This window comes from Ammospiza nelsoni, chromosome 10 (assembly GCF_027579445.1).
Source record: "Ammospiza nelsoni isolate bAmmNel1 chromosome 10, bAmmNel1.pri, whole genome shotgun sequence".
NCBI classification, from domain to species: domain Eukaryota; kingdom Metazoa; phylum Chordata; class Aves; order Passeriformes; family Passerellidae; genus Ammospiza; species Ammospiza nelsoni.
The window spans coordinates 20,538,399-20,609,451 of NC_080642.1; the positions used below are offsets into that span (position 1 = coordinate 20,538,399).

At 50.2% G+C, this 71,053-nt stretch overlaps 1 protein-coding gene across 1 annotated transcript; it reads right to left on the reverse strand.

The window, feature by feature from the left end:
* Positions 1–34,922: 34,922 nt before the first annotated feature.
* Positions 34,923–35,645, reverse strand: SOX14 (SRY-box transcription factor 14). The gene has a single exon (XM_059479613.1). The coding sequence runs from the start codon at positions 35,643–35,645 to the stop codon at positions 34,923–34,925; it is 723 nt and encodes a 240-aa protein (XP_059335596.1).
* Between the last annotated feature and the right edge of the window lie 35,408 nt (positions 35,646–71,053).

A 71,053-nucleotide genomic window follows, 5' to 3' on the forward strand; every position in this document is an offset into this window, starting at 1 on the left:
CTCAGAACATTCTCAGCCTTCCAGACACCCTTTTAAAGCCCATCAGGCTCTTGGTGAGCACCTCCATTTGTGCCAGGTAGGACCAGCTGTACCCTGCATCCTCCATCACACTCTTTGCTCAGTCCACGTCACATTCCCTTAAAGGGAGTCTACAAAAAAGCTGGTGAGGAACTGAGGAGAAGCGTTTCCCTCTGCCAGGGCAGGTTAGATGGGATATTGGGAAGAAGTTCTCCCCTGTGAGGATGCTGAGGCCCTGGCACAGGGTGCCCAGAGGAGCTGTGACTGCCCCTGTAACCCTGGAAACGTCCAAGGCCAGGTTGGACAGGGCTTGGAGGAACCTGGGATAGTGGAAGTGTCCCATGGCAGGGGAGGGACTGGGTGGGCTTTAAGGTCCCTTCAAACCCAAAAAATTGATGATTCAATGATTCACTGCAAGGCAAAGCTTTGCTTCCTCCTAAGACATAAAATAGGTGTTCTCCAGGGTCTGCAGGATTGGTGAGTGAGGGGCTCAGGCATCCCTTCCACGCCTGTTCCTATTGCTGCTGATGGATGGAGAGTGTTGCATTGAATCTCTTGCTGAATTGGGTCTGGGATCTGACTTCTTTAGACCATCCATGGAATTTGGTTCCTTTAAACCATCCATGGGATTTGGTTCCTTTAAACCATCCACAGGATTTGGTTTCTTTAGGCTGCTTTGACATCCTCCTGATGAGTCCTGATGGCTGCATGGATCCCACACTGCCCCAGGTGCCAGGGAGTCCCTGTGCCCACAGCCATCACAGCCACTCCACACCCACCTCCACAGGGCCCTGGGAACCCTTTCCAGGTGCAGCCCTGACTCTTTTTGTTTTCTCCCCACCTGGATTCACCGGAGCAGGGTGCAGGTGCTCAGGGTTGGTTTTTCTGGAGGTGACTCCCATTGTTCCTTCCCCCCCTTGCACAGCTGGGCCGAATGCATGGAAGGTCAGTGAGAAATGAAGCTGCTTTTATCTGCCATCTCCCACCAGCCCTAAGCTGGGTCCCCTTTTTCACACTGAGGCCTAGCCAAGCATGAAGGAAAATAATTTTACCCAATCTCTCTGCTCTAATGCGCACCAACCCCCCGCCCTCCTCTTTTCCACAACTCCCCACCAATCTAAAAGGGAAAGAATTAGAAAAAAAAAAAAAAAAAAAAAAAGAAGAAAGCCCTTTCCACAATGAAAGCACAGCCAGATAGAAATCTTGGTGAGGCACCACTCTAAATGTGACTGCAGCTTTCAGCTTGTCCTCACTCAAATCTCACCAGCCCCACTGTTTACTCTCCTGCTATAAAAATAATAATAATAATAAAAAATAGTAACCTGGTGATTACTCATGTTCCACATAATTGCAACAGGCAGAGGAGAGAGGAGTGATTAATTTGCCTTGTGAATTATGCATTATTTCCCCAGCTCCTTCCTCCCCCTCAGCCCAGCTCCCAGCACACTTCTCCAGAGCTTTATTATGTATATTTGTGGGATATTGTCACCTGTCCTGGCTCTGCTGGAGAGCTGCTGAGGGTGGGTATCAGTGGAGGCTTGGTGTTTAATCCGCTATGAGCACTCTGGGTTTGTTTTTCACAGTCACCAGAGGAGCAGGAGGAGCAAACCCACCAAGCCAAGGCTGAGAGCTGGCCCATGTAATTCCCAGCTGCAGGATTTAGGAAGCCACAAAAAACTTGCACAAACGAGACAAAGACACTCCAGCAAGGAGGCTGCTCCTTGTGCTGGAAAATCCTGAGTGGAAGAGTTCCTTCAGCTCAGCCAAACATGGAATGTGCGCTCGTGTTTCCCTGTGGGAGCATCTTTGTGCTCCAGTTAACAATCCAGAGCTCTGATGCTCTGAGCAGTGGTGTCTTCCTCAAATCAAGGCAGAAACAACTCCACAGTGTTCAAAAAACAAGTGGATGTGGCATCATCATTAGGTGGGCATGGTGGTACTTGGTCCAAGGTGATGATCCGGAGGTGTTTTCCAGGCTTAATGGTTCTGAGATGGTGTTTGGGTGTTCTTTGTGTCCCAGCAGATACAGCTCAGACTGGTGAAACTCATATCCCTGCCCAGGTGTGCATTTTTTGGTTGGTTATGGAGGACATGGAACTCTTGGAGCAAGTCCAGGGGAGAAGCAAGTCCATAAAATTGCTGAGGGGACTGGAGCACCTCCCCTATGGACTCAGGCTGGGATAGCTGGGGCTGCTCAGCCTGGGGTAGAGAAGGTTGTGTGGGGACCTCACAGCAGCTTCCAGCATCTGAAGAGGTTACTGGGAAGCCAGAGAGGGACTTTTCATCAAGAACTGGAGTGACAGGACAAGGGGGAATGGGGTCCAGCTGAAAGATTAAGGTGAGATACATGGAAGGAATTCCTGGCTGTGAAGGTGCTGAGGCCCTGGCACAGGGTGCCCAGAGCAGCTGTGGCTGCCCCTGGATCCCTGAAAGTGCCCAAGGCCAGGTTGGATGAGACTTAGAGCAACCTGGGATAGTGGAAGGTGTCCCTGCCCATGGCAGGAGGTGGCACTGGATGGGGTTTAAGTTCCTCAACCCAAACCATTCTGTGAGTCCATGATTCTGTGCTCCAGACCAAGCTGCAGAAAGGGTCTGGAAAATGAACACCTTGCCCTTGGAGATGCACAAGGACACCAGACACCAACCCTCTGTCATGTTCCATCAATGATCTTCCATCCAGGAACGCCTTCACCCACTCTGTGTCCATCACTCTGAGTCAGCAAAGGACTAAAACATGTTCTTCCTCCCCAGCTTCTGCACAGCTGCTCCCAGGGTCCAGAGTGAAGGTGGGTTTTCATGATTCCATGACCCAGGCAGTCACAACAAGTGTTCAGATCCCTTCCTGGGGTCCCTCAACCAGCAGAAACACAGCCCACATGGCAGCACCAGCTCTCCAACCCACTGTGACACCATCTCCTGCCACCTGACTGCTGGGGCTCCCAGCAAAAGGGGATTCAGCCTCCAGGGAGGCATTCAACAGGAAAACCTGATGTCCCCCCAGTTTTGATCCCTGGTGTTCCCTAGAGATTTATATGACAGAGATCTGCTGGAGCAAAATCCATCCCCCTGCAATAATCCTGTGGGTACAGGTCCCAGCAGCCTCTCCCAGTGGTGCTCAGGGGACTGTGGTGCTTCCCAGACATCTCCTTGTTCCTCCCTGGGAGAGGCTGGAGGGACAAGGCGTGGAAAGCACAAGCAAGAACCCTCCTCCAGATCTTCCTAAGGAGATTTTAGGAGAGATCACCTACTAAGGAGAGGCTGGATACAAATTTTCAGGATCTAAAAGCTGATTAAAAGCTCAGATATGGTCAGCTTTTCCCAAAAGCTGCTTTTGAAAAGCCCTCTGCTTCCCTCTTTTTCCTTCCTCACCATCCAAAATCCCCCTCTGCCTTCCTGAAGGTGAAAGGAGCTGAGACACAGAGGGCTGCCAGCGAGGGAGCTCCCCGTGCTGGGCTGCTGGGTGGATTTGTTGCCTCTGTTTTGTGCCTGGGTGGATTTGTTCCCTCTGTTTTGTGCCTGGACGTGCAGCCCAGACAAGGGGCATTGAGTGCTCCGGGCCCTGGGGACAGCACTGTCCTTGCTCTGCCATCAGGTGCACACAAAGGCAGGAGCCTCTGCAGGAGGAGAGCTCTGCAGAGCTGAAAGGCGATTAGCATATTCCAGGGGGAACTTTTTTGCTCAAAATGAGAATAAACAGAACTGAAGGATTACAAAACCAAACATGGAACATTACATGGAGCAATAATTGCCTCCTATTATTTCCCTGCACTCACCAAAACAGCTATTTAGACAAACAAAAGAGCAAAGAAAGGCAGAGACCAGTGCTGAAAGTTGTTTTATCTCTACTAATCCCCACTGCTTTGATAAGTCTGTAATAGGATCATTTAGCATCTCCAAAGTGCAGTATCTCAGGAAATTTCTCAGTGCAGGCAGGTTGTGCTCAGGTGTCTGTTCCCTGTCTGTCAGGCTCTGGGCACACAGTGGAGGGGAAAAAATCTCCCTCCATTTTTATGCACGGATACAGGGAACTTTGTATACCTTCTTTAGTTGGGACTGCTTCCAAAGATTATTTTATTATTGTTTTATTGGACTTGTTTTGGTATTTCACAACCAGGCTGCTTGGGGCACTGGTGAAATTGCCATCCCTGGAAGGGTTCAAAATCCATGTGGATGTGGCACCTGGGGACATGGGTTTATGGTCAGTACCAGTCCTGGGGAATTCTTGGCCTCAGTGGGTCTATTCCAACCTTAACATTTCCGTCATTCTGTTGTTATCAGTTTAGTTAATATGGATGGTCCCTGGTCCAATTTGGGTGCATTTGCCCATATTTAAAGTAGCCCATTCCACAAATGCTGTCAGTGACTGGATTGCCTCAGAAGTTGGGATCAAGGAGTGTGCCAGACACCAGGGCTGTGCTACTCCATCCCAGCGGCTGGAAACAGCAAATACCAACATTTGTCCTTCATAAGAAGCTTTTCTCAATTGTTTGATATTTTTAGTCCTCACAATGTCCTTTCCCTCTCCACATTATGTTGTTTTGTACCTAAGACACTCCCACACTCCATTTTTTATGAGTTCCAGGAGCTGTGAATTCCATGCTGGTTCCCAGCCATGCTCTTTCCCATCTCCTCCCAGCAAGGACCGTGTTGTCATCACTGGTGGCAATATCCCCATGTCCCGCCTCCTCCCAACCCAAACTTTAATTTTCCTCCAAAACAAGCCTCCCACTAAAAACTGTGGTCTAAACTGGTGAGGACATCAAGTGCATGGTCTTGGTTTTGTTTACATGACTGAGCCAAGAAGAGAAATTCCTCAAGGCCAATCCATGTCATTTGTGTCCAGCTTCATCCCCAAATTAGTTTTGTTATTATGTGGTGCTAGAAATTTGCCTTTGCCTGGAATTTATCCCCATTCTCCCATTTCTTTCTTTGTTGCTTAGTATTTCAGTGTGGAAGAAACACATGCCCTGCTTCCACCCAGAGGGCAGAGATGGATACCTGGAGTTGATCTGGTGGAACGTGGGGGGTTCGGGAACTTTTTTAATGTTGGATTTAAGATCAATTTTAGCCATTATTTGCCATATCAAAGTTTATGAGCTGTGCACAGAAACTTAATTGCATCAGATTTTTCTGTCAGGAGCTATGCTTTTCTGTCAGATTTTATCTCACAACAAAGAATGGTTCATGCACTGCTGCTGGCACATAAGAATTCATGAGCAGCTGCTGGGGGATAACATTTTCTACATCAGCTGCTGAACTTTTTACCTGTACAGAGCAGCGTTGCCATTGTGCTAGCACAAGAGTAGGGAGGAAAACACATGGAAACAACCCCAAAAGGATTCTGTTGCACAGAATTAAGGTCATTCCATAATCATGCTCCATCTTAGCCAATTCCCACAAAAAAAAAAAAAAAAAAAAAAAAAAAAAAAAAAAAAAAAAAAAAAGTGAAAATAAACTCCTTGATTTTATACATCACTGATGCTGTGTGCAGAGGTGGTGCCATCACATAGTTGTTATCCCTTACACAGAGAAAAAACCTCCTCATTATGTCCCTTGGACACAAGCAGATGCTGTACTAAACCCTCAATATATGCAGCAGAGGGGGAATAAAGCAAATATCCCACGTGGGAAGTTGTCAGTGATGGGAAAATGTTGGTGTAAAAGTCCTGAATTGGGATGAGTTTGACAGCAAAACAGAGATGAGCACGTGCCACGCACACCGGCAGGAAAGTTGTACTTATTGGGAAAGAATTCTCACTGATCATTGTGGGGTTTCCCTGTCAGTGGGAAGGGAGAAATTCCCTTCCCTGAGAGGGAAAGAGGAATTGCCTCTGGGAGCAATATTGTCAAGAACTGGAACAGGCTGCCCAGGTGAAGTCCCCATCTCTGGAGGGATTTAGAGCAGGTGGATGTGGCACTTGAGGACATGGGTTAGTGCTGGCTTGGAATTGCTAGGACTCAGGGATATTAAAGGTCTTTTCCAACCTAAACAATTCCAGGATTCCTCAAGAATTCTGTAGGTGTATCTCCCACCCCAGAGCAAAATGAGCTCTGCCCTCACACCAGCCTTGCACAGTGCACAATGCAAATGCCAGCTCCTGCCCCAAAGACCTCCCAGGGCTGCAGAGGGGCAATTCCAGGCCTGGTTTGTATTTCCAGGGAGCACCAGGGCTGTTCCCAAGAGCATATTCCCCATGGGAGTCTCAGGAGATGTGTGCTGGTGACTGTTCCTATTCACAGCAATAATAAGAACTGAAATGAAATATCAGCGCCCCATCTCATTCAGCATATCTCCATTTCAAATCTGGGTTTTGTAAAGAATATTGAGAGTATAATACAGCCCCCTCAGTAACCTGCTCTGCTTTATTACACAATCCACACAAGTTTTCCATTTTTTATTGAATTGGTCACTCAGTCATACTAAACATGGCAGAAAAAGAACAGGAAATAAAAATGAACCCATAAATAAAAGCAGGGCTTCCAAAGCTTTTCTTACTGAAAGGAAAGCTGGGGAGTTCTTCAGAGTTTATCCAGGAGAAAACCACCTTGCTTAGAATAAAATTGTGCAGTGGAACAGAAAATAAGATGTTACTGCAAATGAAATGTATTCTTCAGTGGCAAAAATTAAAGATGTCATAGGAGATAGGCTTGGGCTGCGTCCACCTCCCCAGCTCTTCCCTGGGAATGATGACAAGATAGAAATGCATGGCCAGCCCAAGCCACCCATCGAGGGGCCAGGCAGGGCCACCTGGTCCCCTTGCCACTCGCCCATCCCTGCCCACCCCAGAGCTTTTTAGTATGTTGGGAAAGTGAAGATGCTTAGTTTGCCGTGACATCTTATTTTCTGTTCTGCTGCACAGTGTTATTTTAACCAGAGCAGCCTGCTCCCAGATAAACCCAGAGGAGCTGAATGCCTCTGGAAAACCCTGCACTCAGATGTGTGGGAGTGTGGGAGTGCTGGGGAGAGACAGGGCTGGGACCTGCTGTGGATCCCGGTGGTGTTGTCCTGATTGGGTCTCCATGGAGAAGGATCCATCTGTGCTTAACGTGCAGCTTGGAGGGGCATGAAAATGAGGATCCCTCCCTGCTGCACGTGCTTTGGAGGAAGGCTCATCTCTTTATAATACCCAGACTGGAAGACTCTATACTCTCTGGAAGGAGTTTGGTGTGGGCTCCATGGGGTCTTTGTCTCACTGGGACATGCAGTGAATATTCCTCTATCTGAAAGCCATGTGGATTGGAAAGGTGCTGTTCAATCACCAATCACCATGCAGCACCAAAAGGTGCCCAAAGACCAGCTTTGGCGGGCAATGCAACCCTGCCCTCCTCTCCAGACCCTGATCCTTGATGGGATATTTAAGGTATCCAATAATTAGAGCCCAGGACATGACCATGAATTTGTGCTCACCTCTGGGTTCTTGGTGTTCATGTGAGTGTGGAGTCATCTCCCAGATCCGTTCTTGGCCTCAGGAGCGCCCAGTGCAAAGGATTTCCTGTCGCAGACATCTTTTATGAAAAATCCTTTTTTTAGGATTTTTCCTCCTGAGATGCTGAGAGGTCTCAGGAACAAAACGCAAACATTGATTATCTGCTGCTATGGAATGCTACAGGTGGATCTGGGATTGGTCCATGTTGGATGTTTCTAATTAATGGCCAATCACAGCCCACCTGGCTCGGACAGAGAGTCTGAGTCACAAGCCTTTGTTATCATTCTTTCTTATTCTATTCTTAGCTAGCCTTCTGATGAAATCCTTTCTTCTATTCTTTCAGTATAGTTTTAATGTAATATATATAATAAAATAATAAATCAAGCCTTCTGAAACATGGAGTCAGATCCTCATCTCTTCCCTCAACCTGAGACCCCTGTGAACACCATCACAATTTCCTTCCTTCAACACCCACTGTGTGAAAACTTTTGTCTTTACTACTTGAAATGCATATATTTCATTGGTTCTCCAGCAGTTCTTACGTTAGTTCTTCCATAACATTTTTCCTGACTGACTGTTCATCATGGACAGCTTTTTGTTTTCCCATGGGATGGTGGGACAATTGTCCACTGCATTAGGAGTAAAGAAAAAACAACTCAGCATGTCATTTCACCAATATATCAAGGCCTCCTTCTTACAGGAATTAAATAGTTGTGAATAAACACCTACTGTAATTAGCATCTCCAGTTTCACAATTAGCAAATGCCTTTAGGCCACCACTGGGTGAGTCTCAGAGCAGAAACCAGTGTCCCTCCCTCAGCTTCACCTCCCTGAGTGTTCAGGTTGGGCCAAATGGACACAAGAAGCTGCCTGGAGTCCTCTTCCCTGGCCAGCTCTGGTTCTTGGCGTGGGGAACACCAGAGATCTGGAGAAGTCCATGGTCCCCCTTCTCCAGTGCCCGGCAAAGGTTCAGGTGTTCCTGAAGGTGGTTTTCCAGTTTTCACGTAGCATCTAAGGATTCCCACAGGCCATATTTCAATTCAATTACAGCCTGGGTCAGGAACATTTCAGTGCTTTCACTGTCAAACCCAGGTAGATTCAAATTTTGGTTCTCTGCCCAGGAAAACACAGTCCTAATATCCTGATAATATTGCAGAGTTTAGAACAGGGTCCCCCAGCTTCCTTTGAACAAATGGTGACAGAGATAGACAGATCTTGAAACACAAAGAAATAACTTGGGATTGGGATGATGGGATTTGTTACCAGTTTAAATCAGGGTCTGTAGCCCCTGGACCTTGCACATCTTTCCAGCAGCTGCTTTGGCTGCATCGATTCCATTGCCTGTAGATTAAAAGCTTTGTTAAAACAAACAATGTTCACCAGACTCTTGTCTGGGACAATGACAGAACAAATAGTCCCCTCCAGGCACACTTTGAAGTCCCAAAGTCCTCAAAGTCCCTAAAACAGATGGAAAAATCTTCCTTGAACAGTCTTTCTTAGCTAACACAGCCTAAGCTGGCTGGAATATGATGACTCCCAGGATCTCCACCTCTTTCATGTTCTTTGGCCAGTTCAAACTGGAAACACTCTGTATTCCTAGAGAAAGGACTCCTGCTTGCCCCACAGCTTGGGTCAAACTTTCCCATTAGCACAGACAGGTTTGCTTCCCTGATGTTGGTAATTTAAGTTTCACTTGTTCCTCTCTCAGTGTTTGTAATGTAAATGGGAAAGTTTTCATTCAGAAGGACCAAAAGGAAACATTTACTCTTCCTGGGTGTCTCCTCCCAGACATTTTTAGAAATACCAGTGAAAGTTTACAAGTATTTCTGGTCAACCAAATGACTCAGAAGTGCTGTCTCCTTTTTTCACCACCTGTAGCCACACAACCATATCATCTGCCCCTCTTCCCTGAGCAGCAGGACTCCACCAAAGGATGGTTTGTCCTCTCCAAAAAACAGGGTTTGGGAGTGTGGAACTGAAGCTTGTTGCAGCTTTTCAGTGGAGTGTGGAAAAGCCTGAACAGCCATTTCCAGCCAATCTTACTTTGTACCAAAAGCAGGTAAAGAAATGTGTCCTTCCATGGCGCAATTCACCTGGAAACCCCAGACTCTCCTTCTCTTCTCACCAGCCAGGTTATAAATCCACCCACAGTTTTGTGATCAGCCCCACCTCATCACTGAAGAGGAGGTGGATGTGGCCCCTGGCTTTGAAGTCACTTCTTGCTGGGCAGGAAAAGTGCACTGTGGCCCACACAAAGGTGACTGGGATCTTTGGGAACAGAGGAAAATGTCGTAGACATATTTTACGGAAAATCTTTTCTTTAGGATTTTTCTTCTTGAGAAGCTGAGAGGCTTCAAGAACAAAATGCAAACACTGATTATCTGCTGCTGTAGAATGTAACAAGCAGGTAGATCTGTGATTGGCTCATGATGGTTTTTTGTAATTAATGGCCAATCACAGTCAGCTGGCTCAGACTCTCTGTCCGAGCCACAAATGACTTTGTTGTCATTCCTTCTTATTCTATTCTTAGCTAGCCTTCTGATGAAATCCTTTCTTCTATTATTTCAGTATAGTTTTAATGTAATATATATCATAATAAATCAAGCCTTCTAAAACATAGAGTCGGATCCTCATCTCTTCCCTCATCCTAAGACCCCTGTGAACACCATCACAGGAAAACTCGCAGCAAGGTGATTTCTGTGTGGCCTGGTCAGCTGTGACAGGAGAAGACCCAGTGCTGTGGCTTCATGTGGGATATCCTGAGTGACCAGGGTGTCTTTCTGCATGAACAACAGCAGCAGGAAATCCAGCTGCTGCCTGATAATCCTGATGGGTTTCAGGAGATTCCTGCTTTCCCCTCTCATCCCAGGAGCTGTGGGATGCCTGGGGGATTGAGGGCAGCACATCCCACAGGCTCCATTTCACTTGGGCCTTCTTTGTTCACCTCTGTGCCCCATTGCAGGAGGAAGTTCAGCCCTTTCAGAACAACTTCTGTGCAGTATTTATGTTTTCCCAAAGGCAAACACTGCTGGAGACAGTTACTGTGTGGCAAATCTTTGTGAGTGTCCCTCAAAAGCCACAATTAATATTAATGGCAAATCAAACAGTGTCCATGAGAGTCACTCTGGTGTGACAGGCTCAATTTCCAGCCCATGGCACCTTCCCATTCAGCACCTTAATACGGAACTGACCTTTCCAACAGCTCCAGGAACGAGGTCAGCCCAACAGGATGAATAATGGAGGAACTGGGGGTCGCCCAGCAGTCTGCTGTGGTCACCAGGGAAGGTGTGGCTGTGGGTGGCTGGGGTCACATCTGCCTGGCTGTGTCCCTTCAGTTCCCCATGAGCCCCAGGGTGAGGCACAAGCCCTTCCTGGCCCTGATTCCCCTCCAAATCTCAATCCAACTGCAGGTCCTGGCAGCTCAGAGCAGCACAGGGAGCTTTTCCTGAGCCCCAGGCACAAAAACAGAGCAGAGCAAGGCCTTGAGGAGCTGGCTGGGGCTTCTACAGAGCTCCCATCAGAGTTCTCCAACAGAAGCAGGGCAGAGCCTCTGGATGCTGAGGAAAAACACACGTGGAGCTCTGCAAGCCTCCCTCACACGCTGTTCTGATGGAAAGGTGCGCTTTCCATGGCAATGTTTGCTGAGGACACAGCTCTGGAGCCTTCCCTCCCAGGCTGGTGCAGGCCATGCCACACTGCCTCCTGCCTTGTTTTGTTGCCTGGTCTCACTGCAAAAGCAGAAGTTTCTTCCTCCATATCCTTGGGTAGCAGTATTTCATGGAATGCTAAGGGATAAGGCCATGGGGGCATTTGTGGGAGTGTGACAAGAGGGAGGCAGAAGTCCCAGAATTTATCCCCTGGTAAGGAAAGCTTGGTAAAGGTGAGAACTAGAGATGTGGAGGATTCAAACTCCAAAACTGTAATGACTCATCATCCATCCTGCCCTCACCAAGCACATCAAGTTTCTCCTCAAGCTGTCTGCCAGGGGAGAGGGAGCTCTTCATTATCCTCCATGCTCCCTTCCCCACACCCCCCGCACGAGGAGAAAGAGAGGAGAGATAATGCTTGAAAAACCACCAGGAAGAAAAATAATAATAATATGGAGCTGTCTCCAAAGAGCTGCTTTCCTTGTGTGGCAGGCACCTCCTGGATTAACCTTTTGTATATGCAGAAATGGGGAATGAATAATTGAGCAGCGCAGACATCACCGCGCGCCCATCCCACACACAGCTCCATGGCTGCTCACAAAAACCTCTCCAATGGTGCCTTTTAATTGAGATGGATACAGGGGGAGGCAGAGACACTGAGCACTGCTCATCTCCTGTGTGTAAATGGAAATCTGTCACCAGAATTATCCATGGTGACAAAGCCATGCTGTGTCCGGCGGCTCTCACAAATACCCATGGATGGTGCTGCAGGAGGGGAGGGATCCTCCCCAGCTCAGTCCCCCTGCACAGGCCAGGAAAAACTTGGGTAGTTCCCTCCAAACAGATCCTGGCAATCAGATTCCTTCACACAGATCTCTGAGCAACCTGGGCTGGTGGAAGGTGTCCCTGCCCACCCATGGCAGGGATGAGCTGGATGAACTGTAAGGTACTTCCAACCTATTTTATCATTCTGTGTAGGGGGATAGAACAGAAGTAAATAAAGGTCGTATAGAAAGTAATCTTACCCCCTAAAGAGTTGCAGCTGAGCCAATTATTAAAGATTAGGAGCAGGCCTGATGTTAACAGGCCACAGCTGTAGCCAATAAGAAGAGTGTTATAAAAGAGTGGATTGGTTGGTTGAGGGGACTGGAGTCAGTTGGCTGCTGTGAGAACAAGGAAGAGTCAGCACCCAGAGGAGCTGCCTACAAGAAACATCAAGGAGGTATGAAACTCTACAAATATGGAACCCTTGCAATGTAACAGTAGAACTCTTGCACTATAATGACAACAATTCTATGATTTCATGTTGACCTCAGTCCTTTCTTTTCCCTGGCTAGACACACCATCAAGGATGATTTCCTTAGCCCCTGGCAAGAACTCCTTCCCCTGCCCACACTGAAGTATTTACAATGGAAGACATGGGAGAGCAAAAGTCAACTCTGGGAGAGGACAACCCAGAAGAGACAAAGTGAGTGAAGGCTGGAGACACTGGAAAAGGAGGAATCTTTCTTTTGAGCTCCTGTTCCACTGGAATTACCTCATATATTGTGACATAGATCACCTCATGCCACCAGGATCAGCCTTTGGGCTGACAAATTGGATGGAAATGGTTTTCACCTTCCTTGCTTTCCTGAAAAGGGGGAAGGAGTCATGGGTAGAGTTCCCCTCCGGTGGCCCCACACTGCCCCACTCCTCCCTACTGGGCACTGGCACAGCAGTGCCAGGTCTGTCCATGCTAATCCATCACAGTTTTAGAGTCCCAAGGCTCTGTCACAGGAGTGTGGGGTTTGGCTGCCTTCCTTATCCCAGTAACTGCAGAGGCCATGCCTGAGCAAACCCAGCACAATGTTCAGGAGGAGTTAAGGTTGTCTTTAGGAACCATCACAAGTTCCAGTTCAGTGTCACCACTTTGCAGATGATGTGGATGAAGGGCAGAGACCCTGTGCTATCCCTTCCTCCACAGTTTTCCCTCAGGCAGCCTCAGGTGTGTGCCTGCAGGGTTGGAAGCTGCACACCTGAGCATGGATTCCCTCACCACAGCAGCTTTGCCCTGTAGCCCTGCAGGCCCTGGTGGCCTGGGCTTTCCTGAGGGTGCACAGGAGAGGCGGCTCTAAGCAGAGGCTCCTACAGGACGAGCAGGGCCTTTCCCACAGTTTCAGGAAGATCCTTTCCCAGTGCAATGATGTGTGATCTGCTGTTGATTGAGCTGCACACACACATGAGGGCTGACATGTGCTGCCTCCTGTCCCATGAGATTTGGAAGCTCCTGGCATGTTCCTAATTACTGTGGGGGCACCTCTGTGACAGCACCTTTGACCCTGTGACACTTTTAACCCTCTGGCACTCTGTTTTTTTACACCTTACCAGAGCTCCTTTGGAGATGGCAGTCAGGAATGATCCCACAGCTTCCTGGCCTCTCCTCTCTGCTCCCTTCCTCACCTGTCCCTTGGGAAGCATACATTAAGTCCATCTATGTGTGCAAGCCTGGTGCTTGTGTGCACAACCCTCCCAAACCCTCTGGGAGGTGTTTAGGGGGCTGTGGAAACCCAGGGCACTGGGAATATTTCTCTGTCAAAGGTTTTTGGCTGGCCCACCAAATTCAGTCTTGCTGTCCACCTCTGCAAATAAGAGCCAAAATCCTGGTATGAGTCACAGCTGAGCCAGGCCAGGCAGCCCTTGTTTGACCTTCCAGTGTCTGCTGAGGACTTCCAGGGTCAATTTAGGATGCTGCAAACAAGCAGTTCAATTCAGCCTGAAGGACTATCTGCCCTCCATGTGGAGGGTTGATGCCAGCCAGGGAGCAAGGCACAGAGTTTGATTCCACCTCTGCCTTCCCAAGGATGGCATCACTTGGGAGACAGCACGAGCTGATTTCTCAAGTGTTCACAGCCCACAAAAAAGAGGCTGCAGCCTTAAGTTGGGCCAGCTGCAGCAAAGGTGGTGTAACTGCACATCTGGGGACTGTGGCTATGGTCTCTGCTCCCTTTCTGCTGCCCCAGAACAGGGACTGGTCCCTCCTCTGTCCCCTCTCCTCCGAGCATGGCTTTAGCTCAGGCTGTCAGAGCACCAGGGCCACTCAGACCTCCCCATCCTAAAGAGGCCCTGTGCAATTTCATCACCCCCTGCAATGTCAAACTGCAGTTTGCTCTCATCCATCCTTTTCCTCCTAGGACTGCCCAGCCCCTCCCTCCCCAGCACCACTGGAGCAAGCTTCCTAAGGTGAATTAACCACATTAAATTTGTCTGTGTTATCTGCACTACCCTGGTGTCGGTTCAGGCGAGGATGATGGATATGGTCCTAACCCGACAGAAATTAGGGAAGTTCACACTGTGTTTTAATAGCAAATGCAGTGATTTGACAGTGAATAATGGAGCTGGTCAGGTTCTATTAGTGGCAGATTAGACCATAATTCAATCTCAAACCTTGCTGTTTTAAGCCTTTCTCACAGACTGTATTAAAGCTGACCCAGGGCTGAAGAGGCAGAGTGGAAGTGCTCCATGCATGGGGACGAGTTTCACCCCACAGGGAGCAGGGGGCAAAGCTGCACTCAGATCCCAGGGGAACACAGTGCAGCTCAGCCTGGGACATCCAATTCCACTGCCCAAACTCACTCCTCTGAGAGAAAATGGGGCTGGAAAAATCTTTTAAGGGGCTGTACCCACTGGAAATTCCACCCAGCTGGAATTTCAGGCTGGAATTACTGGGAATGCAGCACAGAGGAGGGACACGCAGGGCTGGAAGGGGAGGATCCAGGGGGTCCATCACAAAAAGGGTACCAGGAGAGGGATGGAGACAATGGAAATTCCAGTGTGCCTTGGTGGAGGGTGCTGAGTGTCAGTGCTGAAGGAAAGCACCTCTGTGAATATTGGTGCTTCACAGGCAGAATGCAGGGCACAAGGAGAGACAGAAAACCAGGATTTTTTCAGCAGTGGCAAGTCATGGAAATGTTTCATGGCATAGCTGAGCACTGCAACACCTGGCTGCCATCCTAAGCAATCCTGGTGTAATTTCCCTGTGGATGGCTTTCTGCAGCTCTTCCTTACCTCATTCCCGCAAGCTCTGGCCAGAGAGTGTTCCCATCTCCTTTTCAAGCTCCAGGCCTGTATTTCAGGCATGTTTTGAGAGTTTCCTCACCCATGGGCCTGCCCTGCCTGGGTTCTGTTTGCTGAATGAGAGCGTGATCGGGTACCCGACATGGGGCTGTGTTTTCCGATTGAGAGGAGAATGCTGAATTACTTTAGCAATCATTTATTGAGTAGCTGAGATACAGAAGACCTAGCAGAGATAACAATGTCCTGCAGATTAAATCCTCCATCAGAGAGGCCTCACTCTGTAGTTAGGCTTGTAAGCATTTTCCCATCAGTTTTCCCTCAGCCTCCATCCCCCCACGCTGCAAGCTGAGAGAACAGGCAAGAGTTCTGAGCATCTTCTCATTACAAGACACCACAGAGCCCAAAAAAGCCATGAAATCACTGTCCTGTCTCACATCAGGCAGAAATCTCCCTATCAGCAGCCTCTCTCAAAACCCCTGCAGGGCTTCGGGTGACTCTGGTGCTGCAGCAATTTTTGGTCTGGATGCCCTGGATGCCCAGGCTGGAGGAATTCGGTGGCAGGCACAGCACCAGCACTGTCACTTCAGAGGGGCACAGCCACAGACACCCTGAGGGGATGTTCTGCTTCTCTGCTGCTCTCATGACATCCAGAATCTGCTATGTCCTCTCTGACCCCCTCTCCAGGAGTTCACAGGAGCTTTCCCTGGGACCCCTTTTGGAATTCATTTGCTCCGAGCTTCAAAGTGGAGCCTCTGCAGCAACACACTGGAGACAGAAAAGCACAGACATTTTGAGGCAGGAGCACAGACAGATACAGAACAGCAGCAGGGTTTATTTACACTGAACCACAATTCCTGCTCCTTTAGCTCATTGGCAGCTTTGGGGTTTATACCTTGCAGCTCCTGAGTGCAGAAGACAATTTCCACCTGGACAAGGCAGCCTCAGGCTACCAACATCCAGAAGCTGCTAGCCTTGGCAGGACAGGTGGAGTCCATCTGCCATGGGCTTTGTGAAAGAGCCAGGGCCCCAAGGGAACCCCTGGGAGACACTGGCTCTGACAGGAGAAGCAACAGAGCTTCCAGAACCTCTGGAAGGGTAGAGGGCCAGGATAAATGATCCATGGAGCTGGGAAAGTGCTGCTGAATCCTAGCAAGGAAGCAGAGCAGCCATGTCCAGGTGGAGGTCCTGTGCTGGAAGGAGCTGCAGCCCCTCACTGCATAGAGAAGCAGAAAACAAGTGGGAGATGCAGAATTTCCCAGAGAACTGATGGAGTGAAGGCAAAGGGGTGGACAGCTCCCAGGAGAATTGACGGAGGTGCTGTCAGTGTCCCCAGGGACAGCAGGGGTGTTGAAATCCCTCCAGGAGGTTATTCCCACATCTTATTCACCTCTGCCTTTTGGGCCTCAGGGGCTGGGGGTGCTGTGCTGTTTTCCAGCCAGGAATTGTCCCTCTCTCCTGTGGAAAGGCAGAGGGCAGGGATCCTGCTCCAGGACACACAAACCCCTCTCCACCTCTGGCCCTGCAGACAGCCCTCTTTGCTCATCTGTGCAAGGGCAGCAGCACTCCACAGAGCTCTCTGACACCAGCAGGTGACAAGTGTGGCACAAGGGCTGGCTCTTGTCACCAATCTGGGAAAGGTTCCCGAGGTCCCCACACTGCAACTCATCAGCTGCTGCCTCCTAATTGAGCCTCTCCAGGAGCCTCCTCAGCACAGCAGGCACTGCAATTGGTGCAGACAGCAGCACTGATGAAGGTGGGTCAGAGCCCTCACACCACTCATGAAGCTCAGGCTTCCTCACCTGGACTTCCCACAGAGGCACGGTCATTGGGTTTATTGTAAGACCACATTATGGCTCCTACAATACTGCAGGAAATCTTCCCCAGATGAGCTTCCTGGAGCAGTGGGAGTGAACCCCTCACCTAACACAGGCTCTGCAGGTTTTTCCTTTGTCACAAGTGCTGCCAGTGCCCTCTGAGAGCAGGAGGACCCTCAGATCAGATTCCCTTCATGGCAGTCACAGAGCACCTTCAGCTGAGCTTCCCTCCCTCTGGAGTTGTGTGCTGGGACTGCCAAAGGCTGTAGGAACCACACTGTGGTACTCACATTCTCTAAACAGAGATATAATTCTCTCTCCCTGGATTTTTTCCTGGGGAAGGCAGTGAGAAAGCTCAGAGAGAGAAGAGAAAACAATTCTTATCTCTCCTTGCTGCTCCTGTTGTTTGGCACATGTGAATGTGTTATGGGGAGTGTTTACCAAGGAAGGGATTCGTTAATTGGACTCTGGTGAAGGTTGTTTGGATTCATTGGCCAATTAGGTCAAAGCTGTGTTGTGACTGTCTGGTAAGGGTCAGGGGTTTTTCTTTAGTATAGAGTTTAGTATAGTATGTAATATAGTATAGCTTAATAAAGCAATTGAACAGCCAGGTGTCCAGGTGGTTCCCATATGGCACGTGCCAAATTACCTAAATAATGTACCAACCATGCCTGCCTATAATGGTGTGGTGAGGTGAGGTGAGAGCTGGAATTCCATCCCTCCAGGTGGCCATTCCATAAGGGAGAGAAAGGGACACGCTCTCTGTAATGCTGTGCATTAAAGAGCATTCACACCTTTAAACCCAGCTTTAGAAAAGCACCTCAATATTTCTGTCATGGTCTTGGTGGGACTCTGGAGTCCAAATGGGAGCTCTGGGAGTCTGAAAAAGTGTGAGATGGGACAAAAAATAGCAATTCCATGTTTATGGACAAAAAAAATTAACAATTCCGTGTCTTATACTGCTCTGTCACTGGTGTGAAGCCGCTTGCATAAAACAACAGGTCAGTGTGCAGCAATAAGGAACCAACTTCCCACCAGCTCCCATGCTTCCCCTGAGCCAGAACCTCCCTGAGGACACAAATCCACCTGAGGCCTGAGCACTCCCAAAGGCAGGAGGAGGAAGCCGTTTGCATCATGCTTCCATGGCTCTTTTAGGGGCTCTCCAGCTCTGTCGTCTCCTGGTGCCTCAAGGACCTGGGAAAACATGGAAGAGATTAAAAATACCATCCTAACACCAGCCATAAATGTGTCCACAGGGTTGGTATGGAGGCAGTCAGTGATGATGCCAGGGTAAAACTCAGTATTTGCACTGGCAGGAATTTTTTGGCAACCCTGATCAGGATGTGTAACATCCTCAGCAGGAGTGCTGTGATTCCTGCTGCTCTTTCCCAGCATTGCAGCAAATACAGGGCTGTTGTAGCCTGACATGTGTCAGGGATCAACTTCACAGCCAGGAAAAATGGGATAGGGAATCTAAACTTCCTGCTGCTGCCACTTCTGGCATATGAGTAAGCCTACTGCAAAGACAGAGGAACACAAGGACTGGCAGGACACCATCCGGTGGGTTGGGGTTTGGAGGAATAGGCTGGAAAACAACCTCTGGAATGCAGAGGTTGCCTTTTGCACCACTGTCCCCTCACACCTCTTGCTGGGTTAGTTTTTAGTTACAGCTTTTAATTGATCCAGAAGATGGGGCTTGTGTTGCTTCTTCCCCCTTAGCCCTGCAGCCTCCCTGAGGGAGTGCAGCTGGCAGCCCCAGCACACCTCCTCAAAGAATGGGCAGTGCTGCTTCTTTAAAATTGATGGAAATTTGAAATTTTTCCATTGAAATCTGGATGATTTTCCCCACGTCAAAATGTTGACATTTTCCTTATGTGATGTTTTCAGTCATAAGCAACTGTGAGCAAAGAACAAATGAAGTCAAGGAAGGTCTGGGAAGATCTCATGAGCTCCAGGTCCTTGTGGCCACTCAGAGTTCTGTGGGGATATTAAATATGAGCTGACACCTCCTAAAGAGTGAGCCAGGATTTTACTACAGTAAATGACACCTGGAAATACTCCTGGAAGGATGTGGACAACCTCAGGGTCCATCACTGTGGCCACATACACTGACTTGAAAAAGGGGCAGCTTCCTACTGCTTCTTCCTGCCTCTGCTCTAGGGGGGAAAGGGTCATCTCTGAAACACCCACCCTGAGGGAGCCAGACCTTGAAAACGAGGAGAAGTAAAAAGTAAAACCATCGGGAAACACACATTCCTCACCAAACTGGCATTGCAGGGGGAAGTCACAATGCAGAACACTTCCCAGGAATCTCTGTGCAGCACAACCCTTCCATCCATGAAATAGGAATAATGATACTGCTCCCACAGCTACAGGTCACAAAAAGTGCCAAGGGAATAATTGTAAATTTGGAGAAAATTAGGCATTTATTGTCCAGAGTCAGTCCCATGTATTGGCAAAGTCCATAAATCCCCAAAAGACTGAAGGTGTGACAATATCAAAAGGTTGTTGAGAAATCACCCGTTCCTGTGCTTCAAGGTTCATCCTCAGGAGATTGCTTTCCCTGGCTGCAGAGACAATATTTCATGGAGTGGGGATACCTGGAGTCAGTCCTCTTGGGACTTGGAATGAGGAAAAAAAGAATCATGTTCAGTGCACTGAAGCATTTCATAACTGAGCTTTGGAGAAAGTCAATCCCAACTATTTTAGTCAGGGACAGGAGAATTTGAGGTGCATGAGGGTGGTCCAGCTGTGCCACACCCAGAGGTGACCTCTGTTGGTGTGAATGACTCCAAAAACCTCACTAAAGCAAATTAAATACCATGCAGCAAATAAAATATTTTTAAGACCATTCTGATATTAAACTGAATTACTCCAAGTTGAGGTCAGTGACAGCAATCCTCATTCTCACTACGGACAAGAAAAGTTAAATCTGTGGGATGATACTGAAATAATTTGTGTGTTGCAATGATCATTCAGAAGCAGAAACCACCCCTTTGATTGCCAAATATTTCCTGGGAAGATCAGGGAATCCTGATCTGTTTCCCTACCAAAACACTCTCTCCATCTAACATTGGTGGCAAACAACAAGCACTGGGGCTGTTCAGTCTGGAGAGAAGGTGTGGAGACCTCACAGCACCTTCCAGAATCTGACAGGGCTAGGAGGAGCCTGGAGAGGGATTCTTCGTCAGGAACTGGAGTCACAGGACAAGGAGGGATGGATCAAACTGAAAGAGGGGAAATTTCGGTCAGAGAGACACAAGAAATTGTTCTCTGTGAGGGAGGAGAGGCCCTGGCACAGGGTGCCCAGAGAAGCTGTGGCTGTCTCATCCCTGGCAGTGTCCAAGGCCAGGTTGGATGGGGCTTGGAGCAACCTGGGATAGTGGGAGTTGTCCCTGCCCATGCCAGGGAGTGGGAATGGATGGGCTTTGAGGTTCCTCCCAACCCAAACCATTCTGTGATCCTCTGATCTTCTGTTGTTTGAGCCATCCATCCTCATGATTACAAACAGATGTCTCTCTCCTGAGCCCTCCACCCCTTTTCTCACCTTCCGAGGAGCTCTGCCCCCTGCCTGGGTGAAAACCATCTCCAGGGAATGGTTCCCTAGCACCAGCAAGGAACCCAGGCATGGTCAGAAGGGAGGATCCACAGCACCAAACCCGAAGCCTCAAAAAGCAGCTCAATTTTGCTCTTTACTGGTGCAGCTCCAGGAGGATCCAGACAAACCACAGGCAAGCCCAGAGTAATTTTATCCTGATATGCCTATCTAAACCACAGATAGCTCTTCAGGAAGGTTCTCCCTCACTTGTTAATTTAACGCTTGATATATAGGAAAAATTAGAATTAAAATGTGCCCAGCTGCTTCCTTCACTCTTGATTCCATTTGGAAATATCTCACATCTCGCCACAAAAATGAATTTAACTGCTTGGAGACGTTTCAGAGCCTGTATTTTATTTTTAGACAAGTCTGTGTGATTTAGGATCCTAAACTCCAGTGAAGTTTGCACAGAACATTTAAATCCCAGCCCTGGCGTGGCAGGGAGAGACAGGTCTCTGCTGTTTGGATCAATGAGTGGCTTGGGGTGAAAGGGAGCTTAATGAGTATTTCACTTCACCTCTGCCATGGGCAGGGACACTTTCTACTATCCCACGTTGCTCCAAGCCCTGTCCAAGCTGGCCTGGAACACTTCAAGGGATGGGGCAGCCACAGCTTCTCTGGACAAGCTCTTGAAGACCAGGAGGACGTGGACTTGTGCAAGACCATCAGAGGACAAACAGCTGGAGTCAGGTTTAACAGGTGACTTTCTCGAGACTTTACGCAGGGTAAGCTGCACTCAAAGCCTGCTGCTCCTCCAGCCACGGGGATAGCAAGGCCAGGAAAGCAAATCCTTGCCTTGCCATGAGGACAGCAAGGCCAGGAAAGCAGATCCTTGCCTCGCCTTTCTCCCGCTTCTCCGAGGCTCTTCAAGCAACATCCGCGCGTATGTGATGCCATGGAGAAGATGCCTGAAGAGGCAGAGGCAGTTCTGAGTTCCACTGCACGCTTCTGCAGGAGGAGAAGGCAAGGACTACCCTGGACCCTCATTAATCCCAGGAGATGGAGACCATGGGACCACGGAAGCTGGTGGGAGCTCCCACGTCTGCGCCGCACCGGTGACGCGCAGGAGCCTGGATCCTTCACAGGCACTTCTGGGATTTCTTATTAAAAACTGAATTCTTGGGCTGGGCACAAAATAAAAGAAATACAAGGCTTAAAGCATTATGCAAGAGCCCCAGAAGTGGCCACGGGTCAACACTGTGCCACCAGAGAAGAGAATTCCAGGATACTTACATCCCTCTCCATCGCTTCGTTTTTCCCGTGGCCTGCAAAATGAATGGAGATGTTTCACTTTGGAGAGCCCAGAGTGGAGATGGTGGATGAGGAACAAAATCCATCCCTTTTGAAATCCACAGAGTTAAGCATTTGTGAGAAAATATGTTCTCTGCACTAATCGGGAAGAGAAAGACATAGGGAAGAAGGGAGGAAAAAGAGGGGAAGAGACAATGAGAAAATTCTGGATTTAATCTCGATGAGTCAAGTGCAGAGGATGGAGCCTAACAGATTTCCTGACCCAAACACAGGGTAAACTGTGAGGTTTGGCTGCTTTTCCAGGAAAGCTTTGCAGAAAGCTGTCACCCAGTGCCTTCAAATAAAGCACAGAGATCACAGGAAAGGCAATATCCTGGGAGACGTGTGGAAGGACAATGATGGGGCACAATGGGGGGACACTTTGTTGTCAAAACCTTGCATTTCAAAAAGGAAGGACTGGTGACAAATCTAGGTTCGGAAGAGAAAAAAAAAAGTTGGGGCAGATATGTAAAAAATCTGGGTCAACCAGGTGATTAATTGATCAACTGATCAAGTGTTTGATCAATAAAAGAAAGAGGATTGTGCCAAGGACTGTAACAAGGAAGGTGATTAAAGGAAGGAACAAAGGCTGGGAGAAATCCCTGTAAAGAATGCCCAAATTATCTACAATGCCTCTTCTCCAATAAACAGGAACACATTTAAATCTTGCATTATTCCCTAATTATTCTGGAGATGGGCCTGGAGTGGCACTTGCCCTGGGCAGTATGAACTTATCCACGAAATGCCCATTTTTAGGAGCACAAAAAGTTTTCTGTATTTATGAGGCACACACCCACTTACTGGGGCTAGTGTGTGCCCTGAACAGGAGGAGAGCTGCTACAGCTACATGAATTTATCGATGGTGATTTCAGTCTGACCAAGTATTTCCTTCCCTGGAAAGGTAAATGATCTATGGATGCCATCCAAGCACCCTGAGAGCTGGGCAGGGTGGGACATTAATATCCAAGAAATGAGGATCAGGTCTCGGTGCTGGTGCTGCTGCAGGGAACTGGAGGCTCCCAGGCTGCCACAGCAGGGATGGACTCGGCTGCAAGGAGCTGCATCCTGAGATGTGGGGAAGGGGAAGGAAGTTTTCCAGAAGGAAATCTAGATTTGTGCCAGAACCAGCACCAAGTGATCATCACGAGGGTGAGCAACTAATGATCAATCCAAAATCTGCACTTGTTTCCTTCCTTGAGCACAAAGTGAGGCCAGGCAGTTAAACTCCACTGGCCTCTCTGCACAGAACCAAATTCAATTCATCACAAACGCAACACCCGAGCAGAAGCTCCCTCGTTTGCTTGGCTCCAAGTCCAAACTGCAAAAAGCTCAAAGCACCAGTGTTTGCCCAAGGGGTGCTGGCAGCGTACCCTGAGTGTGTATCCATGAAGGGATGCATTCCTGGGGCTGGGGACTGGCTCTGCCTCAGTTTCCCCTCCCATCTTTCCCAAAAGACCTGGAGAATTGGGATTCCAGCACCAGGGAACTTCATGCCTCACACCAGACACCACAACCACACCAGGCTCACAGACACCAAACTCCAAAGTAAAGCAAGACAATTTGCAATAAAAAAGCTCCAATATTTGTGAATACATCCATCCCTCATGCACAGCAGCAGTTAATCAGAGAGTCAGGAATCACAGAATGGCTTGGGTTGGAAGGGACCGTAAAGGTCATCTCATTCCAATCCCTTGCCATGGTAGGGACATACCCCAGTTTAAAAAATACACTCTCAAAAGGATCTGACACTTCAGGAGTTAAAGAAAACAAAAAGTCCAACCTGCCCGTGGCCAGCACAGCATTTCCAACAAGCTCCTCTTGCAAAATTAGCACGACCTCAGCTTCCTCAGCTTTCTTACAGCTCAAAGAAACTCAACAGTTTCAAGGAGAATTAGAAGTTTCTCAGCCGGGGTGTCTCTCATTCTTCTTTTTTCTTTCTTCCTTTCTCTGCTCTGTCCCAGCATCCAAGAGATTTTCCTGGTGGGGATGCAGAAAGTGTGTTATCATTCCTGGGTGAAGAGGAGAATCAAACAGGAACCTGTGTTACACTCCAAGACAGGGCTGATTAATTTGCAGTTAACATCCGTTCGCTTCATTATCCCTTCATCGGAGCCTGACAAATGTGCAAACAACAATGAAAAATAGAAATTAATAGGAGTATTAGCACTGCATACAACCTGCTATAGATTTAATCCCCACAACAGAACATATGGATGTGTTACACCTTCCTTCTCTGTAATGACCTCATACCCACCCTCCTGTCCTTGGGCATAAATCTATTTAAATTTAAAAAGATCTATTTATATACACACGTATGTGTGTGTGTCTGTGTCTATCCATATGGATGGGTACACGTGGAGGGGAAGGTTTGCTCCTCACTTATCAGTTGAGGCTGGGAAAAGCACTTGGACTGAACTAAATCAACTGGACAATTTCACTTTCTGTTCCCAAAGCCTCAGTAAGGGAAGGGACCTGTGGGGTCCTGTCCCCATTCAGCTCCACACTGAAGGAGGACGATCAGCACAGGCCAGTGATGACACTAAGCATGCAGCCATAGTCCTGTCCCCAGGAGAGAAGGCATCAGGGCATTCTTCTCCTCATTATTCTAATTTTCACCTCCTTTCCATGGTTTTTGATGCTTGTCTGCTGAGCTGGGAAGGTGCTTTTCACCAGGACATCACGGAGAGCTCACGGAGGAGCTGCGTTTGAGTGGGAAGCGGATGTTGTCCCATTTTTCTGTAGGCATCTCCTCCAGCTCTGCTGCTATTTGAAGAGGAATGTGTGGGCTGGGAGGCCAAGAGGTGATTAAAAAATTATGTTAAAGCATGTTTGTGCCAAACCTCTGTCGTCCCTTGAGTCAGGCAATGTCACCGCAGCGGAGCGAGAATCCACAATTGGGAGTTGCCCGGGTGTTTTTATATCCTCCAGGAAAACCTGAGGGTCTGCAAGGAAACAGGGAATTTCAATCATTGCTGCTTTTCTCGCTGAAATCCCCTTGAAAGAAACGCTATTGAAAGAGCTCCTCATCTACCCTTCAAGGTGACCTGCAAATGAGGAAAAATGGGTTTGTGGCCTTGTTTTTGGCTGAGTTACGAAGGCCTGGAAAGTTGGCAGGGATTCGAAGCAACGCTGGGATTTAATTTTCTTTTTCTCTATTTTTCTACGTGTTTGTTTTTTTTTTTTTTCCCGCTAGAATGTAGTTCTTGTTTTGCCTGGCACTTGTTGGGCAAAGAGAGAACCCGTGAAATCCAGCCATGACAGGGGACTGACAATGGTATGCCTGAAAGAAGGACACACAGTCACACCAGCTCCTGGTTTGCCTCCAAAGGAGGAGAGGGAATACTTTTGGCTGCAGGAGGGTTATTTCTAGGTAGGAGAGAAAGCATTTGTTGGCCTCTATTTAACTCCCTGATCTAAGGAAATCTTGGGTGAAAGTAAGGCTCTGATAAAGATCTAATTCCCTTTCTTCTTTCAGTGCCTGCTGGGGGAATTCCCGTGTAAGTAGGGCTGGAAGGAGTAGGAGGAGAGGGGAAAAACCCTTGTCTATGTCAGGAAAGAAACCGACTCACGCTAATAGCTCACAGGGAAGGAAGGAGGCAAACATTAAAATGCCTACACGGAAATTTGGAGAAATTAGAAGCAATTAAACACTCTAAATCAGAGGGCTCTTACCTTGCTAAGGAAAAATACCTGGATGCGGCAGCCAAAAGATAAACCAGGAAAAATACAACTTGGGCAAGCAAGGAGCAGAGTTTAAACCAGAGTGTTGGTTTGCAAAGCTTTGTCAGGGAGGGGGACAGTGGGCCCTGGGGCCACCACCACGGAGCACATCCCTGATGGGGGGATATGAGCCCCAAGCTCCTTGCCAACACCAGGGATGGGCATGGCCTTCTGTGCCACCCCAGTGACCTCGGATGTGGCAGCCCCTCAGCCTCCCCATCCCTGCTGGCCAAGCAGTGCCACTGGTGCCATCCCCAATGCTGGCGGGTGACAAGTGGCAGCAGTGCATTTTCTGTCACACACACTTCAAAGCCAAAAGAACCAAAAATATTTGAGCCACCAGTAAGCTGACCCTGCTCTGCTGGGTCACCCAAAAGGTTTCACCAATGTCACTCGCAGGGAGAAGCTGAGCTCTGGTGGCACCACCTCTGACCACGCTGGGCAAACAGCAGCAGTGCCACCCTCCGAGAGAGGGGACAACAGCCAGGGCACAGCAAAGTTCTCCTGTTGCCTGCAAACTGCTTTTCCCTACGCACAGCACCATGACACAACAGCTGGGTCATCACTGCCCTGGGAATGGAGATCCCTGCTTTTCCAAAGGCCTTGTGGGGTCAGAGAGAATGGACACCAAACCAGCCAATGACCAAGAAATTCACACTGGGGGAGTCTAAAAGACTGTCCGCAGCTGTAAGACAAAGTAAAAATATCTGATTTAATTTAATTTCATTTTTATTTTGAATGTTTAATTATTGCTCTTTGGAGGAGGTGTCCATCATTACTTTACTCCAGAGGCCCTCAATTATTTCCATGCCAATTTGACAGTATTTTTCACAAATCTAAACTTTTCCTGCTGAAAACCAGGAGGCTGGATCCTGGCTTGGAGCTCCAGCAAAGCAGTGACAGCAAAAGGCAGGACCTGGCTGCTCCCAGGGTTTCCTACCAGGGGTCTGCTCCACCAGGTGGTCCCAGTTCCTCAAGAATTGCTCTCTCCATGCAAAACCTGAGAAATGTGAGAATGCCAAATAACCATGGGAAGAGCTGCTGGGATGGGAGGCTGAGGAAGAAGGGTTGAGGGAGCAGAGCTCACTCAGTTGTGCATTTATCCCCTGGACATGCAGATCACTGTGTAGCTCTGTTCATTTCACACAGACATCATTTGGGAAAGCCAAAATAAAGTGATTTACTCACCAAGCCTGGCACCAGCACCACGTAGGAATTCTCTGGGCATGGTGGAGGAGTCGGGAGACAGTGCTAAGGAAAGAGCTGAGGAGCAGCTGAACCCCATTCCCTGTGGGCCAGGAGCTGGGGTGTCATCCAGAATGAGGAAAAAAACACATTAAGCAGCACCTGAAAATTGTTCAAATGGGTCATTAGACACAAGTGCAGGACACCAGACCAGACAGGATGGGACCAAGTTGGAATTCCAGCAGGAATGAGATTATCAGTCCCTGACTGATCAACTGAGCCAGGCTGGGCCTCCTCAAGGACCTTCTCTGCTGAGAACCACAACAGCAGCAAGATCCTCCAAAAAGTGCAAGTCCCAAATCAAAAGTCAAGCCACTATTAAAGGAAAGACATTTACAAGATCTAAAACTCTGCTCTGCAGAGGTATTAAGATGTTGGAACTAAACCTGCCTTATTCCCGCTAGTGGTTGCATTTTAAGGAAACCTTTTAAAAGGATTATCTTCAGGAACTCTCTTTCAACAGCCTTCCCTTTAAGAGTCCTTCATGGTGATAGCACTATTAATTATGCTATGTGATGTGATTATGTATTTGTTCAGGTCTGGGTTGCAAACACGAGGCAGGGGAACATCTGCAGGTGTCACTTCCAACACGGAGCGGGGAACTCCGGCCTTCGATGTGCAGTGTGGGCTCTGTGCAGGGCAGGCACCCACGAGCTCTGCAGTGCCACCAGCCTCCTTGACCTGGGGGGCATTGCCTGGTGCCTGTATTTACACAGGGAGCTTTGGGAAAGGCTGGTGAAGACCCCGCAAGGACCAGCTTGGAGCTCTTTAAGAGCCACCGCCAGGAAAATTCTGTGCGGATCTGTATCCGTATCTGGCTGGAGATAAAGACGTATATTTTTATCTGTATATAGAGAGGCATTTCCAAATCTGTCTGTCTCTCTATTTACCTGCTTTTAACAAGAAAAAAAAAAAGGCAACTGCTTACATAGCTCTTGCTGCTGCATTTAAAGCAGAAAAATAAGTTTTTCCGCATCCCTCCACTCCCGGCCTCGGCGAAGGTGTCCGGGAAATGACGGATGGTTTGGCAGCCTCTGTCTTGGGGCACAAGGCTCGTTCTCCTGGAGCCATTCCTGTGAGGAAGGGCCAGCTCATCCTCCCTGGAGCCATTCCTGTGAGGAAGGGCTGTAGCACAGGGAGAAGGAGGTCACTGCTGTCCCCACCTCATGCCCGGCCAGGCAGAGCCACAGGAAGAGCTCGGCCAGGTGGGGCTGGTTTGGCACTTGGAGGTATCAGGGGAGAGGTTTAGGTTTGCTCTCTGGCCACTCTCCTGCAAGGGAATTCGGATCTCAGCTCCAGGTACCATCCAAAATGCAAACAAATCCAGCCTTGGTGGCCCTTGGGTTTGGGAGGCCAGAGGCCGCCGGGCTGAGCTGTGCCCTGTGCTGTGTGCCAGACAGCACCAAAATATGGGCACCACAGGTACCTCAGCCCTCCCAAAAGACACGTGCTGGCAATTTAGGGAAATATTTTCTATTTAAATCCAGATGTTCTGCTCCAATTCAGTGCTCAGGTATCACATATATCGTGCATATCTGCAGCATACGCAGGCTGGGTGGGTGGTTAAATCTGGGGCCGTGGATATATGAATGCTGTAAATAGCTGTACAGTATCTGTGTGTTTTATTTCAGAGGCAGAGAATGAACTGTTGGTATCACACAAGCACAGGGATGCAGCACATACATGTTGAGCACACAAAACCTGCTCTCTATATGTTGTATATATACATACAGACACATCTCTAACACCTATACTGCATATATTATTTATAGATATACATAGACATTTTTTCCCAACTAAACCATTTTCTTTTTTCACATTGCTAATTTACTCAAAATCTGGAACATAAAAGGGGAGCTGGGGAGAGGAGGAGAAGGGAAACTTCACTTTACCTACTCCAGCTGAATCTCATATAATTTCTTTTTTTTAAGGAAACTTCATTGTATATTCCAGAAAAGTATATTGGTGGGGTAGGTTTACCAGAGGCAGAGAGAATGTGCAGGGAGTGAGAAAGTGAATTGATGGATGGATGGTTAAATGAATATAAATGAACTGATACCTTTACAGGAAAATAACATTTCTTTTCTTTTTTTTTTTATTCTATAGATCAGTGGGTTTTGTATCTGTAATTCTTTCATATCAGCAAAGAGGAAATAAACTCCCATGTAAATCATTTTCCCCCCATCTGGAAGCATATTAAAAGCATGCCTTTTTTTTTTTCTTCTTTTAAGCAGAGCCTTTTTTTCCCCCTATTTGCTTATCGGTTCATCCACCATTACATTTTAAATGAAATTGCAAGACCCCCCTCTCCTCCTTTCTCCCCCACCCCCCCCCCCCCGCCTCCCAAATTCCGGGCTGATGTCGGAAAGAGGGAATCAGCCTCTCCCATGCTTTAGAATAACTGACCTAGATTCAATTACAGATAGACCCGGCGGAGAGGACGGCACCTCGCTGCCTTCTCAGGGGTCTCTTAAAAAAAAAAAAATAAAATAAATAAAACAAAAAAGGGGCAGAAGATAGGAAAGTAAAACACCCCAAAAAAAGAGGATAAAAAGCGGGGGGCAACAGACAAACAGACGCTTCCCGACACGGAGCGCTGCGGGCGCCCGAGCATCCCTCGCCCCGCCGGAGCCGAGCGGCGCCCGCACCGACGGCGCGACCCCGCCGCTGTCCCAGCGGCAGCCACGGGGGATGCTCGCCCTGCCCGGCGGTGGTTTTGGGGGGAAGGACAGCTTTTGGGAGGCGGGGGAGCATCGCGGTTGTGCCCGCAGCTTCCCGGGTGGGAGCGAGGGGCCGGCGGGGCAGCGCGGAGCAGCGCGGAGCTCCTTCCTTCCCTGCTTTATTCCCTTCCCCCGGGAGCCCGCCGGGATCGGGGGGTCCCGCGTGGACGCCCCCCACTCCCGGGGGGCTGCGAGCGCACGGGGAGGGAGGAGAAGGGGGGCTCGGGGTCCGCAAGGCTTGTTTCATTTCAAAGTGGGACCGGGGCCGCTCCAGGACGCGCCGCTCGCAAATATAATCTTCATATTCAGTTCAATGGAGTCTCCTTATAATTTACAGCGGAGAGATAAGGCTGGAGGATGCAATGAAAAAAAAATCTGAAGTCATCCTCTCCCCCCCCTGTACTGCGCTGCACCTTGGGCAGCGGAGCAGAATCCAGAATCTCAACTTCTCCCGACATATGTTTCCAGCAGATAAGTAAACAATCTGGACGTGAAATGAAAATTTTAATTAATGCAGTAATGCTATTACACCTCAAGTGTGCAAATCCCATTGCCTTGCACTGTGACAATGGGTGGGGAGGAGGAAAGAAAGCAGACAGACAACAAACCACAAGCAAATTCTAATCTGGGTTTTGCTTTTCACTCGGCTCCAATTGTTTTCATAGTTTGTTTCCTTTGAATTAATCTCATCCTTATATTTCAATAATTACCAGCTACTCATCTCTTCCCCTCTTTCTCTCACCCACTCAAAGAGCCGGCTCCCGCTCCCTCGCTCTCCTCTTTTAAATTGTGATCAACCTGGATTTAATTTCGGGGCTTTTAGGCGTACACATGTTGCCTTGTTGCAGCGTGGACCTGCACAGACCCTGCACGTTATTTCTTGTTTAGCTTTCCGAACGAGGAGCGTTCAGGAATAATGAAGTATTTTGCCCTAATAAAAAAGGGAAGGGGAAAAAAAAGAGAGAAAGGAATAATAATAATAATAAAGATTGTCCCTTTGATGTTGGTATAAAACACCCCAGCTAGAATAGAGGCGTGTAAAGGGAGAAAAGAGAGACGAGGAGGTAAAATTAAGGACCGAAAGAGAAAAAAATAATAATAACAGAAAGGGTGAATTACAGACACATCAAAAGCCCCGAGGCTTCCTCGCTGCGGAGCGCGGCGCAGCGCGGGGAGCTCAGCCCGCGTCCCCCGGCGGCACCGGGCTCCTGCAGCCCCCCGAGGGCACAGCGAGCAGCCGGGGCCGGGCTGCCCCTGCCTCCAAATTCTGCGTTATAGCCATTTGGAGCGATTTTGTGATATTTTTTAAGGAGAGGCGCTGAGGATGCTGCGGCGGGGGGACCGAGGCGCGGTGCCCTGCCAGCCGGAGCCGCTGCCACCGCAGCCCCGCCGGGGTCCCCGGGCCGGTCGGGGCCGCTGCGGGAGGAGGAGGAGGAGGAGGAGGAGGACGTGTTTCTGATCACCGCTCACTTTTAAACACTACAATCAAGGAATGTAGCCAGGAGGTCGGGCCTGGAATAAAACCGTAAAATCAGAATTGCAATCTTTTTGATGTTTCAAAGTCTCTTTGAATGCCTTTGATACACTCAATAGCAAATTTACTGGGCTATTATCACTAATAAGCAGAAATAAGTAATATCTCTCAGAGACTTCTATGGGCTTAATGTGTCCTTTAAAATAAAGTTTTTTAACATCACTTAATTCCCCTTCTGTCTTTGTCTCTCCTGCAGCAGAGCTCCCTGGCGATCGCACAGCTACACCTGGGCGCCAGCGAGGGCTCTCCCGGTGCCCTCGGCCTCCCGAGAGCTTTTCTCCCCCTCTCTTATTTGTTGTTTTGTCTAAAGCAAGGCCAGAGTGGATCATTTTCAGTGTCTAGGTGGTCCTGCAGCTGCAGAGAGGAGAGGAGAGGAGAGGAGAGGAGAGGAGAGGAGAGGAGAGGAGAGGAGAGGAGAGGAGAGGAGAGGAGAGGAGAGGAGAGGAGAGGAGAATAGTAAAAAAGAAGGGGAAGAGAAGGATGGAAGAGAAGAGAAGGGGAAGAGAGGAGAAGGGGAAGAGAAGAGAAAAGAAGAGAAGAGAAGAGAAGAGAAGAGAAGAAGAGAAGAGAAGAGAAGAGAAGAGAAGAGAAGAGAAGAGAAGAGAAGAGAAGAGAAGAGAAGAGAAGAGAAGAGAAGAGAAGAGAAGAGAAGAAAAGAAAAGAAAAGAAAAGAAAAGAAAAGAAAAGAAAAGAAAAGAAAAGAAAAGAAAAGAAAAGAAAAGAAAAGAAAAGAAAAGAAAAGAAAAGAAAAGAAAAGAAAAGAAAAGAAAAGAAAAGAAAAGAAAAGAAAAGAAAAGAGGAACAGGGCCGAGGGGAGCTGCAGGGAGGGTGGCTCGGGCAGAGGCCGCGGGGCCCCGCTCGGCTCCGCGCTGCCTGCGCGGGGTTCCGCGGGTGCGGGCGAGGCTCCGCCGCGAAGCCCAGCCCGGGACAGCGCCCGGCCGCGCACCCAAGGCGTGGTGCGCATAACCCCTCGGCCTTTGTTTAATGATTTTATTGAAAGAAGGAGACAGTTGTGGGGAAACAGGTTTGACAAGGAGCTGCATTTCCCCCTCGAGGGAATAGCTTTTTTTCACCTCTCTTTCTCTCTCTCTCTCCCCCCCGCCTCTTTCTTTCTGTTTTTGGTTTCCCTTTGACATCAAAGTCAGTAATCGGTTCATTGCAGTGTCAAGATCATTATTTAATTTATTTATCTCCACGAGTTAAATAGCTACACACCTGCAAGCGGGCGGGAGGGTTGGAGGGATAACACGGCGCAGGGAACGGGAACGAAACGCGGCGAGCAGAGGCTGCGGAGGGGCGAGCGGGGTGGCAGGGGGACGGCGAGGCAGCGAGGAAAAGGGAATGAGAAGCAGGAAGAGAGGGAGAGCAAAGAGAGAGGGAAATAGGAAAAGAGAAAGAGAGAGGGAGAAAGAGAAGGAGAACGGAAGGAGAGAAGGGGAAAATGTGAGATGAAGAGAGAAGGAGAGAGAATTAATAAATAAAGATAAGAAAAGAAGGTTAAAAGGAAAGCAGGAAGGAAGGAAGGAAGGAAAGAGGGGGAAGGAGTGAAAGGGGAAAGAAAGGGGGAAAGAAGAAGGAAGAGAGAGAAAAAGAAAGAAAGAATGTAAGAAAGAAGGAAAGTAGGAAGGAAAGATCCCCGCCAAAGTTTCCAGCCCTGTCTCTGCGCGCTCCCCACCTCGCCCCGCTGTTCCCCGAGGCCGGGCCCCACCGAGCTCGTTCTCCCCGAGGGTGTCCGGGCTCGGGGGTGCGGGGGGTGCCCCCAAGCTCAGCCGCGCTGGGGAGCGGGGCACGGACGCGGGGCCCCCGCTTTGCCCCACGGCCGGCGTGGCCCGGGCGGGCCGGGGCCGGCGCTCCCCCCGCCCGGCTCTGCCTGCGACCACTGTCAGCCTAATGCGGGTGGATGTCGGAGGACACTGAGCTATCGGTGTTATCAGCCGGGCTGACAGCGCCTGTCAGCTGGGGTTACATCAGCGCCCGCCGCCGCCGCGCCGCCCCACGCCGGCTGCATCCAGCCCCGCGTGTCCCAGCGGATCGTCCCGCGGCTCCCAGGCCCTCCCCAAGCCAGCTCCTTTAATTGTCCTCATTTGTAAGAGCCGTTTTGTCATGCTAAACAAGGCTGGAGCAGCCATTCTAACCTCTCCTTTCAGCCCTTTTCTCCTCTCCCCTTTTGTTTACCTTCGCCTGATCTCTCATTTATTTATCTATCTATTCTTCCCCCGCTTACCCTCCCATTCAAGCCCCATGTATGTTAATTGTGTTACGCCGTTTAATTCTAACATCGGTCTCCAAAGAGCACTTAATGAGCAAAGCACATCCAAGCACGCGGCGCTCCGGCTATTCAGCCCCTCCAGACGGATCCTCTGCCTCTTCCCCCTTCCCCTCGCCTCCGCCAAGGGCAGAGCACCCCAAACACCGCTAATTGATCGGCACCAATTCCAAACCGCCGCCAGAACTCCCCTCCCCGCTCCGAATATTCCCTGGCACCGCTAAAACTTCAACGCCGCGGAGGAAACTTGGGAAAAGCCAAATTCCCCGACGGGACGGGACGGGACGGGACAGGACGGAGCATCCCCCCGTATCCCCCCGGCTTCTCTCCGCTCCATCCCGCCTCTCCGCGAGTTTTCTCCGCTTCTGCCGCGTTTCCCCGACGGGCTCCGCTCGGAGCCCGGCTCGGCACGGCTCGGCACGGCTCGGCACGGCTCCGGAGGCGCGGGGAGAGCCGGGGGCTGCGGGCGGGGGTCGCTCCCGTCCCCGGTGTGCGACGCGGGGCTGCGTCCCCGCACTCACAGCACGCACTTGCCTCTGTTTGATGACAGATTGTCTTTATTCAAAACGTCTTTGTTCAACAAATGAAAAGGTTTAACGAGGTAAAATCCTGCCGGATACATCTTAGTTTCTGTTTCTTCTCGCCCAAGACATTGTGAAAACGTATTTGAATTGCCATCGGTTTTTTATTCGGTTTTTCGTTATTAGTAGTAGTATTAATTTTTTTACAATTCTACTGCCTGACTTCATACCTGACGCTCTGTCTAAAGTAAACTTAGATCTAGTCTCACTGGATCACACAAATTTAAGGACTATCTGTTTTAAATTAAGCAAACACTATCATAGGTTTTAAATATAAATGTTTCTCCCCGTCTTTTTTTTTTTTCTTTTTTTTTTTTTCTTTTTTAACTTTGAAGAGCCTTTTTTTTCTGACATGAAAAGCAATTTTACCTAGTAGTACGTGGTGGCAAAATATATATATATATTTATATATATATAACACAGCTGATCTCGTTTTTCAATGTGCAAAAAGGAAAAACAACGAGGAAAAAAAAAATAAAATCAGAGTAAGACCGGGACTTCCCAAAGTCAAGTCCAAGTGACATGAGACCCTGGAGAACTCATAGACATTAAGAGAATAAATAAAAATCGAAACCGCTTCTCTCTCTCTGTTTTTTTTTTTTTTTTGTTTGTTTGTTTGTTTTTTTTTTTGTCTTTTTCTCTTTTCCTCCCCGCTTTGTCCCGAAAGGGCAGTTCAAGGTTCGCTTTGCTTTTCTGTCTTTTAAACACATTTACAACTCTTACAAGCGCCGGGCTCCTATCTGCCCCCGCGATCGCAGATCCCCCCCGAGCTCTCGTGGCGAGCTTTTTTAGGCGAGAGCATCTCCGAGGCAGCGTCCGCGTCTGTCCCGGCCCGGCGGCGGGCGGCAGAGTCCTGGTTCGGGCGGCCTTTTTTTTTTTTTGCTCCTGCAGCTTTTATGTACATGCACACACGGAGGAATCCCAGTTCCAGCTGCCGGCCGGGGCGGGGGGCACACGCACGCACACACACACGCGCCTGCGGGGGTGCCCGTGGGTCGGTGGGTGGGTGTTACATGGCAGTCGCGTGTGCTGAAGAATAGGGGTCTATCCCAGTCTTGGTCATGCCTGGGAATAGTATGTAGGCAACTGGAGGTTGCAAACTGGAGGCCGACCAAGCGGTACAGTTACATGGCACGACATAGCCCGGGTTAGTTGGCGAGGGGTGAGTGTGGGTGTGTTGGCTGGGGCAGCTCAAGCTGCCGAACGCCCCGTTCTGGTATCCCAAGGTGGAGGCGTAGGGCAGGGTGCTGGTGGCTAAGGTGTGAGGAACCTCAGTCATCTTCTGAATGGCGCTGGAGCTGAACTGGCTGGGGTCAAGTAAGGAGTAAGGTGCTGAGGTGGGAGGCAGGAAAGCCCTGGCCTTCTCCGGGGAGCTCAGCAGCGAGTCAGTGGCCCCCACGGGAAGCCCGGCGGCCTTTAAGGGATCTGTTTCCCCGAGGTAAGGCAAAGGGAAGACATACCTGTCCTTTTTCAGCAGGTTCTTGGGCTTGCGCCGGGGCCGGTACTTGTAGTCGGGATGCTCCTTCATGTGCTGCGCCCGCAGCCGCTTGGCCTCGTCGATGTACGGGCGCTTCTCCGCCTCGGAGAGCAACTTCCACTCCGCGCCCAGCCGCTTGCTAATCTCCGAGTTGTGCATTTTGGGGTTCTCCTGGGCCATCTTGCGCCGTTGGCCGCGGGACCACACCATGAAGGCGTTCATGGGGCGCTTGATGTGGTCGCTGGGCTTGGACATGCTTCGGCCGGGCGGCTCTGCGGGCGGCTCTGCGGGCGGCTCTGCGGGGCGCGGCGGCTGCGGGCGCCGGACGGCGGCGGCACCACGAGCAAGAGGAGGAGGAGGAGGAGGAACGGCGGGAGAAGGCCGGAGGAGCGGCAGGAGCGGGCTCAGCTGATCATCACAGGTCCTCCGCCAAGGCCGTCCCCGGCGGGAGCCGTGCCGGGGCGGGGCGCGGAGCGGGGCGCGCAGCGGAGGCCCGCGGGGCCCGGCGGGCACTAGGCGGGCGGGGAGCCGCCGGGCGCAGCACCGGGCCGGCGGTGGGGACGCGGGGCGGTGCGGGGCAGTTCAAAGGCGCGGGGCTGCGGCGGGCAGGCTGACATAGCGGCAGGGCGGTCACAGTGCGGCCGGGCGCCCAATCAGCGCGGAGGGGGCCCGCTTAAAAAGAGAGGGAGAGAGGAAGGACGAGAGGAAGAGGAGGGGAGGGGACAGAGGAGGGAGGAGGAGGAAGGAAGGAGGGAGGAAGGAGGGGACAGGAGGAACCCCCCCCTCCATACACACCCCCCGCCTTCTAACGCGCGGATTAAAAGGAAAGCTTTTGTGAGTTGCTGCGCTAATAGCAGCTGTGGAGGAAGGGGGAAGGAGAAGGGGGTCGTCCCAATCTTCCTCATCCTCCTGCATCCCTGGGGTGCGTGGAGCGGGGCCGGTTCCGGCGCCCTCCAGGTTCCGCCGCCACTGCCGTCGGGGCTGCGAGCGCTGCGCTCCGCCGTGCGCCCGCCGCTGTCCGCTGCCCCCGCTGCAGCCCCCGCCTTCCCTTCCCTTCCCTTCCCTTCCCTTCCCTTCCCTTCCCTTCCCTTCCCTTCCCTTCCCTTCCCTTCCCTTCCCTTCCCTTCCCTTCCCTTCCCTTCCCTTCCCTTCCCTTCCCTTCCCTTCCCTTCCCTTCCCTTCCCTTCCCTTCCCTTCCCTTCCCTTCCCTTCCCTTCCCTTCCCTTCCCTTCCCTTCCCCGCGCTCCCGGCCGCTCTCCCGCTTCCCCAGCCCCCGCCCTCCCCGCTCCGCAGCCCCGCTTAACCCCGGGAGCCGGCCCGCGTCCCGGCTTGCTTTGAATAATTGCCTGCCTCCCGCGAAACGCCCGTGGGGAAAATATTTATTAAATGGAAACAATTGTCCCGGCTCCCGGGGGGGACCGCGTTTGTTCCGGGCTTATTGGTTTTTAGCACCTGCTTTGGTTACAAACCTGCTCCGAAAAAGCCCCCCCGGGCCGCCCCCTGCCCCCGCCCGCCCGCGCCCGACAGCGAGCGGGGACAGAAACGAGATATCGGGGGGGACTCCCGGCCCGGCCCCTCCGGGGTCCCCTCCGCTCCTCTCGGCCCGAAACTTCGCCTCCTGCCCGAGGGGAGCCGCCGCCGCTGCCGCTCCGTGCCGGGCCGCCGCTCCCGGGGGGCTCCCGGCTCCCCTACCCCGTCCAAATAATATTAATAATAATAATAATAGAATGAACCACCTTCGCCCTTATTTCCTCCTTCTTCGCAATAAATGACTTTCATCTCCCGGCAGAGCCCTGTGCGTGCGGAGCCGGGGAGGAGGAGGAAGATGATGAGGAGGAGGAAGAAGAAGAAGAAAGGGGCCGAGGATGTGGAGTCCGCTCACCTGGACGGGGCCGGCAGCGCCCGAAGCTTTGGCTCTGCTGCCGCCGGCCCCATCCCAGAGGCTTTTTTCGTTGCGCCCAAAAATGCGCCGCGAATTTCCCAGCCCGCACCGGGACCCCCTTGCCCAGAGCGGGACCTCCCCGGGCGGGATCCTCCCGGCTTCTTCCTCGGGGAAATTTGTCCCCATCCATCCCAGGGTGGGATCCCCCCGCTATGGCACCACTTCTTCCTCGGGCAAATTGGCCCCCATCCATCCCAGGGTGGGATCCTCCGAGCTCCTCCCCACCCCCAGCACCGCTGATGTTTGTAGGGGACCCGCAAACAATAAAAGGTGGGTGCAGGCGACCCCTTCCTGCAGCTGTCCCCACAGGGTCACCCGCGACGTGTCCCGTTCTCGGGGACCCCCGTGCCACGCGTGGTCCCGGTGACACGGGACTGGGGTGCCCAAGCAAGCGCTGTTAGCCCCGACAGGCACCCACGGGCTCGGCCGTGGCCGTGGCAGGGGTGACACGCGTGGAAACTTCTTTTTTACCCCGCTTTTTCCGTGGAATCAGAGCTATGGGCAGCCCGAGCTGCCGCGCTCAGCATCCTCGGGGGAAACCGCCTGGAGCCGCTGCCCCTCTCCCCAGCACCGCCTGCTTCCCCCTCCGACGGTAAAAACACAGAACTCCCTTCGCTTTTATTGTTTCTTTTCAAATTCTTCGAAGGTGGGGGGAGAAATTGTATCGCTCGTCATCCCTCGGCAAGATTAAACGAGAGGAGCCGGGCGTCGTTGTCAAAAATCCGGGCGGCAAAATGGTTCGGGAGGGAGCGATGGCTCGCAGGCTCTGCCTGCTCCCGAAAAGTCTTTGCAATCAGTTAATGCTGCTTGGCAATATTAATGATTAAAAATCGGCTTTCATTGGCTGCTGCCTCGCCGTGCTGCAGCACACACGCTCCAGCAGCTCGGGGCATTTCGGGCTCCGGTTTGTTCATTTACATCCCATAAGTGCCCTCGCTTAAAAAAAAAAAAAAAAAAAAAAAAAGGAAAAGAAAGATTTCCTTCGAGATTCCAACGCTTCCATCCTTAAATACTTAAATAGGTCCATTTCCCCCCTAAATCCTTTGTCCTGGAAGGGTATCTACTGCACTTGTACACTTGGATTTTATAAACTTTGTACCCTTTGGGGGTTTTGGGTTTTTTCCTTGGGGATGGCAGCAATTTGCAGGGCGGTGACTGAAATAAATTTCTCCTCACCAGCTTGTTTAGACACCAAAACTAATGGTGCGATTATTATTCCTGAATGATATCATGGTAATGCAGAGAGATAAGAATGGCCTGATAGGGAAACATTAAAATTATATTCTTGGAGATAGTTCATTTGGAGGAACTTTAAATTAGATGAGATCATGTAGCCCGAGATCCAGTATCAGCATAAATAGAGCTGTATTTCTGCCTTCAGCCTCCTCCTCCTCCTCGCGGGAATCACGGTCGGGTTTGTAACTGCCAAAAGTGAGCGGTGAAGAGCACCTAGAATCTGAAAATACCCCCGATCCAAACTTTATTTAGGAAATAATGGATCTTTAAATAACTTTATTATTTTTATGCTTCGGGCACTGGGAAAGGGAGGGGATTTTTAATTGATTTTTAATTGAAGGAAGCACGTTTTGGAAAGACTTCCAGGCTTCTGGGGCTTTTCAGAGGCACTGAGGATGCAGGTCCTGCTTGCTGTTCTGTGGGACCTGGTGAGATTCCCACCACCAGGAATGATTTTTCCAAATACCCAGCATTAGCTCAGTGTACAGGCATTGCCAGGGATGATTTTGTTCCTGCTTTTCCCCTCATACCTGGTTATTTTACATGCAAGTGCACACATACATTTCGTTATGCGTGTGCCACATATTAAAAAAGACCATTTTAATCACATGCCATCAAATAATATTTTCTGGGAGAGATATATAGAAAATATATGCACAGAGCAACTCATCTGGGCAGCAGCACTGATGTGTTCACAGATACTGTGCAGAACAGACTGGATACTTATGGGTTATTCTTTCTGCATCTTTACAGTGTTTCTTGCTCAGTTTCATCCCCCCAACCCTGAAAAAGGCATTTATTAAACTCCAGCTATGAACAGGTACAGGGATGCAGCCTCCTGCATGGAGAGATTTAATGGAGCAGGTCACTGCCCTGTGCAGCCCTGACAGAAGAGGGGAGCAGTGATGGATGTGGCAGATTGGATCATCCCATGCTGCCCAACAGGAGATGCTCCCTGGGAAGGCACCACCTTCCTGGAGAACAACTTGCTTCAAAACTAAAGATTCCCCCCGGATTAGGACCTGAGGCAGAAGTTTACAGCCCTTCCCAAACTTCATTTTTGTTCTGCACATTTTATCCGTGTGTGATTCCCATCCCACCCCTTCCTTCAGCACGGTGCTCTGCGTGTTCAGCTCCCGTTCCTCACAGGTGATCTGTTCACTGCCCTTTTGCAGCACCATTTATATTTGTGGCTCGCTGTTAACGAGGAAGGTGATGGATTTGTGCAGGGATTTCCCTGCTGGCTCGGGCTCCCTGCAGGTGACAATCCCGAGGTGTGGCAGTCACACTGGAAGCCACCAGTGCTGTGACGCCTGTGCCCTGTTCCCTCTGTGGGCAGGTCCAGCGCTCCTCACTGCGGTGAAGGTCCTGATCACTGAGCCAGTGCTATTTTAGGACAGAAAAAAAATATGCTTTAAACTATACCAGCCTTCCCAGAGCACCAAATTCAGCATAGTTGTGAAATTACAGAATTATAGAATGGTTTGGGCAGGGAGGGACCTTTAAAGGTCATCAACTCCATGCACTTTGCAATGAGCTGGGACACCTCCCACTATAGCAGGTTGTTCAGAGCCCCATCCAACTTGAATGGTTCCAGGAATGGGGTGTCCAGCACCTTTCTGGCAACCTGTGCCAGGGCCTCACCACCCTCATTGTGAAAATCACCTTCCCTCTGTCTCTGACAGCTCCAGTTTTCTGTGTGTGGCTGTGTGGAAGCGCTGCAGTGAGCAGTGAGTGTGCAGCCAGGCCAGCAGCCTCCTGGGGTGACATTGTGGGGACACCACGCTGTGGCACAGAGCACCAAAACTGCCCCCATGGAATCAGGCAGCAGCTTGAACTCCGTGGAATCCACAAAGGTGCCATCCTGCTGGGGACTCCTGAGGCACCGCCACCAAGAGCTTTTCATCCTCCCTAGGGTGAGAAAAGACCCCTCTGGATTTTCCTTTCTCTGCAGCAGGAGGAGGAAGCAGAGCTGATGATTCTCTCCAGTAAATCAGTGTATTCACTGTGGCCATGGGTGTAAACCTGGGGGCTTGACATGGCATTGACTCCCCAGATATTGTATGGCCAGGGAGCCTCAGTCATTGTCAGCAGCGTGAAGGGAAGGATAAAGGACCTGAGCTCAGGAGTGCAGAGCAGGCTTGTAAGGAGAGGCAGTATCTTTTATTAGACCAACTGATACAGCCAGAAAAAAAAAAAAACCCAGACAGGTTTTCAGGCACATGAGCTCTGAAATAGAAGCAACAACTTTCAAGAAAAGTGCCAAGGCTGAACTGTTTATCTCCCACACTTCCCCACCTTCACTCCTGGAGGGGCTGACAGCTTCATTGATGTGATCCAGCCATCCTCCCCAGGCTGGGATGGAGCTCTGCAATGGAATTGCTCCCAGCCATGCATCAGACATTAAGAAACACAGGTCCAAAGCTGGAAGAAAAGCCCATGGTAAAAAGAGAAGTGACCTGCAGGGTTTGGTGTGTCAGGAGAGCTCTGGAGCAGCTTTTTCCTGGGTGGCTGACATGAAAGAAGCCTGTGGAAAGAACATGATGCTCAGGCAGACATCACCAACTCCATGTTCTGCAAACAGAGGATGCACCTAAAATATTGTCTTGTGTTTCTAACATAGATAACACAAGCAGTGGAGATCTGACCACAATGTAAAAGTATGGAGGAAAATACTCATTCTAGTGATTTGTGTGCTCTCAACACCAGTTCAAAGGCTCAGGATTCCTGAAAATCCGTGTCTTGTCCCCAGCTAGCACATTTTGTGTTTGGGTATCTGAACGAGACCAATGATGTTTAAAAGCAGCCATCATCAATGTCCCCGAGAGTCAAGGTGCCAGAGCTTCAGAATCATCTGTTGTTTTAGTGAAGTGTGATTAAATTCATGCCCACTCCATTTATTTTGGATCTCTCAGCATCACACACAAGGTGGAGGAGGATTTTTGTGTCCAAACTGCCCTGTTTGGTCAGTGTGTCCCCTCTTGTGAACATCTGCCCTCATAAACACAGCCAGGCCCTCAGCAGAAGTCAAGCTTCCCACCTAAGTGAACAAAACCATACAAGAGCCATAAAATACTTCCCTGCTCTTCTCACAGACCCTGATGTGGCAGAAAAAGCCCTGTGAGGAGGCAGCACTTGACACCCATCAAAGAGCTGATAAACAGCCAATTTATCCTACTGGAAACTCTCCAGACCTCTCCTCACTACTCCTACAACTCATTGTTCTCAGGGTGAAGTTCCAGGGGTGGGTTGGAACATTTTAAGCACTGAAGACCATTTCTTCCCAATGACACATTCCTGGGATAATGGGAAGGCTGGGAATTCCCAGCACCACCAATGACTGCCTGCCATAATCCTGGAGAAGTCACTTGTCACGCGGTCAGAAATTATCTGGAAAACCTCCAGAGCTGTTAGGATTTAAGCATGTTGTTCAGGTCCTGGACTGCTGGAGAAGGACCACAGCTGTAAGAGATGCTCCACGGTAGTAAGAGATAACCAGAAGGGACAGATGCTCTTCTGCCTCACCCCTGATTCCCTGCAAAGTCTGAGCAGAGCACATTGAACGTTCTGGTGCTGTTGGTAGAACCAAGCCTGTGTGGCAAACACAGCTTTGGGTTAAACCAGTGAAACCAGGCCTGAGCAGCCACTCAGTGCTGCTGTTCTGTGAAAATTCAGCTCTGCCACTGACCTCCCTGAGTGAGCCAGCTCTGGGAAAACAAACCACAGGGCACGGATCCACCCAGGGCAGGCTGCAAAGGCAGCGGCTTCCATCCAAACGCTGCCTCACAGGAGCCCAGATGCCTCTGAGATGCCTTTTGTTTCTTGCCAGAGGTTTGTGGTGGCATCTTGGAGCAAAGCTCCTCTCTGGCTCATCCCTAGCCTGGGAGCTGCCCTGAGAGGCTCAGCAGAACAGAGCACCCCGAGCAGGGAGGGTGTCCACACGCTGCACGTAGGCTTTGTGCAGAGCTGGCATTTGCTCTGAGCTGCCAAATGCCCTGGCAGGGATCAGGGCCTGGGGAGGCAGCAATGGGTCCCACCAGGGAGGGGAAGAGCCTCCAGTGTCCTCTGCAGGCTTGTAGAAGCCATTTCTCAGAGAATGAGGTATCCAGCCATGCAATGATCCCCAGCACCCTCCTTGGGCATGGGAATGACCTCCTGCCCAGCCATGCTGGGAAACGAGTCTGGAGAGCCAGGAGAGAGGGAAACTCCACTCCAGACTCCAAAAAATGAGTCACCCAGGGGGATGGAGGCAGCAAACATTAGGGTGAAGCAGTCCCAAATCCTTCCAGCCATTTGGAGATCCCCTTTGGTGGGGGTTGCAGCTTGGCTGAGATCCACCAACCCCGCTGCAGGACTGGCATGAGGGCTGGGAGCAGAGCTGCCCCAGCTTGGAGCTTCCAAAGGAATTCCTGGTTTGTGCTGGACATGCCCTCTCCTGCCCTCCCCAGCCTGGTCCTGCTCACTCCACCGCAGGGCCCTTCTTCCCTGGCAAACACATCCATCCCTTCCTCCCTCCCTCCACAGGAAACTTTGGGGGAAGTTTCAGGAGCTAACTTTGGGGGGGATGGTACAGATTGTATGATCATGGCTTGAGGAAATTATTATATTTTTAATTGAATTTTGTGTGCTATGCACAGATACTACAGTAGTGGGCCCTTTATCAATTGTTAACACGAATACTAATGAATACTAATGCTAATCATTTGTTTCTGGAAACAAATACAAAGATATTTGATGGGAGAGGGAAAAAAAAAAAAGGAAAAAAAAAACTCTCTGAATTTTAACACCAAAAATAATGAAATGCATTTCAGGCCAGAAGACAAAACCCCACAGTTACAATCTGGCGACGCTAAACGTGAGATACTCACTTGAACCACTCTAAAAATGACTCAAGGAGCAACTCAACTCCAACAACCTTGGCCCAAAACTGCTGAGGAGCCACGTGAGGGCAAACGCTGCAGGGCCCAGCCATGGCTGCTCCCTCGGGGACCGGGATGGGAACCGGGATGGGCACCGGGATGCCCACGGAGCGATGCGGCCACCCCGTTCTTTATGCCCCGCTCTGATTTACAAGGCGCCCACGTCCCTCCAGCAGCTGCTGGTGCTTTACGAGGTTTGCAGATGAAAGCCAACTCTATTTCCACCCACCCAGCCCAAACGGGAAGGAGCGCTCTTAGGAAAGTAACCCTTTCCTAACCCTGGAGCCAGGGATTCTGCGGGGAGCAATTTAGCCGGCAGGAGATTCCAGGAAGGGCAATTAATGAAAGGCTTGGATGGAGCTTGTCTTGTATCTCGTTCCAAACACGGCCGTAGAGGTTTGCGCCGGGGCGGGGGAGGCAAACGTTAAAGGCAGGGCCTGCTCTGCAGCACACCCAGTCTGCAGCACCTGCACATTTCTCCCCCGGGATAAATAACTGAGGTATCTCCGTCACTCGGGGCTGTTCAAATTATTCATAGCAAATAAATTACCAGGTGTATTTAGTCTGTTGTCGTCCCCACCCCCCCCCCCCCCCCCACCTTTTCCTACCCGCTCATGAATCACTTGGAAATAGATTCTGATTTCTGCTAGTGCGTCTATTAGTCATGATAAGGAGCCGTGGCACGGCACAGGCAAAGGCAGGTGGCCAATGGCTCATTACTGGCCTTGGGTCTACATCCCAGTGGTGATTCAGCTCCTGCTTCCGAGACCGATTGGTGTTTGCCCCCTTCCTTTTCAACGAGCAATGGGAGCAAGAGGAAGGCCAGCAGAGATGCTCACACAAAGCTGCTCTGGCAGGCAGGAATCCCCCGCTTCTCCTGCAAATGGGGCTGCTCCAGCACAGCCCATGCCCCCTGTGGGGTTGATGGTCCTCGCCAATGCCACTCTGACCCACAGGTGTGTCGGTATTGCATCCCACATCTCAGGCCAAGCAGTGCATCCCTGAGACTCAGCACAGCTGCAGGATGTCCTCCACTGCCGGCCAGAACATCTCTGGGAAGATGCACGGAGAGGTTTCATTCCCTCCTGTTGCAGGGTCAGCCTCGGCCCCAGGCTGTGCCCATGGGGAGCAGAGGATCCCCCATCTCCTCTGCTCCAGCCCCGACAGACAGACCCAGGCTGTGCCCATGGGGAGCAGAGGATGCCCCCATTTCCTCTGCTGCATTCCTTTGCCTCTGGGGCAGTTCCCGGCCCTACAGACAGAACCACGCTGTGCCCATGGGGAGCAGAGGATCGCCCCCATCTCCTCTTCTCCATTCCTTTGTCTCCGGGGCAATTCCCACCCCGACAGACAGACCCAGTGTAGTTCCATCCCTGCTGTGGTTCCAGCGTCTCGCTGGCTGCGGATGGAGGGAAAACTTGTTACACCTGGCAGGGCCAGCCTGGGCATCCTGGGGAGGCGAGGGGATGCAGGTGGGAGGAGAGGAGGAGGAGGAGGAGGAGGAGCTGTGGCCGGCCTTCCTCTGCGGCACGTGGCGCTCAGGTTCCAGGGAAAGGGAGACGTGTCTGATTACCGGGCAAACAATGGTGAGCAGCGCTGTTTAAACACATCCAATTACCGCTGTTATTCAGTGGGCAGAGGCCGACGCGAGAATGCAAACACGGCGAGAGCAGAGAGGTCTCTGCCTGGGAAAGCTGTAGGAGCCGCGTAACTCTCCCCTCTGAAAGGGAATTTAATCAGCAGCTGCTCATTGGCAGGGCCAGAAGGAAGAATGAGCGCTGACTTTTCCCATTCCCCGGGGCACGCAGATAACTCCCCTGATCACCTCCCTCCCCTGGGAAGCGCTGCTCGATGACACTGATCGGGCTGCTCCGGCCAGGCAAACACCGCCCGGGGCATCAGCCCGAGGGAAACATCTTCATTCCCCTCTGCTGCTCCGGCTCCTGAGGTTTCTGATGACCCATGGATGCCTCAGGCCCACCAGAGGTGCTGGGGATGGAGAACTCTCCACCACCCCACCAAAATTGTGCCATCCTCTCCTCTCTCAGCCGGTGCTGGGTTTAGTCCGGCAGTTTGGCCTCTGTGGCTCCTGCCCAGGAGGAGTTTTTATTCCAAAGGAATTCCCAGTTTCACCAGTATCAAGGGAACTTAGCATCAGTCAGCTCAGTGCATCCTCCCGGCTGCAGCGACACGAGCAGCAGTGTAACGAGTCTCCCGTTCTGCCTCTACCATCCATTCTGCCTCTGTCATCCATTCCCCCAGCCCCTGGTGTCCCTAAATCCCAGCGGAGCCCTTTCGGACAGAGACGAGCCCCACCCCAGCCCGAAGGACCCCATCTGACCCCTCGGCATGGGGAAGGCTCGCTGCAGAAGAGAGAACCGGCCCCACGTGCTCCCCAAACGGAAGAGTCGCCCCGATTTTATAGGATTAACGCTCTCACCAGAATCACAGGTGATTATTGCTCCCTTCGGGTGCTTTCACACGGCTTGCAATAACGCCCCAGGGATCCATAACAATTAACCGGCTTCAGCATCTCCCGCTGCCGTCAGTCAGGGACGCAGGAGGAGAGAGCCTCCAAAACGAACCAAAGCAGAGGGAATAAGTAGTTTAGTCCTTTTCTTTGCTGTTATTCCCACGTTAACACCGGAGTTTCCCCCCCGTGGGATGACAACAATTCACTGACACGAAGTGAAGATTGCACTTTTATTTCTGTGCATGCGTTGCTCTCCATTGACGTCTCCAAAACTAACTACAAAGAGCAGGAAAAGAGGTTTTTCCTTCTTGGGTGGTTTCCTCTGGCTCTGGGAGCACCCCAGCACGGTTTCCCTCGGGGCTGAAGGTGTGCTGAGCCCCAGGGAAGGCAGCTGGGCTGTGCCAGGGCTTTGCTGCTGCTCCCATCGCTGCCCTGACACGGAGAAGGATTCTTTTCCAGTTAATCAGCCCTGGTGGAGTGTTTAATCGCTGCCCGAGGACTCTCTCTGAGTCATGCCATGCTTTAGCGGTTACCTGTCAGCTGCGTGGGGTCACAGGGCTGCGCTCCCGGCCCTCGGCTGGATCTCAGGACAGAATAAATGTCAGATCTCAGGCCCAGGGATAAATGGGATGGGGATGCAGCCGCCTGGCACATGCCCAGGTGGGAACTCTGCTCCTGCCCGGCAGCAAAAAGTCTGCAAAAAAAAAAAAAAAAAGTGATCTGTTCCAGGTGATCTTCCAGCCCCGAACATTCCACGAATCTACGAAAATGGAATGCAAGAATCAAATCCCGCCCGTTTCCATTTTCCTGTTGCAGCTGCAAAATATTTGTGTTTCCAGCCGTATTCCCTTGGAAGGGTGTTTTATTCTAATACAGGAATTTTTCAAGGAAGCAAATGCATTTTCTGTTTCCCTTGCAAACCAGGAATGCTTCTCTGCGGGAAATTTTCCATTAAAAAAAAATGGCTTTACCGATATTTCACATTTTGAAATATACAATAAATCACTCAAAAAAAAAAAAAAGAAACAGCTGCTAACTCAAATTAGGGTGAAATGCAGGGGATATAGTGGGGATGACAGCGTTTATCTACTTTAAGGTGATTTTTGGGGAAGCAAAATCCTTAAAACACTGGAGCCACAACATTTTAGCCTCACAGCTCAAATAAAGGCAATGGGAGCCTGCAGAAGGTCATGTCCAACGTGCTGGTGTGACCAGGCATCAATTTCCCCATCCCAGTGTGGGGCTGGTGGCACAAACCTCCTTTGTGGAACACTCCCACTCCCAAGGGTGTCTGGGAGAGGCGTGGATGGCACAGGCAGGTCCTGGCTGCTCCGAAATAGCTCAGTGCCACTCAAGTGAAGGGAGCAGCTCCAGAGTGCAGCAGCAGCAGCCGTGGCTGGAGCTGCCAATCCCAGCTGCCTGGGACAGGGAAAGGGCAGAGCAGCTCCTCGAGGGGAGGATCCGTGTGTCAGGCTGTGTGAGGTGCCAGAAACATCCCAGGGTGTGCTGAGAGATGAGCAGAGTTTAAAAGTGCGCAGGAATAAACCCGAGGGATGTGCACAAGGTGGAGGTTCAGCTGTGTGAGGGCCCAGAGAGAGGGTGCAGATATCAGGGAATCAGAGTCACAGAATCACAGAATGATGAGGTTGGAAGACACCTCTAAGATCATCGAGTCCAACCCATGCCCTAACACCTCACCTAGACTATAGCATCAAGTGCCATGTCCAGGCTTTAAACACATCCAGAAATGGTGATTCTGCCACCTCCCTGGGAAGAACACTCCAGTACGTTATTATTCTTTTGGTGACAATTTTCTCTTGGTATCCAACCTATATTTTCCCTGATGTAGCTTGAGACTGTGCCCTCTGGTTCTGTCAGAGACTGACCCCACCTGATTACAGCCTCCCTTCAGGGAGTTGTAGAGAGCACTAAGGTCACCTCTAAGAGAGCAATAAGGGCACCTCTGAGCCTCCTCTTCTCCAGGCAGTGAAGAAAGGAGTCATGGAATGGTTTGGGTAGGAAGGGACCTGAAAGCTCATCTGGCTCCTATCTCATCCCATGGGCAGGGACACCTTCTGCTAGCCCAGGTTGCTCCAAGCCCTGTCCAAGCTGGCCTTGGACACTTCCAGGGATGGGGCATCCCATCCACACCTTCACCTCTTGCAGCCCCAAACCCAAACCCCACATCCCAAGGGGCTGCCCCTGGCCGAGCTCCCATGCCCATGTGGAGTGGCAGAGCCGTGCCACGCTCTCAGGTGCCACAGCTCTGCCCTGGACCCCTGACACAGCCCCCAAACCCCCAAACCCTGGAAGCTCTGCCTAGAATCTGCCTGCTCAGCCGCGGTTTCCCTCGGAGGGAGCCGGGCAGCTCAGCTTTGAAACCTCCCCGGCGAGTCCCCAGCGGCAGGAGAGGGGTTGTGATCCCCTTCTCCCTCCTCTTCCTCACGAGCAGGGGTTGTGATCCCCTTCTCCCTCCTCTTCCTCATGAGCAGGGGTTGTGATCCCCTTCTCCCTCCTCTTCCTCATGAGCAGGGGTTGTGATCCCCTTCTCCCTCCTCTTCCTCATGAGCAGGGGTTGTGATCCCCTTCTCCCTCCTCTTCCTCATGAGCCAGACTCACCCCGCTCCGCCGGGACCAGGAGGGGCTGCAGCGGGCTGGGCTGGGCATCTTTTCTTTGAAGTGGAGCGAAATCCCAAAGCTTTCACTCGGAGAGTGCAAATCGCCGCTAAAAGCTCTCCCCTCTCTGACCCCCATCTAGGAAACTCTAATCCAGCCTCACCGGCTCCACCGGTTTCCTTTTGTTTTTTGGTTGTTTCTGGTTTTCTTTCCAGTGTTGACCTTTGTGTTCAAGCGTAGAAACAAAACCACAGCCCCCTTCAACCAAGAGATCCATGAATAATTTAATTTTTTTTTTAGCTCTTTTTTTGTTTTCCCTATTTGTTCACGGTGAATAGACTCACCACAGCCCCCGGTGCTGGCTTGCCTGGTTTGGATTCGCTAAAACAGGTTTTTTGCCAAGCATTACTAAGGTGACTTTGGAGCTCGGGATGAGGATGATGATGGTAACCAGGGGGCTGTGTTAATGAAAGGGACTGAGTGGATCGCTCCCGCTGTCACACAGCCCTGAATCCATCCAAACCTCGAGTTCCTGGAGGGCACCACATCCCGTGTGATGGTTACAGGACAGGTCTGTGGCCACCAGGACAAGCCACAGCTTTCCACAGCGACAGAGGAGGGGGGCATAGCGGGTAGAGAACTACACATTTTCCTTGGCCTCGCAAGCAAACCCAGGAATTCCTGAGTTTTCCACGGCTGCCGGGCTTTCCTCCAGGGCAGGTGGAGCTGCCAAAGCGCGGCTTTCCCGGCGCTAATCTGGGGAGCCGGGCGATTAGCGCGGAGCTGCCCCGGGGAGCGCAGGACGCATCGCTGCACTCGCCGCTCCTGCCTCCCTCCCTCCCCTGGCCCCGCCGTGCTAAGCGCGTTATCTGTGCCGGCCTGCTCCAAGGGAGCCCTTGGAGATGCAGCTGGAGCTCCGCTCGGCATCTCCAGCCCGCAGCCGGGCTCGGGAAACGCGGCCGGGAGAGATGGAGCTCGGCACCAGCCGCTGCTGCTCTCACCGTGTGAGCTTGTCCAGGAAAAAGCACCGGGGTGGGACCCCTGTCTACCCCATCCGATTGTTTGTGTCTGCAGGGTGATAAACCCCATAAATCTGCCTGACTTTAAGGCAAAATGAGATTCCAGTTGCCTTCCTGCATCCTCCCTACTCATCCAAGAGACCCTGCTGGTGCAGAACCCACAAACTTGTGTTGGGTGCCTACAACCAAAAGACAGACTCGGGTTGTGCATTAAAGCTGGATTGGGAGGATTTTGCATGTGCTGTGAGGCCTCTGGTGTCTTCTCCAAGATTCTCCTGCTCTGGAGTGTTCTCAGAGCTGCTCCTTTCCTGCTGCTCTTGCTCAAGTCCCAGGCACTGCTGGCCCCGAGCCTCCTCCTCCTCCAGCTCCAGGCACAGAGCGGTGACACCTGCTGTTCCTGACTCTGAGCCTTGCCTTTAGATCTGATGTCAAGGTGGCTACTGGGATTTGCTGTGTCCCCCTGTTCCAAGTTCCTGGATTTCATCTCCTTCCTCGCATCCTCCCTACAACAAAGCAGCCGCTCCCAAATTTGCTGTTCCCAAATTTGCTGTTCCCAAAACGTTTCACACAGCTGGAGGCCTGACTCACAGCTGCTCCTCCTAACACCTCTAAAGGCAGCTTGCCCTGAGCCCTCGTGTGACAGCAGCACACGTGGATGAGTCCAAGGCAGCACAAATTGGGAATTCCTGTGGCCTCATAAGACTGCTGTCCCCAGAGAAGAGGACAAAGCACAGCTCCTCTTCCCCAGTGATGCTGTCTCTCCCTTGGTGGGGAGCAGGCAGGACCTTGCCCTGTGGTCTGAGTCAGCCCTCCAAGAGCCTGGAAAAAGTAGGGCTTCCCTCATGTTAAAATCAAACTCAGCCCGTGTCTTGAGTCCTCTCCCTGCTGATCTCCTGCTGCACTTGGCTGTTTTCCTTGTCCTTTCTAGAGACCCTTTAATACTTTGGATTGTTCATGTTCTATTTTATCTTCTTATTTGTTTTCCTCTAATGCCAACCTTCTTTCATCTCCCTAAGACTTTCTCCCCTCTCCCTGCTTTCCCTGACCAACTCTCCCTTTAGCTTCTTATTTTTACCTCTCAGTATCCTTTTGCTGATTTGGTGCTGCACCAAATCACTGTAGGGCTTCACTGCGTGTGAGCCTGGATGGCTCTGCCCTACACCCATTCTCCCTGGGGGCATCACTCCCTTCCCTGTGAGCTTCTCTCCTACCCTGGGAGCACCAATCCTACTCTGGGAACATCAGTGCTGCTCTGGGATCATCACTCACCAACCAGGGAGCACCACTCCTTTCCTGGGAGCATCACTCCCATTCCATGGAGCATCACTCCCATTCCATGGAGCATCACTTCCACCCTGGAAAAGTCACTCGACTCCTCCCCAGGAGCATCACACCCTTCCCTGGGTCACTTCACTCCCTTCCCAGGAGTGCATCTCTCTCACACTGAGAGCATCACAGCCTTCCCTGGGCAGCTTCACTCCACCCGGGGGCATCACTCGCCCACCGAGGTGCATCCCTCCCTGTGTCCATCGCTCCCTGCCTGTGTCCATTGCTCCATCGTCGTCTCCACCACCCCCTCCCCATGTCCATCTCCCCCTGCCTGTGTCCATTGTCCCCTCCCTGTGTCCATCGCCCCCTGCCCATGTCCATTGCTCCATCCCCATGTCCATCGGTCCCTCCCCGTGCCCATCATCCCTTGCCCATGTCCATTGGTCCCTGCCCGTGTCCATCACCCCCCTGCCCACTGTCCATCAGTCCCTGCCCGTGTCCCTCGCTCTCTGCTCGTGTCCCTCGCTCCCTGCCCATGTCCATTGCCCCCTCCCTGGTGTCCATCGCTCCCTGCCGTGTTCATCGCTCCCTGCCCATGTCCATTGCTCCATCCTCGTGTCCATCGCTCCCTGCCCGTGTCCATCGCTCCCTGAAGTGTCCATCACTCCCTGTCCCGTCCATCGGTCCCTGCCCGGTGTCCATCGGTCCCTGCCCGGTGTCCATCGGTCTCTGTCCGTGTCCATCGGTCACTCCCCGTGTCCGTCGCTCCCTGCCGTGTCCGTCGGTCCCTCCCCGTGTCCGTCGGTCCCCCCCGGGGTCCCCCCGGCCCGCAGCACCGCTGGCTGTGCCCAGGAGAGGGCGCTCTCGGCGCAGCCCACGGCCTCCTCATTGCTGCTTATCCACAGCGATTTCACTGCTTTAACTCCTTTTTTTTTTTTTTTTTTTTTCTGCTTAGTCTCCCATTTGCTCCTCCCCCAGTGGACGACCATTCCCCTTTTACTTTTTTTTCGCTAAATATTTTTTTATAATTTCCCCTTAAGTCTCACCATGTCAAACTCCTTTTCTCTGGGTCCCTGCTGAAGCCTTAGTGCCACCAGCAAAGCTCCAGGCGGTCTCCTGGGTCAGAAGGCTGAGAGGGTTGGCGGGATGCTATCCCTTGTCCCAGCTCTCCACTCCTTGCAACGCAGTGTGCAGGAGTCCCAGGGATAATCCCATCCAGAAGGACCTTCCTACCTGCTCTGGTTTTCCCAGAAAACAACCAAATCCAGCAGAAGAAAGGTGTTGGGGGGGTCCTTGTTACCTCCCCAGTCTCTTTCCTCCTTCCTTCCTACCTCCCAAAGCAGGCAGGAGCCCAGCTCCTATCCTCAACACACTCCTGCTGTTAAAAAAAAAAAAAAACAATTTTCCCAAGAGAAGCTGTGCCACAAATTCCCACTGCGCACATCCAGAGGCGGCCAAAGGCCTTCCCTGCCCATTGAGACACTGCTTCTCCTGCTGCTGGGGGAACAGGAGAAGGCCTGGAATGCAGCTGCAGAGTAGAACACTGCAAGGAGCCTAAAAATAGCTCCGTGCGTCTGCTCTGCGTCAGCCGAGCCGAATTTCCAAGCGCAGCTGTGCTCCGGGAAGAGACAACCCTGGCTGCTTGTTTGCTTATCGCTGCCTTCGGATGCTCCCTGCTCCCGATCCCACCGCAATTCCCGCCCCGCTCCCCTGCCTGGCACACTCACTGGGATGTGGGAGCTGTTGCTGCTGCTTTCCTCAGACATTCCGCTCCTTTGGTAAACTTTGTTTTGCCCAGATATTTTTTAACCCCTTCTATTATATTTTTTCCATCTTTTTCTTTAATGAAGAGATCGTCTTGGAAATCTCTGCAGCATGTGATGCACAACATCTCATGGACCAAAAGCGCTGTTTTAGAAGTATTTTTTCATTAAGGCTTCTCAGAGGAGTTTAAGGATGGTGAAGAGAAGCTGGGAGGTGGAAGATGAGCTTGCCATTAGCTACAAATGACCCTCTTTTGACCTCTTTCACTCTTAATTGTGCTGCTGCTCACTCAGATCCCTATGAACTCTGCTGGGATCAAGGGCATGTTTATGTCTAAACCAGGCTGAAAGCAGCATGGGGTTTCCCAAAGTGCCTAAATCTGAGGTTTCCCAAACTGCCCAAGCCACCAGGGACTTCTGTAACTGCCAAAAGGTGCCACTTATTTCTTCCAGAAATCCTGAGTATCCCTGAAAACTTGCCCCACTAGGCTCTGAGCCCTCTCCCCCTCATCAGTGCTGTGGATTTTTGGGATGTGTCCCATTCCAAGGGGAATCAGATATTGCTCATACCCTCTCTTTGGGGTGTATTTCATCGGAAAATATCGTTGTTGGAATATGGAGCCCGAGATCAGAGTTTTTAAGGGCTCTTGTGACGTTTTTCAGGTGGGTCCGGTCCTTGCCCCATCCCAGGCCAAGGGATGAGGTCTCAGTGGATTCAGGTCCAAGCTGCTCTGGTCTCTCTTTGCCAGTGGTGACAGGAGCTCCTCCTCTCCCAGCCCCTTGTGTTGTCCCAGGTTCTGCTCAGGGGACAAACTCTCCGGGCTCTGCTGCAGCTGGATCACCCAGGAGCCCCCAGCTGCTGCTCCCTCGTCCCTGCTAGGCCCTGGATCCTCCATGCAAGGCAAATCCATCGCTCGTGGCCTTATCTAGAAAGAGCCAAGCGCGGCCGCTCTGCGAGAGCATCTCTGGGATTTCTGCCAGTTCCTGCCTCCCCTGCCCCTGGCGCCAAACCCACGGCTGCTCCTATTGCTGGGGGCACTTGGGAATGGGTGGGGGAACTTTCCACGTCCCTCCTGCTCCCTCCCATCCACAGCCCCGTGGTGCTGGGAAGGGGAGGAGAGGCCCTCGTGTGTCCACACGCAGCCCCTGTTCTGCCTGCAGGACTGAGGGCAGGAAGCCAAAATCAAATCTTGCCTTTTTTTTTTTTCCCCTCCTTTTTTTTTTTTTTTTTTTCCCTTTTTTCCCAGAGTGTATCACTGGCTATTGTCCTTATCAAACAAAGCCCTTTCATCAGAGGTTCTTTAACACACTTTATTTCTCTTTTATTTTGCTTTGAAATAAGCCGGGCAACAATTAATTTCAGAGAGAGAGAGAGAGAAAGAGAATTCAACAAGGATCTATTACTACTCTCCGCTTCTATTGCTGTAATGAAAATCTATTTCCTTTCCCTTTTGTGTCCCATATAATTTAATGCCCATTTTATTAATGGTCTGAAATAATTACGGAACCTTTTGTGATTCTCAAGTATGTTTCATTTAATTGTGCAATAAACGCCTAATCTCTTCCTCCATCTGAAGCTATTATGGCATTAAAATTAACAATTATGCAGCAATGCGCCCGGGTCCATAGAAATCACTCCAGATAACTAGACATATATAAATCATTCATGAGAACAATTTCTGAAAAGAGACGAAGGGAGAGAAGAAAAAAAATATTGTGTTGAGAATGACATTGGGAAGCCAAGGGCCTGGTCTCTAAGAAGATAGCAACACCTTAAAAAAATCTTTTTCTTCTTTTTTTTCCCCCCTTTTTTGTTATTATTATTTTACTAATTGTGTTCAATGGCATGGCTACCCCCCCTCCATTAGCCTGACAGATATTTTCAGAATTAATTAACTGTTAGCTCAGAGGATAAATTGTTAATTATCAATTTTCCCCCCTTCCTTCTTTCTTTCTTTCCCTTTATAGTTTTTTTTTTCCCTCCTTTTTTCCCCTTCTCTTTCAGGCCAGCAATTACACTCTCCGCCTTTCACTGGCAGGTCCTGTTCTGTAGGAGGTAATCCAAATGGGGAAAGTGCTTTTTCTTTCAACCCTATTCACGGGTGCTCTTCTCCCTTTTGTGGGATTTAATAACCACGGCTGATAGGCGCGCCGTGGACAGAGAGGTTAAGTTTGTTGTCTCAGCACTTTGTCGACAGAGGATGGCTCCAGCATCCTGCTGCCTCCCCAGCCCCTCCGTGGTGCTCTTTAATTGACGCTGCTTTAATCGGCCCTGGAGCCCTGCTCTGTACCTCTTGTGGGCAGTGAGCTCTGGGGTGGCTCCAGTGTGGGGACAGAGCCTTGGAGGGTCCACCTAGAGCTGAGAATCATAGGGTGGTTCAGGTTGTGTCACAGTTGAGATGGCCACCCTACACAGAGTAGCACCACACAATTTCAGAAAGCTTCAACCCATGCAGAGAAACACCACACCACTTCAGAAGACTTCAAACTCTGCCCTTCTCATTCTTCTATGCCCTCCTGTTGCTGCCCTGCACCTGTGTGCCCTCTGTTCCCTTTGGTGGTTGGTCAGTGCCCCTGGGCACTCCCTGGCTCATTGCTGTCAGTGCTGCTCACCTGCTGCTCACAGCTGTGCCCACTGGGGCTCAGCCCCACTCCCAAACACCACAAACTCTGTGCCTACAAGGTTGGAAAACCCCTCCAAGGAATGGCTGGAGCTGTGCTATGGGAGGTTTAGATTGGATATCAGGGAAAGGTTCTTCCCCAGAGGGTGCTAGCACTGCCCAGGCTCCCCAGGGAATGGGCACAGCCCCAAGGCTGCCAGAGCTCCAGGAGAGTTTGGACAATGCTCTCAGGGATGCACAGAGTGGGATTGTTGGGGTGTCTGTGCAGGCCAGGAGTTGCACTCTGATCCTTGTATGTTTCTTCCAACTATATCCATTTCATTTTGTCTCCTAATGCATTGTCTGTTGTGGAAACGCAACCCCTGGAGTGTTGGAAATGTTGGATTCTGCCCTGTGCCCCAGGGAACATGGATGAAGAACACAATTTCAGAATGGCATATCCATGGTTAAAGCTCACAGCCAGGTACAGGTTTGACCAACGACTTCAATTACTCACTTTGAATAATAGCAGCACATTAGAAATGAGAGAGACCACTGAGAAGAAAATCCATAATCAGTGGGATCAGGAGGGAAACAGACTCTATCAAGCACTACAATGAGCACGGTTCAAAAGATGATTCGTAAAATTAAAATCCCAAATTCATCCAGTGACCTGCCTGCTTTCAGGCCAATGGAGGGAGTCACACTGCATTTTTGATATCTTTTCTATCTAAAGGATCGTTTTTCTGATCAGGTCAAAAAGCCCAACCCTACTGGCAGATGATGACTGGGACTTCTTCAGGGCAGCATTGTGAATTTAGAAATGTTTAGAAACAATCTTTGGCTCTGTAATGAATAGAGGTGGAGGGGAAACCTCTTTTGTACCACAAAATTGAACAATGGAGTCTCCAAAATCAGCCATTTTCCTCATTGGTCTATTGCTGGATGAGCATTGCAGGGTCCAACCTTGTTGTACCACCATCCCAGCAGGTCACAGGTTTTGGAATGGACTCTCTCAATTTTTTGGCTTTCACTGAAGGTTTCTCTTGAGCTCTGGGTCAAAAATTCCCAGGTCAGTGTATCTCAAAGTTGAGACCAACAGCTGCCCCACAAATCACCTTTATGAACCCCTCCAGTGATGGCCACTGCTCCCATAACAGATCTTTGTGGATGTGGAATTTGCTGCTGGGAGGGGTTGTCTCCAGGTGGGTGCTTCCCAGCTCTCTGAGGAGCACCTCAGGAGCAGCCTGCAGTGGATTCCATTGGTGTTGGGCTCGGTGGTCACTGGGCATTCCTGCCAGCTCAGGACACCCCCTAAAGCTCATCTCATTCCACCCCCTGCCATGGGCAGGGACAGCTTCCATAGACGAGGTTGCTCCATGCCCCATCCAGCCTGGCCTGGGACACTTCCAGGGATGGATCAGGAGGGCTGGACTCAACCTCTCTTCTCCTCTTCCAATAATGCACATTCCAAAGTGAACATTTTACAAACCCAAATATTAAAGGCACAATTTTCTCCCCTCTGGTCCATAGAAATGCAGATATGACGGCCCCATCAGCAGGGCAGGAGTGACCACCTGGACATCCCGTGATCCTGTGGTTCCTGCAGCGCTGGCCACAGGCTGGAAGGCTGCAGTGCCAGGATTTGGGATGTGCCACGGGCACAGCTGGCAAAGACTGAGTGCCAGGGCATTCTCCCAGCTCATACCTTTTCCTCCTGCCTTGGCATCAGGTGTGTTCATGTAAGTGCAGGAGAGAGAGATTAAAATGTGTCCTTTCAATAAAGACGTTATTTCCACCTCATTTAGATTTTCCTGTTCTTAATGTACTTCATCGTTCCAGTTAATTTTATCCAAGTGTTTTAAAAAGCTCTCCTCTCCTATTTCTCCCTGGTGAGGATGATTAAGATAGAACAGGAATAATCTGAATGTTTCCAAAACTTTGCTGCCTGTCTGGAATTAAATCACAGCTGCAACAAGGAGAGGGAAGAGAGGAGTGGGGAGCTGAGTGCTCAGAGCCAGGAAAGAAGAAAAAATCATATGTGTGAATGCCACAGGCAACAATTTCAGTGCACAGCCCATATTTGGCCTTCAGGAGGTGACCACAGTCCAAATTACTTGCGAGAACAGCTGGCAGTCTGTGCTGTGCCCTCACCTTAATGCTGCTTATTCCCTGGAAATGCTATTGATGGCACAGAAATCAAGTCCTTGTCCATGCTGGAAATACCAGCGAACAGCAAAACCCAGTCCTGTGACAGAAACAGGATTCCTTGTCAGCCCTCTCACTGCCTTCAGGAAAACCACCCCACATTTTCACTCCATGTTTTATCCAACATTAGGATGGTGCTGAGGGGATGGAGCAGGAGGAACCATGTCACAGGTGAAGGGGACCCAGTTCTCTGGCTGGATCACACAGACATTGTGTGATTCATGCCTGAGATAGAAAAGAGGACAGCACCTCCCAGCCCCCAGGACTGCCAGCTCTGAGGATGGTGCCCAAGAAGCTCAGAAATGGAGAATGGAGCCTCTCACTCATCCTGCCATTGGATGGCAGCTCCCAGCTTGGATTTGGGACATGCTAAGGAACAGCTGTTTAGCTTAGACCCAGCTGCCTCCAGCACTCCATCCCCCAGTTTGGAACAGGCTCCATGAAGCACTATAGCACTGGGCCATCAAACAGAGCTCCTGGATAGATCCTGAAATCCCTTTGGCTTTTCACAGACCATTTTTACCCAAAAATCCAAAGCTGCAGGAAATACATTTCCTTGCTTGGCTTAAATGATAAGAAGCTGTGTCTGCCCCACCCGTGGAAGTGTCCAAGGCCAGGCTGGACAGGGCTTGGAGCAACCTGGGCTAGTGGGAAGTGTCCCTGCCCATCGTAAGGATGAGATGGGTTTTCAGGTGCCTTCCAACCCAAACCATTCCACTACTCTGTTCTATGATTCTAACCCTGTTGGAGCTGGGGAACTGCACGCTGCAGCAGAGCAGTGCATTGATGGTGCTCGATGCTGTGGTGGTTAAAACCACCCAATTTTCCCGTTGGACACTTCATCCTCCTCATGTGGAGGCAAGAGATGCCCCCTGTTCCCCAGCACCCCCTGTGGTGCAGATGTGCTGTCTGCAGCCAGTCAGAGCATTGCCTTAGCAAAGCCCATTTCATTCAATGACTGTTTTCATATCACTGCCTGGTATTTATTTACTTCCCAGAGCCTGCTGGAGGTCGTAATGAAAAACGACCCAACCTCAGCACAGAGACTGCCCCATACTTAGGACGATTAAGATAAAGTCCCACATAAGTGGCCCTAATAAAAGGAATTTATCACGAGACATGGAGAGGAAGGTATCTTTATTCACGAGGTGAATAGCACTAAGGGTTGTCAGTGCAGATTCTCAGTTCAGGAAATTATCATTCATTCTCCAAATTACCGACTGCACAAAAATTACTAAATGGTGCGTTATCACCGCCTCTCAGCACGAGGATGTCTTTGTTGTACGTTTGATTACAAATGGCTCGCCCCGTGATTATCGTCAATAAATCACAGGTAAGCAGAGCACATGCCACGGGGAGGCTTGGCTGAGAGGCTCCTGGAGCTGCCGTGGAAGGAAAGACAAAAGCCCCCTCCGGTGAGGAGCCCTGGTCTTTGGGGCTGGCAATAACTCACCGCTCGTGTTGTTTATGCACAAGGACAGCCGTGGCCTCGCGTGGTCACGGCGGCAATTCAGAGACACGGAAAATGCATTTCCTTACCTCCCCATAAATCCATGCAAGGCAGAGATACCTGGGTGTCTCTTTTTTTTTTTTTCCCCCATCTGCATCCTGCCAAGACACGGCAGGTACCAAATGGCAGCCCAGGATAATGAATGAGGAGAAGATGAGTGATACTTCTGCAGCTCTGCAGCAACTTTGCTAAACGTGGTGCCCCAATTACTCAAAGATATATGTCTAGCCAGGACATTTTGGGGGGTCAAACCCACCTGTGAGGAGCCTTTGGGCTCCTCCCCAGCTCATTCAGCAATTTTTTCTGGATTTAGGACACATCTTTTGACTTTTTCTGAAGACAATCTGAGTAATATAATTACTACTATATAGTAGTATAGTTACTATTAGTAGTAGTATATATAGTTACTACTATAGTAGTATATATTACTACTATAATATACTAGTATAATTACTACTATTATAGTAGTAATATATACTACTATATTTTGTAGTGGAAATATCTCCCTGTATCCACAGAGCCATCAGTAACACGAGGAAGAATAGAACCCTAGAACCCTACAAGATGGAAGGATTTGATCCGGATCCTGCTATCCCAGTATGCTTTAAGGGATCTACAAGGAAGCTTCACAACTCGGAATAGAAGATCAGTTTATTTTTCTGCTGTTGAGACCACAGAAGGATCTTAGTCAGCTTAGTGATATCCTGCAAAGAGCAGCTTGCATTTACTCAAGAAGAAAATAATGGAGATAATAGTGAGATCTTCCCATGCATCCTCAAATAAATTTGGACAGTGGATGGAACTCATTTTCCCAGGTAACACAGGATGGCCTTTATAATTGGGCTCATTGGTCCTGCCCTAGTGCAAACCCCTTTATTGTTACCTGTAAGTGAAGAAAACCCTGAGCTCCTCAGTGGTTAAGGACAAAATCCTTAGCTCACCTCCTGTGTCAGGAGAGATTCTTGAACTTGGAAGACTTGATTCAACCACAGAACTCAAAGCTGACCTGTATCAAAGCTCATCCTCGCTCCACACTTGATGCTCTTCTCTATGGAGTTGCCTCCTACAGTCTTGTGAGGGGAAAAATTCACAAAAGTGGGCAGAAGCTTTTCCAGGAAGGCAGTGTCAGAGCAGGAAGGACTGTATGAGGAGCCAGGGTATTCCTGAAACAACTGGTGGTTTATTGTACATCTGCTTTTGGAGGTTCATTCGGCTGGAATGTTTGCTGTCCAATGAAACAATCTCGTTTCAACTACAAAACCTCTAAATTCCCCAGCAGAACGCTACCTTTTCCCCCCTCATCTGGGCAGTAAGAAAAGCAGGGGGTGTTTGCAAAGCCTCTCACAGAGCCCAGGCTTGGGTGCGGTGACACATGGGCAGAGATTTAGATCCCTATCAGGGCTTGTGGCTCCAGCGATTACACTGCATTAGGGCTCTGGCCGTGTTGACAAACACTGCTGCAATTAGGAATTAGCTTGGCATGGCATCTGATAGCCCTGCTCACTGCTGACCTTCTAAATGGACAGCCCTGCCCTCCCCCCTCTCCCTCAGCAGCGGGCAGGAGACAAACCCTGAGACCTCTCTCCACCATCCCTTCAGCTCTTTTTCCCCCCTTAATTGATGCACTTCCATTGATAACCCTGAATATTAACGGTGGTCATTGTGCTCTCCAAAAATTCCTCCCTTCCACATCCAGTCCAGCAGCACCTGATGTGACAGGTGATGATCCAACTGTGCATGTTTTCTTTCAGTATTCACAGAATCCCAGAATTTTGGGGGATTCAAAGGGACTTAAAAGACCATCTAAGTGTGACCCCTCCACCATGGGCAGGGACAACTCCCACCGGAGCAGGTTGGAGTCTTGTTCATGAAACAGCAAAGGAAGTGTCTTTATTTTTGGAAGTCAGTGTCCATCTAAAGCTCCAGACCTCCAAGACATTCCAAATCCAGCTTGGGTGTCACAGGGTATTAATGCAAAAACACAGAGTTATGACCAGGACAACTGGAACAAGGGGAGCAGGAAGTGTCATACCCAAACTCCCCAAGGGGACATGAGGAAGGTGAGACCCACCCACAGTCATGGAAAATTTGGGTCTGAGAAGGGGGATAAGGTGGAGGCTTCTTCAAGGCATTCTGGAGTTGGAGTGAGGGATCCCAACCAGAGGAGAACAAACATTATTAATTATACAATGGATTTATTGTGGATAGTAGTAGATATTTAAAAGGAACAGAAATGCAGACAGGACGGAGGCTGGGCAGGCTCACAGCAAGGCCATTTAGGGACTATTAAGGTGGTTTGTGCAGAAATGGATGGGGAACTTTCTCAGGTGTGGAGGAGTCTGGAGAGCTGGAATGCCTGTTGTGGGTGAAGCTGAGCATGGAGGAATTACAGGACAGGGACTGTCTTCTACTCTGCTTTTGGCCAGGAGTGGTAGAAAAGGTCCCCCCATGAAGGATCTCACCACCGCCCTCGGCTGTTTAACACAGACCAGGGTGCTGGGAACTGCTCTTCCCTTCCTTGGTGTTCCAGACAAATCGATCAGAGCTGCCACCTGAGTGATCCCAGGTCACACACAGCTTCCAGGCATCCCTGTACTGACATGGCACTCCCACCAAGCATTGCCAATAAACTAAATAAAACTAAATAAAAGAAATAAAATAAATTGCCGTATTTAATTTTGTGTTTTTCAAGATCACTGTCTGCCATGACTGACTGACTTCAGCCTCTCTTGCAATGTGTGCATGAAATTACAAGGAAAAGGCGACCAGGAATTAAGCAAAGATTTACCCAGTCTTGATCATGCCACGCAGGGATTCATCCACGTGACAAAGATACCAAATTTAGGCAGATTAATTCTGTTTCCAGGCTAATTTTCCTGACCAATACCTCAAGAGAAGTTTTTGCTATTAGAGAAACCCTCATCTTTAATTATTCCCAGAAGTGGTATCAACAGCAGTATCCCAGAGTGTCCAGGGCACAGAGTGAGACAGACATGGCAGAGTTTGGACATGGGATCACCCATCAGAGCCTTTCCAAGTCCTCTTCTGGAGAAAGAGATGCCAGGCAGAAAACACCTGCTGTGTTGTGATGTGAGCTGAGTGAGTTCTGCCTGCACAAGGCACTCCCACCTTTGGTGGCCAAGCTGGTTTTGGTTGGTTTTGGAGCCCATCCTTGCTCCATGCCAGTGTTGCACCGACGAGCTCCTGCCCCAACACCCCTGCCAGGCAATGGGATTGCAGGGATGCCAATGGATGACAGCCACAACCCAGGCACTCCATGTGCACCTCCCTCCCTCCCTCCCTCCTCAGCGGAGCAGGAGGGGTCTGTGCTCATTCCTTGCTCCAGCTCACGTGTTTCCATTAGAGCGGGGAGGGCTGGGGGGGCTGTTGTGGTTCCCTTCTCTGCAGCACTGGAAATTGATAAGGTTCATATGCATACAAAAGGCTGAATGGAGAGGCAGGAGGGTGAGCAGGGTCGTACACCCAGATGGATTTTTTAATTCCGGGGGAAAATAACACCACGCTCTCAAGTGATAACTGAGCCTTTCTTCCCAACTCGGACCAAAATATGATTTTTCATCTGCGCATTGGAGGAGAGGAAAATTATACAGAATTTCATTCTGCAGAATAATAAAGCTTCATGCTGAATAAAGCTCCCATAAGCCAGTGTAATTACTGAAGGGCAGGAAATACACTTTCAGTTTATATCTAATCACAATGCCATATTGTGTGCTGTGAAAAGGACTTCTGGAGGCCGGAGTGTTGCTGGAATGTGAGCAGACCCTGAAGACTTTCTTCTTGGCAGGACTTTTTCGGCTGGGAAAAGAAAAAAAGGAAGATGAGTGGCTGGAGTCACTGAAGAGGACACAAAAACATTGTTTGAGAAGGATCCTCAAAGCCTTTTTTGGGGGATTCAGACTCTATCCTGGCAGCTCTTTGACCTCAGTTTGGGACTTGGATGCTGTGGCCCAGCAGGGCCAAAGGAGCACTTGTGTGGTTTGGGGTTTTTGCTGCTCCATCCTGATGGGTCACAGACCATGAGCTGTGGTTTGTCCATACAAATAACAGCATTAGGATAACAGAAAATGTGGGACCACTGCAATCTGGGATTTCTTCCTTCCTCTTTTACCCTCGTGATGGATCACAGGCACAAAATGCTCTGTGTAGACCACCAGAAGCTACAACACCCTCAAACTGGTCAAGGCTGTGACAGGGCTGCTCAGGGGAAAGTGCCGCTCAACACATTTGGGAAACTGGTTAAAACCAGGGGTTGGTGGAAGCAGACTGGGAAATGAGGTTTGGGACAGGCTTGGGAGATACCAGGAGGTTTGTGTTCATTGAGGGGAAAAGCAGAGAGAAGGGCAGCAAGGGGAAAGATTCCTTTGTGCAGTGAGAAAGAGTTTTTTGTGCAGAGGGCGACAAAACTCCCTTAGTACAGCTTGAAACATTGCTCCTGTGTGAGCAAATACAGAGCATAAACCTGGTCCCAGCATGTGTTTTATTCCAAGGCCTTTACACTAAATCCCCCATGGCACCTTGTGGGCTGCAGAGGATGTGAGGTTCCATGGCATGGCAGGGCCCCAAGGACTGGGACACCCACCTGGGCTGGCGGGAAGGTGACAACCCATGACAGGGATGTGAAAAAAATCATCCACACTCCCTCAACCTCAAGTTTTAACCTCACTGGAAAGAGGGAAGGAAGCAAAGCAACTACAAAAACACCTTCCCAAGTACCACCTCCAGCTCATCTGTTGTGTGTTCAGATTAATTTGTTTGAAGTTGGTGGACAGGGCAGAGCTGGTAGAGGGAACGCAGCTTTCCTGGCTGCAGAGGCCAGCTCCCACCTCTGGAAAACTCAGATGTAAAGTTGTCTGTCTTCCTGCTGCTGAGAAAAGCTCCATGGCTTAGGAGGGGTTTCTGGTAGGGTTTCAGGTCAGCCTTGCATCCCCATTCCAGAGGCTGCTGCTGGCTCCATGCAGCCTCCCACAGGATTGTCACAGGTGACTCAGGCTGTGGCCAGGGCTCCCAGCTGGAATGCTGCACATGGAGCTGCATCTCCCTCATCACACACAGGCAAAGGGGCTCACACCCCTCAGCTGCCCTGCTTTGTGACCACCAACATATTTGCAATTTTAGAATACACCACTTTGTGCTCTTTTCATTTGCTCTGCACTGACAGTGTCTTTTAGCCTTTCCTTTTGCCTCTAAAAGAAAAAATTCATGGTTTTTCTGCAACCAAGAGCTGTCAAGATCCTTCCTTAACACCTCTTTTTTTCCCTACCATTCTTCCCTGTGGATAGGACAACCTTTTCCATGCAGGGAGCTCCCCAGGTGAAATCTTGCCTGTTCACTGGTCTGAACTGGGAATGCTCCACCTGAAGGATGCTGAGACTCCTGCTTTTCCACAGTGCAACTCCCTGGTGGCTGGTAGCCATTCTCTGGTTAGCTAATACACTCACATCTCTCTGCTCCTCTCTCGTTTCCAACTGATGAGCTCCCAGTTTAGAGCAGAATTTCTTGTTAATCCCCAAGTGCATGACCTTGCATTTAGTAGTCTTAAATTTCATCCCATTTCCTTTACTCTCGTCTCCAAGATTATGCAGTTCTCCATGTATGGTATTGTGATCCTCTTTTACTTTGCTGACGGCTCCTAAATTTATGAGGGCTAGAAAATTGACAGGAAACTTAAAGCCAGGCCTGGCTGCCAGCTCACCTTGGGTGGGAAGGGCGGGTGGGGGTGAAATCCAATGGATTCGGGGGTTCAGGGAACAGCAAGGAAAGCAGGAAGCAGCTGCCTGGCCTTGCAGTCATGCATTTCATACAAAACCCCCCAGCACCAGTGTCTTGGTGACATGAAGGGGAGCTGGGATGGCTGAGCAGCATCTGAGCGAGGCAGATGGAATGGGAGAAGCCTGCAGTGATTTCCCACCCATGTTTTTCCATGGTGCAGTGGAATAACCCCCTGGCAAAACGCTGGATCCCCTGGTTAGGAGGAGACTGTGCTGCCTTCACTGCTACAGCTGCAACAAGTTCCCAATGCCAGGGTCCCTCATCTGCTAAAAGGAGGGTTTGGTGTTGAATGCACTGCTTTACAAATCCACCCAAAATGTTCTGCATGCCCTCACTCACATCTGAAGTTAAAAGACAGGAGTCAGGACTAAAATCCAGGAAGGTGCTGGAGATGCTGGTAGGACCCCAACTGTCTGGACTTGTCTCTACCCCACTTGTCTCTACAGCTGCCCGCCAGCTTAAAGCTGGGCTTTGTACCCTTCCCTGTGCACCACCACCCCTTCTGTTTCACACCCACACACACATTTCTGGATAAATGAGAACTGCTTGGGACACTTCTCTCCAAACTCCTTGGCAACGGGAGGCCTTCTGGCCCAGGTGTCACTATAGGACACGAAATAACACAATGCAGACATGCTGCTCTTTCAAGGTAAAAAGAGAATTTTTTGATTTCTGACTCCAACATTTATAGATTTCCAAAAGTGACAGTGGAGGGTGAAAATGTCACCTATCCAATGACACCGGACAAACCAACAGCCTGTCAAATTTCTCCTCCTCCATAAAAGAATGCAAAACAATGAGTTATTTACATAAAGTGCGTGAGAAAGTTCGTTACAATAATGTAAACATCAGAAGGCTTAGAAAATCTTAAAAAATCGGGGCTACACCCAGGGACTCCTGCAGCTGCACCCTCTCAGAGACCCCATTTGCCTCTGGAAAATCCCCTGTCTGCGCAGAGTTAGCTTCTAACCTCTGTCCATTTCAGCCAGCAGCGCAACTGGTTTGCACTAAGCATCCAGCCGAGGGGATTCAGCCCTCCCAATCAGCACAACTAAAGCATGAAATGAGGACACAGCCCGGGAGCCTGAGCAGGGGGGACTGTGCCGCCTCTCCCGCATCATGGAAAGAAAAAAAAAAAAAAAATTTAAAAAACAGGGAAGAAAGCAGAGCCTTTGCATTATTCTGTGCTCCGTCCGGAGCGCAAATGCTCTATTTTTACACACCTTCCCATCTCCCCTGAGCCCCGGCCCCTCCTCCTCCTCCCGTGCAGGCAAAGTTCTTGAATCAGCAGATTCTGAGCTTGGGAGCGGTAAAGAGCTATTGAGGGACGGACTCTGATAGCATTACAACCATCCATGGAGCCATTTTCTGTGGCGAATCGCTGAGTTCTACCTGGTTATCTCCTGCCTTGCACATCACTTCCGAATGACATGCTCTCAGTCTGGGCAAAAAATGAGAGGTTTTTTTTTAAGAGCTGGGATTTCAATAATATGTGACGAAAGGATGAGATTACTTTCTGAGGTGGGAGAAGGCGAGAGAGGGGGAGAGAGGGAGAAGAGATGAAGAGCCGAGTTCTTGGTCCTTTATGGAGTTTCACAGCAAGGCTACTCTCTTGGTGGTACAGACAGCCCAGTCGCTCTTCTTTGGATGGTTTCTCACCCTTTTCCCAGGTGAGGGGGCTGGGAGAAGCCCAAGATGCCCAAGAGGTCAGGAGGTGTTCGTGCACTGCATTAATGAAGAGATTGTCTGGCTGCAGAGGGCACTGGAAGCAGAAGCTGCCCTAAAGAGTGGCTGAGCTGCAGCTGCAATTTCAGAGACAGGTTTCAACCTAAAGAAGCCACAACACATCCAAGTGGTTTGATCTCCAGGTGCCCAAATTAGCCAAAAGCCAGCTGGAAATGGAGGAGGGGGGCATCAATGCTGTGTGTGCTGGTGGTGGAGCAAGGAGACACTTTCCTGGTGTCAGATCCTCCCCTGCTCAGCAGAGTGGGACTCATTCCGCAGAGATAATCCTGTTCCTGCCTTCAGATAATTTCTGTGCCAATGTTCTCCAGCCTGGGCTCTTATCTACTTCCCTTCCCATCGTTGCTGGGTGCATCACTGTCTTTATCTTTCCAGCACCCCTCCCAGGCAAGCAGTGCTCTCATCCCCCGGGTTCCAGGGAGAAACTGGGAAGGATGGGATGGGCAAGCTGCAGGGATTCGCTGTGGTCACACACAACCTGTACACTAAAAATGACCCCAAGGCACTGACTTATGTCTCAAACCTTTGTTTCAACAGTCAGGTGGGGGAGAAAAACAAACTCCAACGCCATAAAAATGGCTAAAGGCAAGTTGTATAGGTTTATCACATCTCCAGATGCTCTTCTGCTCCCTGGGGAAGTCAGTTCAGACCATGTAAAACCTGTGGCAGCGTGGAGGAGCTGCAAGCAAGACCAGAAATTCATCTGTAGGAGCCTTCACTGGAGCTGTTGTTCAGCACTTGAGTAGGATTTAGGGTGTTCTACAGGGACTGCTTATCTGTGAGGTACATTGGGGAGGGAGATGCAATTCCTGCCCAGCAGAGATTGGAAAAGGCCACTTCCCTGCCTCAGGGTTCTGGTGACCCAGACTGTGATGGTGTTCACAGGGTTCTTGGATGAGGGAAGAGATGAGGATCTGACTCCATGTTTCAGAAGGCTGACTTATTATTTTATTATATATATTACATTAAAACTATACTAAAGGAATAGAAGAAAAGGTTTCATCAGAAGGCTAGCTAAGAATAGAATAGGAAAGAATGATAACAAAAGCTTGTGACTTGGACAGAGAGTCTGAACCAGTTGACTGTGATTGGCCATTAATTACAAACAAACTAACATGAGCCAATCACAGATGCACCTGTTGCATTCCACAGCAGCAGATAACCATTGTTTACATTTTGTTCCTGAGGCCTCCCAGCTTCTCAGGAGGAAAAATCCTAAAGAAAGGATTTTTCATGAAAATATGTCTGGCACACCAGACCAAGCCTTCGTGGTGATGTCCACCAGCAGAAGGTGAGGAGGCCACCTGGGCTGCAGGAACAGCTTTGTGCAGCTGTGGCACGTACCAGCACCAGCACTAACCAGCTTTAGAGCATGGCTAAAGCCCAACACATTTCCCATTTCACTGTCTGAGTAGAAAAACACAAGGCTGTGATTCATCCTTAAAGACCCAAAGCTCCACCCCAAACGTGTCTCCAGGGGAAAACTGCAGAGTCTCAGTCTCACCACGGTGCTGCTCACCTGGACGTGCTTTTTGCTCTCCTGTTGCTTTTCCAGCCCCAGTGGGCAGGGAGAGCAAAGAGTGCAGGGAGCTGTTCCCTGTGAACATTCCCTGTCCCTGATGGGATCACCTGCTGTCACCGCCAGCCACAGGTTGTCTGTGTCAAGGAACAATCTGACAAAGTGCACCAGGTGAAATTTTGCTGGCTTCTGTCTTTAGATAAGGGCGCTATCACTGACTCAACATATTTTATGTATAACACACCCGATGCAAAAAGCATTCAAGCATCAGGCTTGTTTAAATGTATTTGATGGTATCTGGAAAAACCAGTTAACACTTCCCGGCTGGCTGCGGGGTGCTCTGTGCAGAGAATCACTGCAGGAGAGGCCATGGAGCCTTGTCCCCGTGCTCAGAGCTGCCTGTGGCTGGGGCACAGGGCAGGAGGAGACAGGAGAGGCTGCCCCAAATTTGGTCCTGGTGGAGGAGCTCTGTGGAGAGCCCATCTCAAAGATTCCGTCCAGCTCTGAGCAGTGAGAGTGCGAACACTCAGCCACCAAGCCAGGATTTATCAATCACCTCCAGATTTATCCCAAAGTCTTCCCGGAGCCTGAGGCCACTGTGTCCCCAGACTTGTTTTCACCATCACACCCTTCTGCTTTCAGTGGAGAATTACCCTGAGCATGGCATTTCCATGTTGTGTGGGGACCTTGCCTGTGTTTGGCCTCATTTCCCCCTACCTGGAGAGAAAGTGATGTTTCAGATGAAACTTTTCTAGTTAAATGCCATCACTTTTTCAGAGGGTTTTGTTGGTTTGGGGTATTTTTTAGACCAGTTTTCCAAGAACACACAAGAAGAAGATAGAGGCAGATCACTCCTATGGCTTCCTCTCTATTTACAAGATAGTTCTTTATCTTGGATTTACGATCCTTGATCCAAGCTCTGGTGCCAGCTCTAAGCAAGCAGACACTTGTGGTGTGTAAAGAAAAAAGAACACACCTTTGCCTCTGAGCTGCAGAGACTTTCTGGGTTAGGGTGGTCACATCTGTTAGGGAGAAGAGAGGAATTAAGATAAATTTCTCTGTTATTTCTCACCAGTCCCATCTCTGCTCATCAAACAGATGAGGTGGAGCTGGCAGGGAAAACCAGGGGATTTTGCTGCTATTTCCTGAGGTTCACAGTTTGGTATTAATTACAAGGCTGGGCAATGACTAAATTAATTTGGTGGTCATTTCCTTGGAAGGACATTGGCATTTCCCAGTGATAAGAGAAAATCTGTGAAAACAGGATTTCGGTTCCTTCCGAAGAGGCAGAATCCCAATAACAGAAAACCTATTACTTCTCCATCTGTTTATTTCTTAGCTCCAGCTAAACCTGCTGGAATATTTAGGACTATCAGGAATTTGGACTGTCCTAGGAATTTGGACTACACTGAGGGACAGGTTTATGGGTATGAAGATGCAGAGCTGCAGCAGATACAGCTCCGTGCCTTTGTACAAGGGAAGAAGCAGTGAAAAATTTCCCCCCTTCCCACTTTTGCCATTGGAATCCTTTGGGAGGCAGAACTCACTGGGGTTCAAGGAAGCCTGGTCCCAAAGTCACCATTGAGCAAGTCCATCTATTCTCCCCTGGTCAGTGATGGAGAGAAGGAAATTCCTGAAATCCCAGAGGACTTCACTGGGAGAAGATGATTCCTCAGTTTTGTGTGGCTGTAATGGGGACCAAGAAGCTCCAAGCCAGGAAAGCCCATCTCCCACCCATGGAGAAATCCTGCTGTTCCTCCTCCAGGCTGCTGCTAAGTGTACTGGGAACTGAAGCAAAACACTTTGCTTATCCTGGCCCCCTGTTTTTCCATCAGCAAAATGAGACTTCCAATTTGGGAGAAAAAAAAAAAACCAATTCACTTTAAAAAAAGCTGCCTACAAAAAAAAAAAAATCCCAATTATTTTTCTAAATTAGATATTACCAAATGAATTATTATTCCCTGTAGGTACCAAGAGGCAGCACTTTGCTGGCATTCAGGATTTGGGAGGAAAATTCCAATTATGCCATATTTTTGGTTTTTTTTTTTTTCCTGTTTAAAAGTGGTGCTTTCCTACAGCTCCTTGGTTGGGGTGCTGGAAGAGGAGGAAGAGGAGGAGGAGAGGAAGAGTGAGCATGTGCAGGGTGGCTGGGGCTGGTGCCGAAGGATCCTTTTGTGAAGATCAGCAGTTCCTGGTGCTTTTATCCCAGGCAAAGATTACATTTAACTCCCAGGGGTCTTAGCTTCCTCAGATCCTTTTCAGACTGAGTCACTGTAGCACTGCAGATAGTTTTGGGTGTCCTTTCATTTTTTTTTTTTTTGACAGTATTAAATACATACCCCAGTGAGCCATAAATCAGTGGTTTATCAGAGAATAAATCATATCTGTAATAAGGGACCACTTCTTTTTAATTGGACAGTGCATTAAATGAAAAAGATATACTTCCTGAAAGAATGCAGAAATGTGTCAGCCAGCCTTCTTTAATGAATTTTAATTTTAAACCACCTTTTCTTTGAGAGAAAAGCTATTCCTCCCCCCTTCTCTCCCGTAAAATTATATTCTAACTGGAGGATTTGCTGAGTTTTATGGCTTATTGTACTCACACCACTTTATCTTTCATTCCTGTGGGATTGGAGGAGCCTTTCCTGCAGGTTCATGTTGGTTTGTGTGGAGAGGGATGTTGTAGCAAATGGATATTTGTTTGTGTGAGAGGTATCCATGTGTTTGCTGGGGGACAACTGGTTGGTTCTGGTGAGATCCTAAGGAAGAATGGGAAGGAAGGAAGGAAGGAAGGAAGGAAGGAAGGAAGGAAGGAAGGAAGGAAGGAAGGAAGGAAGGAAGGAAGGAAGGAAGGAAGGAAGGAAGGAAGGAAGGAAGGAAGGAAGGAAGGAAGGAAGGAAGGAAGGAAGGAAGGAAGGAAGGAAGGAAGGAAGGAAGGAAGGAAGGAAGGAAGGAAGGAAGGAAGGAAGGAAGGAAGGAAGGAAGGAAGGAAGGAAGGAAGGAAGGAAGGAAGGAAGGAAGGAAGGAAGGAAGGAAGGAAGGAAGGAAGGAAGGAA

Excerpts from the sequence above, each read along its gene's own strand:
- SOX14 (XM_059479613.1), bottom strand. The coding sequence starts at position 35,645 with ATGTCCAAGCCCAGCGACCACATCAAGCGCCCCATGAACGCCTTCATG.